Consider the following 71,402-nt stretch of genomic DNA (forward strand, 5'->3'; position numbering starts at 1 on the left):
GCTGCACACAGTTATAGAACATACGTCTTAGTGGTGGTGTGACTCTTGGGAGAAATGGCTGCACTCACTATTCTGCTGGTGGGGTCACTGTGTACATACATTACTGATCCTGAGTTACATCCTGTATTATACCCCAGAGCTGCACTCACTATTCTGCTGGTGGGGTCACTGTGTACATACATTACATTACTGATCCTGAGTTACATCCTGTATTATACCCCAGAGCTGCACTCACTATTCTGCTGGTGGGGTCACTGTGTACATACATTACTGATCCTGAGTTACATCCTGTATTATACTCCAGAGCTGCACTCACTATTCTGCTGGTGGGGTCACTATGTACATACATTACATTACTGATCCTGAGTTACACCCTGTATTATACTCCAGAGCTGCACTCACTATTCTGCTGGTGGGGTCACTGTGTACATACATTACATTACTGATCCTGAGTTACATCCTGTATTATACTCCAGAGCTGCACTCACTATTCTGCTGGTGGGGCTACTGTGTACATACATTTCATTACTGATCCTGAGTTACATCCTGTATTATACTCCAGAGCTGCACTCACTATTCTGCTGTTGGGGTCACTGTGTACATACATTACTGATCCTGAGTTACATCCTGTATTATACTCCAGAGCTGCACTCACTATTCTGCTGGTGGGGTCACTGTGTACATACATTACATTACTGATCCTGAGTTACATCCTGTATTATACTCCAGAGCTGCACTCACTATTCTGCTGGTGGGGTCACTATGTACATACATTACATTACTGATCCTGAGTTACACCCTGTATTATACTCCAGAGCTGCACTCACTATTCTGCTGGTGGGGTCACTGTGTACATACATTACATTACTGATCCTGAGTTACATCCTGTATTATACTCCAGAGCTGCACTCACTATTCTGCTGGTGGGGCCACTCTGTACATACATTACATTACTGATCCTGAGTTACATCCTGTATTATACTCCAGAGCTGCACTCACTATTCTGCTGGTGGGGTCACTGTGTACATACATTACTGATCCTGAGTTACATCCTGTATTATACTCCAGAGCTGCACTCACTATTCTGCTGGTGGGGTCACTGTGTACATACATTACTGATCCTGAGTTACATCCTGTATTATACTCCAGAGCTGCACTCACTATTCTGATGTTATAATACATGATGTAACTCAGGATCAGCACAGGAAGAGAAATGTATGTATGAGGGGGCAGCTGTGTGTGTAGATCACATGACACATGTATGTAGGTTTTCCCAGCCTGATCCTGCCCCTCCCCCACTCCCTTTGGCCCCCACAGCTGTGACCAGACCAGAAGCCGGACCCCTCTCAAGCAATAAGTCCCCAGCAGACCTTGCACCCGGCCAAGGACCCATCGGCTCCTCTTATTTATTATGATTTCTCCTGTTTGTTCCACAGACTGTGCCGCTGCCGCTCTCCATCCTTCCATCTTACTTCTCATTCTTACCTGTTAAAACTTGAGTAACTTTTTTATCAGGAGCCAAAACTCTAAAGGCCAAGAGCATGAGAGTGGGCGGAGCCGAGCCCGGAGCGCTGCACTGCTGGGGGGAACGTGGCCGCCATCCTCCTTACCTTGACTGCGCTCGTCCTTTCTTTGGGGGGGGGGGAACTGATCTGTTTAATTTAATTTTTTTTCTCATTTTTTGTTTGTTCTGAATTGGGGCAGATTTTTTTGTTGGACATAAACTTCCAAAGTTCTTCTTGTAAAGTTGTAGGATTCGGTATGGTGGTGCCTGATGGGGCCCTTAACCCTTTGGCTGCTGCGATTGCAATGAATCTTACTGCTATCCCTACATGATATGGCCTTACGATTTCAAGGGGTTTTCCACTTTTATCATAGGCATAGCTGGTCAGATCCTGGGCGTCACAGACTTTGCATACCGATTAGAAAGGGTTAATATCCGCCGAGACAGGCCTGTTTATTGTGGCTGTACAGCAGAGGTAGGGAACCTTGGCTCGCCAGCTGTTGCAAAACTACAACTCCCAACATGCCTGGACAGCTATAACTTTAGCTTTGCCTGTCCAGGCATGATGGGAGTTGTAGCTTTGCAACAGCTGGCGAGCACAAGGTTCCCTACCCCTGCTGTACAGAATTAGATAAATATGGCTGCTTTCTGCTACAAAGCAGCGCCATACCTATCTACAGGTAGTCCAGGGTATTGCAGCTCAGCCCCTTTCACTTTACTGGAGCTGCAGTAACAAAGTCTGACCCCAGAGAATATTTAAGCTTTACTCATCTCAAGGTCCCAGCCAAATATTACAAGTAAGCGCCATAGTCTTGAACCCTCAGAACACGATCAAGTAGGGGCTGCCAGTGTTGGTCATCACACTTAGCGTATCACAAAGTACAGGAGAGCTGGTATTCACTATGTATAGCAATGCAGGATGATGAGAATCCCCATTAGACCCCGTTTATATTTGTCTGTATTTCCCAGCAACCCTCCTGCTGTAGTGATACTACAACTCCCAGCATGCCTCTTAACTACAAACAAACCCTGTGTGGTCTGATGTTCCAGTAACATGTTCCTGTGTCCTCTTCATGGTAACCTGCACTAAGTCTTTTATTATATAGAGGTAGAGTAAAAAGTAAACAGGACTTCAGAATCAGACTACAACCAGCTTGTTTGTAGTCTGTTACCATGGAGACAAATATCAAATCAGAGCTTTTTAATAGTTGCTTTGTTCTTGGCAGACAAAGGGTTAAGAGTCCCCACTCTGGATGCTGATAGGACTTTTATGTTGCCCTCATTTCCTTTGTGGGTCGCAGCTGTGATTTCTTTCCATCCTTAGGAACTTTGGAAAACGAAATGACTTTTTTTTTTATTGAAAGAAAAAAAAAAAAAAAAAAAAAAAACACCTTTAAAAGTGAGAGAATCAAAGCACATAAACCATCTCTAGCGAGAAACCCAGCGACCAGGAATCTGCAATCACCAGTGAATAAAGAGAACTTCCGTCTGGCGCCTTGTGTGGTTATTCCTCTGCTGGATGCCATTACAGCCCCCACAGGAGAGGGCGCCATAGAGTTACCAGCATTCACTACATCTATCCAATCCCCGTGAGTAGGTATGGGGCACAACATGTGTAAGCGCCAAAGAATTAAAGGGGTACTCCCAGTCCTCCAGTACTTATCAACTGCTGTATGTCCTGCGGGAAGTGGTGTATTGTTTCCAGTCTGACACAGTGCTCTCTGCTGCCACCTCTTTCCATGTCAGGAACTGTCCAGAGCAGGAGAGGTTTTCTATGGGGATTTGCTGCTGCTCTGGACAGTTCCTGACATGGACAGAGGTGGCAGCAGAGAACACTGTCAGGAAAGAATACACCACTTTCTGCAGGACATACAGCAGCTGATAAGTACTGGAAGATGAGATTTTTATATAGAAGTAAATTTAATTTTTTTATAACTTTCTGATACCAGTTAATTTTCACCAGCTAATTTTCACCAGAGTACCCCATTAAATACTTTGCGCCCCCTGTTTATATCCCAGTGAGATAGCATCCATGGTGTGCGTCAAGGAGAGTTGGCCAAGCAATAACACCACGCAGAACTCCCAGCAATAACACTGCGTCACACATTTATAGCCTAACATTACTCCTAATAACCAAAAGACAGTTCTACAGATCCAAGTCTTTTGCAGACACTGAACAAGCAGGTAATGGGCTGTGGGATTTTAACTTTGAGGCTGCAGCATTGTGACTACTGAAGAATTTTCTGTAGGATTTGTGTAACTACATTGTCACTATTCAATGTCAGATCCAGGAACAGGTCATATACAAGGTGCAGACAATGAACAAGCAGAACTGTGAATAATGACCCATTCTGTAGGAGACCTGTGCATCAGCATTGTCACATTGCATCCGGGAATAAGCCTTTATATAAGGTGCAGAAACTGAAGTAGCAGGGACTGCTGGTGATTTTAGCTCTAAAGCTGTAGAACTGTGAATTCCAGATCAGGATCACTGCTTTCCAAGGTCTCTGCGGGAAGGTTGTGGTAGGCCAGCTTGCCTCCTCTCTCCCGAGCTCAGCACCTGCACTGGCAGCATCCACTTGGGTCCAGAGTATGTACGTAGTGTGAGTCTAGGGCACTAATCCATATTCTGGGTCTCTCCAGCTGTTGCAAAACTACAACTCCCAACATGTATCTAGAGCAGGGACAGGAACCCTGGCTCTCCAGCTTTACCTTTAGCTGTCCTGGCATGATGGGAGTTGTAGTTTTGCAACAGCTGCAGAGCCAAGGCTCCCTACCCCTGTCTTAGAGCCTACGTCTATCACGGCATGTTAGGAGTTGTAGTATTGTAATAGCTGCCTTCCCGTCTCCCTCCAGCCCCCAATCTTGCACCTATTTATCTTGTAATATTTCTTAACGGTTGGGGTTGGATTTTCCTGATACACAGCACCAAAACCCCATGCACAGAGACTATACTTCTCACTGCTTGCAGTCACCACTAGGGGGAGCTCACTCCTCACTGCGTTATCATTGAGTTCATTGTATGCTGCAGCTGCCGGTAGCAATAAATGTTTTAGGTAACTGGGACTATGCAGGAGAGTAGGAGCTTTGTAACAGCTAAAACTATAACTGATGAAGATGGAATACCCCTGTAAAGAATTTAGTATATAAATCAATTTCTTAAAGGAGTACTCCTACACAAATGTATCTTTTTTTTCCCCAAATCAACTAGTTTGAGAAAGTTAGAAGTAAATTACAAATCTATATATTTAAAAATCCCCAGTCATTCACTTATCAGCTGCTGTATGTCCTACAGGAAATGGTGTATTCTTTCCAGTCTGACACAGTGCTCTCTGCTGCCACTTCTGTCCATGTCAGGAACTGTCCAGAGCAGCAGCAAATCCCTGTAGAGAACCTCTCCGGCTCTGGACAGTTCCTGACATGGACAGAGGTGGCAGCAGAGAGCACTGTGTAAGACTGGGAAGAATATACCACTTCCTGTGGGACATACAGCAGCTGATAAGTACAGGAAGACTGGAGATTTTAAAATAGAATTACACATTTATAAAACTTTCTGAAACCAGTTGATTTGTCGAAGTAACCCTTTAAAAAGGGGATATTCAGAGTTAACAAAAACATGCTTTGTTCAAAAAACAGGGTATTTCAAATCCATCTACTTTGAAGCAACCAAGCTGCAGTACTGCACATAACCTGAGGACAAGTGTGGCGCTGTTATAACAAGGAAGCAACACTGTTTTCTCTAATCCTGAAACCCCCTTAAGGGTGCGTTCACACCTACAGGATCTGCAGCAGATTTGATGCTGTGTTCAGTTATTTAAATGAAATCTGCTGCAGAAAATCAGCTGCAGATCCTGTAGGTGTGAACGCACCATTAAAAGGGAATGTCCAGCACACACCTAGTGTCAGATGGGGGCGCCGGTGTACTGCGTCGCCTCCACCAATGACCACACTGCTGCTGATGGGGAGAAGGCTTCATTTATTTCGTACATCATAAGAAATCAGTGAAATGGTGTCGGCTCCATAGGTAACATCTGAATAAACCTCGCAGAAGAAGATGAAACCCCACAGAGCCCCCATCCAAAACATGAAAATCCTGCCTCACTATCCCTCTCCTAGGGAGCTGAGGTCTGGCCAACAAATCACTGAATTTCATTCCTTGACTGTGAGGGCCCTTCATACAGCAGCCTAGAACTCAGCTTCCTATAGATTTAGTGCATTTAGAGGCCTGAAGCCATGCTTCATACTATGGCTCATTAAAGGGGTAGTGGTAGCAAAAAAATTTCAAACAAACTGGTTCCAGAAATTTGCATTTTACTTCTATTAAAAAAATCTCCAGTCTTCCAGTACTTACCAGTTGCTATATGTCCTGCAGGAAGTGGTGTATTCTCTCCAGTCTGACACAGTGCTCTCTGCTGCCACTCCTGTCCATGTCAGGAACTGTCCAGAGCAGGAGAGGTTGTCTATGGAGATTTGCTGCTGCTCTGGACAGTTCCTGACATGGACAGAGGTGGCAGCAGAGAGCACTGTGTCAGACTGGAGAGAATACACCACTTCCTGCAGGACATACAGCAGCTGATAAGTACTGGAACACTGAAATTTTTAATAGAAGTACATAAGAAATCTCTGGCACTTTCTGACACCAGTTGATTAGAAAGTTTTTCCCCCCGCTGAACTAGTCCTTTAAAGCGGAAGCCTTGTGGCCACACGTGTAAGGTGCACCATGCCTTGATCCCCTCCGCACAGTGTACAGGAATTCCTCCACTAGAACACAGGATGAGATCAAAGTCACAGCAGAGCAGACGTCACTACGGCTAAAACGTACATATTGTCGATGGGGGGGGGGGGAGTCCTGCATGTGCTCATAACGCTCTGTAATGCGGCTACTTCTCGCCCTCGGACTTGAGAAGCGCCTTCTTATCCAGGTTCAGCTTGGCCAGAGTTTCCTGCTGCCTGGCGGCCTGTATACAAAGAGAAAGATGTAAGAAATTATGACAATTTATAGAAATTATCTGGGGGTCGTGTCAGGAGAGCGGAGCGCCTGCTGCTGGTGTGTGGCTGCAATAACACTGTGCTGTGTGCCCCCCGCCCCCCCGACATCTGATACTACCCCATATTCTGCCCACAACACAGTTCCATCTATGTCCTACACTGAATGTCACCTCTGTGATCGCCCCATATAGACATCAGACCTGAGACCCCAGATACAGCGTAAGTTTTGTGGATCAGAATCAGTGGCAATCCACATTAGATGGGAAATAAACAGAGATCAGAGCGATCTGGAGCAAGGCCTGGTCATTGGGGTAGACTAGCCGGGGCTGCGATCTCAGTGCCAGACTTGTTGGGTTTTTGTGCAAACAGAACATCCAGTGAGGGAATTGTGTGGAGAAACATGGCTGGTCAGAGGGATCCAGATCTATGAGGAGAAACATGGCCGGTCAGATGGCTCCAGATCTATGAGGAGAAACATGGCCGGTCAGATGGCTCCAGATCTATGAGGAGAAACATGGCCGGTCAGATGGCTCCAGATCTATGAGGAGAAACATGGCCGGTCAGATGGATCCAGATTTATGAGGAGAAACATGGCCGGTCAGATGGATCCAGATCTATGAGGAGAAACATGGCCGGTCAGATGGATCCAGATCTCTATAAAGAAACATGGCCGGTCAGATGGATCCAGATCTATGAGGAGAAACATGGCCGGTCAGATGGATCCAGATCTATGAGGAGAAACATGGCCGGTCAGAAGGATCCAGATCTATGAGGAGAAACACGGCCGGTCAGATGGATCCAGATCTCTATAAAGAAACATGGCCGGTCAGATGGATCCAGATCTCTATAGAGAAACATGGCCGGTCAGATGGATCCAGATCTCTGTAGAGAAACATGGCCGGTCAGATGGATCCAGATCTCTGTAGAGAAACATGGCCGGTCTGATGGACCCAGATCTCTGTGGGATCATGCTTATAGAGGGCACTAAAAATCTCTTAAGCCTTTCTGTTAGGTTCCTCCGATACCTGTGGATGGACAGTAGGACTAATCTAAGCATTGTCAGGACTAAGTTCCTCCCTCCTTTGTGGCTGTTTCCCCCATGTTGGAGACTGTCAGCAGGACAATGCCCCGTCCATGGCAGGGAGTTTTCCATGCTCCCGGGCCCGCACAGTCGCCAGATCTCAATCTTACAGATGTCTCTGGGACGAGGTAGGACACCACGTGCAGAAAGAACAGAGCAGGGATCCTGTCTGCACAGGCTGAGAATCCTGCAGAAAGATGTCATCACCTCGCAGGACCTGTGCCAAGATAAACTGCTGCGGCTCTGAAGGGCAAAGGAGGCCAAAGCCGCTGCCAGATGAGGTCTGTAATAGAGGGGACGTTCAGTGTATTCACTATAATACAGGAGCCGGAGCTCAGGCTGGAATCTCAGGGAGTCTCGTGATGGAGCCGCCACTTCCTGGACGGAGACAGAAGCCAAAACCTCAGCTAATAATACACGAGCCAGCGACCTACAGCGCCAGATCCCTCCTGCCAAGATGACAGGGCAGAGCAGAGCAGCGGGCATAGTGCCAGCAGCTGGATCTGAGTCTCACTGCACTATGCTCACCTGAGATAACCCCCCTGTTATATCATATAATGGGGGGGGGGGGGGGGGGTCTCTGCTGTGATTACATGGGACCATCTGTGACCAAATCCCACAGGGACGACCATGGAACGTGACCAAATGATCCATAAAGACCATGAGAACTACTGACCACAAAACTACCGGACATACAGCAATGTATGCACAGCAGAATAGTGAGTGCAGCTCTGGAGTATAACACAGGATGTAACTCAGGATCAGTAATGTATGTACACAGTGACCCCACCAGCAGAATAGTGAGTGCAGCTCTGGAGTATAACACAGGATGTAACTCAGGATCAGTAATGTATGTACACAGTGACCCCACCAGCACAATAGTGAGTGCAGCTCTGGAGTATAATACAGCATGTAACGCAGGATCAGTAATGTAATGTAATGTATGTACACAGTGACCCCACCAGCAGAATAGTGAGTGCAGCTCTGGAGTATAATACAGGATGTAACGCAGGATCAGTAATGTAATGTATGTACACAGTGACCCCACCAGCAGAATAGTGAGTGCAGCTCTGGAGTATAATACAGGATGTAACTCAGGATCAGTACCGGGTAAGTATTGTAATGTGTGTACACAGTGATCCCACCGCCAGAATAGTGAGTGCTGCTCTGGAGTATAATACATGTAACTCAGGATCAGTAATGTAATGTATGTACACAGTGACCCCACCAGCAGAATAGTGAGTGCAGCTCTGGGGTATAATACAGGATGTAACTCAGGATCAGTACAGGATCAGTAATGTAATGTATGTACACAGTGACCCCACCAGCAGAATAGTGAGTGCAGCTCTGGAGTATAATACAGGATGTAACTCAGGATCAGTAATGTAATGTATGTACACAGTGACCCAACCAGCAGTATAGTGAGTGCAGCTCTGGAGTATAATACAGGATGTATGTAACTCCACCAGAGATATTGGCATCACTCACCTGTTTCCCGGATATGACCATGATGATGCAGCCCGCGATGGTCAGAATCATCATCAGTACAGCGAACTTTACTCGCACTTTACTCTTTGCAGCATCCACCATCTCGTAGCTGAGAGAGAACAAAGAAAGCAGCGTCTCAGTGGGAGAAGTCCAGAACCAAAACCCCCATCCTCCCCGCAGATTCTATTACTCACGACACAAGTTCAGGAATATCCGATACATTCTTAAATCGTCCTCCCCAGATCAAGATCTTCTTCTCAAAGTCGGAGGGTTTGTGACCGGGGATCTTAAAGGAATGACCTGTAAGAGGGGAGGTAAATAATAAGGATGAGGGGGGGATAGGGGGGTGGCTCAGTTGCCGTACACGGGGGAGGGGGGGGGGTGTTAGTCCGTACGGAAACATACAGACCATAGAGAGAGGGGCCCCGTACAGACACCAACAGAACATACGGGGGGGGGGGGGGGGGGCATACAGACCATAGAGAGAGGGGCCCTGTACAGACACCATACAGAACATATAGGGTGGGGGCCACATACTGACATCATACAGGGTGTACACTGGAGGGGCCCATAATGACATCATACAGGGTGTACACTGGGGGGGGGGCCATACTGACATCATACAGGGTGTACACTGGGGGGGGGGCATACTGACATCATACAGGGTGTACACTGGGGGGGGGGCATACTGACATCATACAGGGTGTACACTGGGGGGGGGGGCACATACTGAAATCATACAGGGTGTACACTGGGGGGGGGGGGCATACTGACATCATACAGGGTGTACACTGGGGGGGGGGCACATACTGAAATCATACAGGGTGTACACTGGGGGGGCCCCCATACTGACATCATACAGGGTGTACACTGGGGGGGGGCCATACTGACATCATACAGGGTGTACACTGGGGGGGGGGGGGGGCACATACTGAAATCATACAGGGTGTACACTGGGGGGGGGCATACTGACATCATACAGGGTGTACACTGGGGGGGGCCCATACTGACATCATACAGGGTGTACACTGGGGGGGCCCCCATACTGACATCATACAGGGTGTACACTGGGGGGGCCCCCATACTGACATCATACAGGGTGTACACTGGGGGGGCCCCCATACTGACATCATACAGGGTGTACACTGGGGGGGCCCCCATACTGACATCATACAGGGTGTACACTGGGGGGGGGCCCCCATACTGACATCATACAGGGTGTACACTGGGGGGGGCCCATACTGACATCATACAGGGTGTACACTGGGGGGGGGGGCCCATACTGACATCATACAGGGTGTACACTGGGGGGGGGGGGGGCCCCATACTGACATCATACAGGGTGTACACTGGGGGGGGGGGGGGCCCCATACTGAAATCATACAGGGTGTACACTGGGGGGGGGGGGCATACTGACATCATACAGGGTGTACACTGGGGCCCCCATACTGACATCATACAGGGTGTGCACTGGGGCCCCCATACAGGGTGTACACTGGGGGGGGGCATACTGACATCATACAGGGTGTACACTGGGGCCCCCATACTGACATCATACAGGCCGTACACTGGGGCCCCCATACTGACATCATACAGGGTGTACACTGGGGCCCCCATACAGGGTGTACACTGGGGCCCCCATACTGACATCATACAGGGTGTACACTGGGGCCCCCATACAGGCCGTACACTGGGGCCCCCATACAGGGTGTACACTGGGGCCCCCATACTGACATCATACAGGGTGTACACTGGGGCCCCCATACAGGGTGTACACTGGGGCCCCCATACTGACATCATACAGGGTGTACACTGGGGGCCACCATACTGACATCATACAGGGTGTACACTGGGGGGGGGCATACTGACATCATACAGGGTGTACACTGGGGCCCCCATACTGACATCATACAGGGTGTACACTGGGGCCCCCATACTGACATCATACAGGGTGTACACTGGGGGGCCCCCATACTGACATCATACAGGGTGTACACTGGGGGGCCCCCATACTGACATCATACAGGGTGTACACTGGGGGGGGGGGGGCATACTGACATCATACAGGGTGTACACTGGGGCCCCCATACTGACATCATACAGGGTGTACACTGGGGGGCCCCCATACTGACATCATACAGGGTGTACACTGGGGGGCCCCCATACTGACATCATACAGGGTGTACACTGGGGGGCCCCCATACTGACATCATACAGGGTGTACACTGGGGGGGGGGGGGGCATACTGACATCATACAGGGTGTACACTGGGGCCCCCATACTGACATCATACAGGGTGTACACTGGGGCCCCCATACTGACATCATACAGGGTGTACACTGGGGCCCCCATACTGACATCATACAGGGTGTACACTGGGGCCCCCATACAGGGTGCACACTGGGGCCCCCATACAGGGTGCACACTGGGGCCCCCATACAGGGTGCACACTGGGGCCCCCATACAGGGTGCACACTGGGGCCCCCATACAGGGTGCACACTGGGGCCCCCATACAGGGTGTACACTGGGGCCCCCATACAGGGTGTACACTGGAGGGGCCCATACTGACATCATACAGGCCGTACACTGGGGCCCCCATACAGGGTGTACACTGGGGCCCCCATACAGGGTGTACACTGGGGCCCCCATACTGACATCATACAGGGTGTACACTGGGGCCCCCATACTGACATCATACAGGCCGTACACTGGGGCCCCCATACAGGCCGTACACCGGGGGATGGAGGGGGTCACCTCCCTGGTCACACTGGTCTCACCTTTAGCCGCCTCCCCCTCCGGTTTGCTGCACCACCATCTCCTGCTCACCAGGGCTTGCGGGGGCCCCACCTGAGACCACCTGATTGCTGTCGATCTACCTGAAAATATATGCAAAGTATAAAACATTCAGGCAGTGGTGGAACTACAACTCCCAGCATGCTTCGGCTGCCAGCCTTGGTAGTTTTACAATAACTGGACATAAACAACATCTGTGACAGCAACTCCTCCCCCAGACACTGTCCCATCACATTACAAGCCGCATTTACACAGGAACACGGAGCCAGGCGATAACAGCGCCCCCTCTAGGTACCGCGGAGGCCGCCCTGGGCCCTACAGCGCTCCGCGAGTCACGTGCTCACTCACCAACCAATAGGCGCACGCCGCTAGTCCTAAACACTGCTCCCAACATCGTCTTACTAGCTCAATGTCAGGCTGCAATCTGACGTCACAGCTTTATCGTCCCGCCCCAGGGATAACAGCCAATAAACTGCCACCGATCGCCACGGTATGAGCCAATAGTAAAGAAGAACTTTGTTGGCGTTTGACCAATAAGAAAAAAGATTGGATCGTGTTTCGGAGCCGCAGCCAATAGGATTGAGTTTTGTATACTTAGTATTGTTTTTGTCTTTAATATTGCGGCCATGTTTTTGTAGCCAAACCATAATATTTAATGAAGAATCAAGGAGAAAATGGCCGCTTCAGTGGAGACATATTTTGTGGAAAAAAAAAGAAGAAGAAAAGGGTCCCCATTGCTCATGGAACGCAGTGTGCGGCTCACGGCCGCTCGGATTCCATCCATCACATGACCTCGTGTAATTTTTCTCTCAATTTCCACCACAAAACTAAAGACCCCGCGCCGGAAGGAAGCTTCGTCCTCCGCCGGGTCAGGCGTTCTGCATGGACACCTAGAGGGGAGGTCAGAGGTCGCGGACACCGAGGTCCCCTGGCTTTCCCAATATGGCGGCGCCCAGTGAAGTGGTGAGCTGCGAGGATTTCACGGAATTTCAGGTGAGATTTGGGGACGGAGGTGTCCGGTTACTGGGAGGTGACAGAGCCGGAGAAGGGTGGCCGGGCCCCGGTGCTGGGGGAGCAGGAGAGGACACCGGCTCCTCACCGCCGCTCAATGAGACGACCCCGCGTGACCTCCTCCTCACATAGAGCAGTGCAGGGGCCCTACATGGACTACAAGTCCCAGCATGTCCTGCTATGTACATATGCCAAGGTAGGGAGTGTATACTGTACTGCAGGAGGGCATGCTGGGAGCTGTAGTTCCTATGCCCTGTAGTGGTGACAGAACTACAAGTCCCAGCATGCACCAACAGCATCTCTCCATAGATTGCTTATATATGGTGTGAGGCTGGGAGCAGTAGTTCTTCAGAAGACTGACTCCTTATATTGACAGGTGGTGGAACTACAATTCCCAGCATGCACTGGCCGTGTCTGGAGGCTGGCAGCAGAGCATGCTGGGAGAGCTGGGTGACAACTGATGTGGTTGTGTTATTGAAGCCCCCTAGAGGTTGTTGCCCCCCTCCCCCCAGTGTCATTACAGGAAACACTGAGCGCTGCCCCTATCATGGCGGCCATGTTGGTTGTCACCCAGATAAAGCTAAGAGTCCACAACAAGGTCATATGTTAGAGGGGAGCTCCATAGGTGCTCATCCCAGAGCAGCAGATCCTGACCCCATAGAGGTCACTCTGGGACTTTCTGCCTATGGGTCACCATGTGGTGCGGGGTTAGAGCGCCCCCCGGCCCGTGTGTCAGCTCTGAGCAGTAGACTAGACTGGAGAGTCTGCAGCAGGGGTGTCCTACTCAAATACACAGGGGGCCGAAATTAAAAAATTGGACAAAGTCGCGGGCCAACCATGATAATTATTATGTTGCCGTCCTGGCGCTGTCAGAGTAGCATGCGGCGGTCCTGGCGCTGTCAGAGTAGCATGCGGCGGTCCTGGCGCTGTCAGAGTAGCATGCGGCGGTCCTGGCGCTGTCAGAGTAGCATGCGGCGGTCCTGGCGCTGTCAGAGTAGCATGCGGCGGTCCTGGCGCTGTCAGAGTAGCATGCGGCGGTCCTGGCGCTGTCAGAGTAGCATGCGGCGGTCCTGGCGCTGTCAGAGTAGCATGCGGCGGTCCTGGCGCTGTCAGAGTAGCATGCGGCGGTCCTGGCGCTGTCAGAGTAGCTTGCGGCGGTCCTGGAGCTGTCAGAGTAGCATGCGGCGGTCCTGGAGCTGTCAGAGTAGCATGCGGCGGTCCTGGCGCTGTCAGAGTAGCATGCGGCGGTCCTGGAGCTGTCAGAGTAGCATGCGGCGGTCCTGGAGCTGTCAGAGTAGCATGCGGCGGTCCTGGCGCTGTCAGAGTAGCATGCGGCGGTCCTGGCGCTGTCAGAGTAGCATGCGGCGGTCCTGGCGCTGTCAGAGTAGCATGCGGCGGTCCTGGCGCTGTCAGAGTAGCATGCGGCGGTCCTGGCGCTGTCAGAGTAGCATGCGGCGGTCCTGGCGCTGTCAGAGTAGCATGCGGCGGTCCTGGCGCTGTCAGAGTAGCATGCGGCGGTCCTGGCGCTGTCAGAGTAGCATGCGGCGGTCCTGGCGCTGTCAGAGTAGCATGCGGCGGTCCTGGCGCTGTCAGAGTAGCATGCGGCGGTCCTGGCGCTGTCAGAGTAGCATGCGGCGGTCCTGGCGCTGTCAGAGTAGCATGCGGCGGTCCTGGCGCTGTCAGAGTAGCATGCGGCGGTCCTGGCGCTGTCAGAGTAGCATGCGGCGGTCCTGGCGCTGTCAGAGTAGCATGCGGCGGTCCTGGCGCTGTCAGAGTAGCATGCGGCGGTCCTGGCGCTGTCAGTGGTGTGAGTCTCCCAGCGCTGTGCACAAAGATAAATGACATGATACATTGCTATAATCTGATTAAACCCCAAACCCATGTAATATCCACCCCCCCCCCCCCCCCAATATTGCCCCATGTACGAGCCAGCCCTCCCAATAGTCTCATATAGTAGTCAGCCCTCCTCCATAGTCTCTTGTATAGTAGCCAGCCCTCCCCCGTAGTCTCTTGTATAGTAGCCAGCCCTCCCCCGTAGTCTCTTGTATAGTAGCCAGCCCTCCCCAATAGTCTCATATAGTAGCCAGCCCTCCCCCGTAGTCTCTTATATAGTAGCCAGCCCTCCCCAGTAGTCTCATATAGTAGCCAGCCCTCCCAATAGTCTCATATAGTAGCCAGCCCTCCTCCATAGTCTCTTGTATAGTAGCCAGCCCTCCCCCGTAGTCTCTTGTATAGTAGCCAGCCCTCCCCCGTAGTCTCTTGTATAGTAGCCAGCCCTCCCCCGTAGTCTCTTGTATAGTAGCCAGCCCTCCCCCATAGTCTCTTATATAGTAGCCAGCCCTCCCCTGTAGTCTCTTATATAGTAGCCAGCCCTCCCCCATAGTCTCTTATATAGTAGCCAGCCCTCCCCCATAGTCTCATATAGTAGCCAGAAATCCCCCGTAGTCTCTTGTATAGTAGCCAGCCCTCCCCCATAGTCTCTTGTATAGTAGCCAGCCCTCCCCCATAGTCTCTTATATAGTAGCCAGCCCTCCCCCATAGTCTCTTATATAGTAGCCAGCCCTCCCCAATAGTCTCATATAGTAGCCAGCCCTCCCCCATAGTCTCTTGTATAGTAGCCAGCCCTCCCCCATAGTCTCTTGTATAGTAGCCAGCCCTCCCCCGTAGTCTCTTGTATAGTAGCCAGCCCTCCCCCGTAGTCTCTTGTATAGTAGCCAGCCCTCCCCCATAGTCTCATATAGTAGCCAGCCCTCCCCAATAGTCTCATATAGTAGCCAGCCCTCCCCCATAGTCTCTTGTATAGTAGCCAGCCCTCCCCCGTAGTCTCTTGTATAGTAGCCAGCCCTCCCCCATAGTCTCTTATATAGTAGCCAGCCCTCCCCAGTAGTCTCTTATATAGTAGCCAGCCCTCCCCAGTAGTCTCTTATATAGTAGCCAGCCCTCCCCAGTAGTCTCATATAGTAGCCATCCCTCCCCCATAGTCTCTTATATAGTAGCCAGCCCTCCCCCGTAGTCTCTTATATAGTAGCCAGCCCTCCCCCGTAGTCTCTTATATAGTAGCCAGCCCTCCCCCGTAGTCTCTTATATAGTAGCCAGTCCTCCCCGTAGTCTCTTATATAGTAGCCAGCCCTCCCTCTAGTCTCTTATAGTAGCCAGCCCTCCCCCGTATTCTCTTATATAGTAGCCAGCCCTCCCCCAATAGTCTCATATAGTAGCCAGCCCTCCACCATAGTCTCTTATATAGTAGCCAGCCCTCCCGCCTAGGTTTATTACATGGATGTGACTGGAGTGATTGGTATACCTTATGCTGCGTTTACACGTAACGATTATCGGGCGGGCGGGCGATCGCACAACGATTTTTCTGTATGATATATCGTACCGTCTAAACGCTGATCGTTATAAAAAAAAAATCGTTACTTCGAAATCGTTAATCGTGCGATCGGGCCAATTATCGCTCCGTGTAAACTTAGCATAAAGGTCCATTTACACAGAAAGATCATCTCACAGATTATCTGCCAAAGATTTGAAGCCAAAGCCCGAAACAGACTATAAACAGAGATCAGGTTATAAAGGAAAGACTGAGATTCTTCCTCTTTTCAAATCCATTCCTGGCTTTGGCTTTAAATCTTTGGCAGATAATCTCAGATAATCTTTCTGTGTAAATGGACCCTTAGCTTCTCTTATATCATGTGGTAGAGGTGAGATCCCATAATGCACTGCTCTCACGTTTCTCATAGTCAGGTGTGAAGTCGAGTTTGTAGCTTTGGATATGACATTAGTGGTGTGGCAGCAGAATTGTGATTACAGCTCTGGCGGTGACTGGAGCAGCACTCTTATGCTTGTGCTGTGTCTATAGGAAATCATCCGGGTCATGCGGACAATAGACGACCGGATCGTCCACGAGCTGAACACGACCGTCCCCACTGTGTCCTTCGCTGGAAAGATTGATGCCAGCCAGACCTGCCGGCAGCTGTATGAGTCTGTGAGTGACCCCTGACCCCCCCCCCCCCCCCCCCCCCCCCCCGACCCTGCATTACAACAGCCGCTGTAAGAGTCTCTAAGTGACCCCTGATCCTGCATCACATCCCTGCTTCATATAGGCAGCTGTCTGTGACCCCTGACCCTACATCACATCAGCCACTGTACAAGTCTGTAAGAGCCCCCCGTCCCTGCATCATATCAGCTGCTGTATGAGTCTGTTAGAGCCCCCCGTCCCTGCATCATATCAGCTGCTGTATACCTCTGTTAGAGCCCCCGATCCTGCTCCATATTAGCTGCTGTATACGTCTGTTAGAGCCCCCGATCCTGCTCCATATCAGCTGCTGTATACGTCTGTTAGAGCCCCCGATCCTGCTCCATATCAGCTGCTGTATACGTCTGTTAGAGCCCCCGATCCTGCTCCATATCAGCTGCTGTATACGTCTGTTAGAGCCCCCGATCCTGCTCCATATCAGCTGCTGTATACGTCTGTTAGAGCCCCCGATCCTGCTCCATATCAGCTGCTGTATACGTTTGTTAGAGCCCCCGATCCTGCTCCATATCAGCTGCTGTATACGTCTGTAAGTGCCCCCGTCTGCTATCGGTCTCCAGGTAACGCCTCTGTCTCCTCCACAGCTTCGGGCCGCGCACCTCTCCCGGGACAAGGCCATAAAGCGCTGCATATCACAGACCTCCATCAGTGTGAACAGGTGCCAGGAGGAGAGGAAGAAGGAGCCGGACAACCTGGCGGTAATGAAACAGCTCAGGAAAGAGCAGACTAAGGTGAGTGGGGGCCGCAGCTTGTGTGGGGACACAGGACTTTCTATTCAGGGACCTGGGAAGCTGAGTGACAGTACGGCCTCCCTGTGGTCAGCGGAGCCCCTGTGCTGTACACATCACTGACAAGCGTAATAAGATGCATTATAGCCCTCACTTTCCCACCATCCTGAGGGGCTGATGTGACTTGTACTGATGACGTCCCTTCAGGTATATTTTCCCATTCAGAGAGTTTAGTTATAATCTTTATACCCGGCCTTATAGATGTTCAAGGGATTGTCATCCAGCTATTGATATTCACATCTCCCTGTTATCTGGCAATGCTCTACCTCTCCCACAATGCACCGCTCTGTGTGCTCTTGTGATGACCTGTGACCTCTGACCCCCACCTCACTTGTTGTTTTGCAGTTAAAATTGCTGCAATCTGAGCTGAACGTGGAGGAAGTGGTGAATGACCGGAGCTGGAAGGTAAGAGGCTGCTGCTATCTCGACATCCCCCACTAGGTGGCAGCTGTGCCCCCAGTAATACATTATACATGTAACTGCAGATGTGTAAGCTGGGTGCTACTGGCCCAGGGGGCTGAGTGTCCTTCATGTAGTCTAGACTAGTGCAGGGTCAGAGATCTTCAGAGCGGCTGCTCCTGTGGGGTCTCCGGTATGTAGGGGTTAATACTGACAAAGTGTCCAAGGAAGGATGAGGGAGCTGGGGACTGGCACATAGGGGACCAAGGCTCATTGATCTGTGGGGGTGAGGCTATGACAGGAATCCTGGCTGTTAGCGTGTGGGTGGAGTATTCTGTGGAGGATGGTTCTGTTCTGCTCTGAAGGATTAAACTGTGTAAGGAGCAGGAGAACAGACTGCCCCCCCCCTTTGCGGGGGTTCGCGGGATGACAGTCAGTTCTCCTGCTCCTTACACAATTTAAAACACTTTTTTTTTCTTTTAAATCAACCGGTGTCAGAAAGTGCCATAGATTTGTAATTTACTGCTATAAAAATTATTCCAGTACTTATCAGCTGCTGTATGTCCTGCAGAAAGTGGTGTATTCTTTCCAGTCTGACACAGTGCTCTCTGCTGCCACCTCTGTCCATGTCAGGAACTGTCCAGAGCAGTAGCAAATCCTCATAAAAACACCTCTCCTGACTGGAAAGAATACACCACTTCCTGCAGGACATATAGCAGCTGTTAAGTACTGGAAGACTTGAGATTTTTTAATGAATGTGAATTGCAAGCTTGCTTTATATCATGTCTCCTGCTGATGTAGAAATTTATAAGGACAGGTACGCTTTGTCAGTTATGTCGCTCTTGTGACTCCAGGTATTTCACGAGAGATGTCGGCTGCACTACAAGCCCCCGAAGGAGCAGTAACTCAGGGACGGTGTGATGGGGGACGCCGCGCTCCAGCCTCGGGAAGTGAACACTGTGGCCTGGAGATGGACAACTGGAGGACGTGTATATTATCTTGTCTGTGATTGGACGTGGCCGATAACAAGCGCCAGCGTATAGATTGCGGAGATGGGATCGGCACACGCCCGGGAGGACAGCCTGCCATTTTGTATGAAATCTGTAGTTTTATTACCATTAAATCTCATTTTCAGACTGACCAGGACACGATCTCCTCTGCATCCTCCTGATGTAACAATGGAGTAGGAATACTCTGCACAATGTCAGTGTTTCTTCCATCTTGAATGGTGGTAAAGTAGAGAAGTGTCCGGGTGTTTATACGAATGGCAGTAATGTGTCAGGCGGCTGCTGCTAAAGCTATTGGTGACTCAATAATAGGGAGGAGTAATGGCAGGTAAGCAACACCGCCAGACTAAGGGTGCGTGCACACTACGGAAATCCCACGTATGACCTGCAGGGTATTCAGTCATTGACATGTCACTTCTTTCGGCGCAGAGAATATTGTCTATGGTACGGGTGGAGATGCGTGCTGCCGCATGCGGGTACGAGCGACGGAATACACCGCGGGTCGTACGTGGGATTTCCGTAGTGTGCACGCACCCTAATATATCTTTGGTGAGCAATACAGTAACTGCATCATCCTATGGTACAGTCACACTATGGGGTATATACTGTAAGAGTGGTCACACTATGGAGTATATACTGTAAGAGCGGTCACACTATGGTATATATACTGTAAGAGCGGTCACACTATGGTATATATACTGTAAGAGCAGTCACACTATGGTGTATATACTGTAAGAGCGGTCACACTATGGTGTATATACTGTAAGAGCGGTCACACTATGGTGTATATACTGTAAGAGCGGTCACACTATGGTGTATATACTGTAAGAGCGGTCACACTATGGTGTATATACTGTAAGAGCGGTCACACTATGGAGTCTATACTGTAAGAACGGTCACACTATGGAGTCTGTACTGACAGGAGGGTTTAAAACATCTATCTACTTCCCTTATTGAGTTCAGTCATAGTTTGTATGAAAACTACGGTAAAGATGTCCCTACATATGTCTATAATCTGGTTCTGATACTTTGAGTATACCAGTTGACCTGGGTTTGGCGCCCCCTAGAAGGGTAGGATATGAAAGTGACAGAGTAGTGATGGTGTCAGCAGTCCCTCTTACTGGACATATCTGTTCCCCGTTGATATCAATCACATAACTAGCATTGATGGGACTCATTAAACTGTTTCCCCACAGCTGCACAAGTTGGATGCCATAGGCTGTACTCCAGGCTAGGGGTATTTTTAGCATATGGCCGGGGAGGGGTTGGATATAGAGATGATCGAACATTGGAAAATCTTAGGTTCTATAGAACTCGAACCTTCTGCATTTGATTACAGATGCCTTCCCAGTCCATGGCAAAAGAGAAGACAGCCCGGGTACCGCCTGGAATTCCGTGATTCAGCTTATTACCTAGGCTGAATCCCGGAATTCCAGGCAGTAACCGGGCAGTCTCCTCCTGGATTGTGCCGTTCTGCTGCCTGGTCTGAGCTGTGGCTTGAGATGCGGTCGTAGCAGAGTCCTGCCTCGGCTGCTGAATGGCCGAGCTGCCGTAAGACACCACGTCTCAAGCCGCAGCTCACACCAGGCAGTGGGATGGAAGAATGGGGCAGTGCGAACAGAGACCTGGCTCTGGAACTGGGGAGGTAAGTGACTGGCGGCCTTTATATCCAACACGCCCCAGGGCAAACACTAAAAATATCTCCAGCCTGGAGTACCAATGCATAGGAGTGAGCTCTTGTCACCAATACACTATGCATTCTATGCAGGGGACCTGGAAGTGCTCAGTGATACTGCGGCTCACAGGCATGAGATTTAAGAGGGCCTCTTTACTGGGAGCTGTATGCCTGAGGAAGGCCCTGACGAAACGTGTTGTACGAATAGGTTTTTTTTATTTTTGGTTCAAGATTGCATAGTGTGTTGGTGATTGGCGACAAGGGCTCACGCCTATACATTGCTACACCTGTGCCTGGCTCACCTGAAGGGTATCCCTGTCCCAGATGGCCTCTGTTTCCTAATTCCTCAGTTTGGCCGTGAATGAGCTGGCAGCGGTGTTATTGGAGTCTCCACAACTCATCCAGGTGAGCGTACATTTGTTCACCTTATCCTTTTTTTTTTTTTTTTTTTACACGCATTACTAGAAGGCACCCTTCCCTCCTTTCTCTTTCCTGGTTCTTTAAGGGACATACATCACAGACATTCGAGTGTTGTAATTATATAATCCTATATCGGTCATTTATATTCAGTACAAAAAAAGAAAAAAGTATTTACTATGTAGGTTCAGGGGCCCATCCCAGCAGTGACCCCGCAGCAGGGGAGGAAACCATTGGATTATTGCAGTTACACATCTCTAATATGAGATAAAACCTAAGCATAGTGAGAAAAGTCCATAAATGACCAGAGGAGGCGCCAGAGGGGAGCAAAGGCTTAGTCAAAGTGGACGATCTCCTCCTGCTTGGTCTTCCCGGCCTGGACGGCAGTGAGACTCAGCTTCTCGCCATCGTGGGGGAGGGTCTTGTACATGCGCAGGTGGAGGTATTCCTCATCGCCAACATGGACCTGGAAGTAGACGAGAGCAGATTATGTGGCTGGCTGCTGACTGTCACAATGTAACCGAGGTGTGATTGGCTATACATAGTACAGGGCTGGTCTTCAGTCTTGAATCTGTTGCTTTCCTTAATAGGGAACTATAAGACCCGCTCCCAAGGATCCATTATATTCTACTCCCAGGAGGTCTGGTTATTGAACCAACCCTGGCTGGAGAACTAACATGGCCGCCAATGATGTCTGAACTGGAGGCAACAGCTCCCAGCATGCACTGCAGCACCATTACCTTAACAAAGTAGTTTGTTCCCGCCACCAGCTGCGTCTTGTATTCTGTGGCCACGAATGTCGTGTATTTCTTCCCATGTTTTTCCTCCACCGTGGGCTTCACCTGGTAAGAGAAGACGATGTGGTCAGATTAGGACGCCATCACTCATAAGACTGGCATAGTATAATCCCATTCCAGCAGCATCACAGACCCCAGGCGTGGCCCCTGGCTGATCTGACCCCGGGTATGTGACACTCCACAGATGCCGCCCGCCAGATGACATCCAGCTCAGGAATGGGAACTGTGGGCGACGAGTCACCTGACCTGGAGTCAGCAAATACATTCACATGGGGATGAGTCACCTGGAGGGAGAGGAGCGGCACCATGCTAAGGCAAATGCTAACAGAACTTAACCAATGCATGACCAGAGCGTCTGATCCTCTCTAAGTAAAGATTTATCTCTGTATAATGAGACATTGTGAAACTTTCTGATAGCAGAGAAAATGCTGAAGCACAAAGTCTATGGTCAGCGACAGCAAACACCGAGGCTGAAACCTGTCCTGACCGGATACTGCTCACTGCTGAGGGTCTGTTACAACTGTATCTCATCCAGACAATGCTCTGTGACCCTCAGACTGATACATTGTACATAGCTAGTCCTGCTCTCAGCTCTATCCAGTGTAGACAATGGTCTGTGAGCTCCAGACTGATACATTGTACATAGCTAGTCCTGCTCTCATCTGTATCCAGTGTAGACAATGCTCTGTGAGCTCCAGGCTGATACATTGTACATAGCTAGTCCTGCTCTCAGCTGTATCCAGTGTAGACAATGCTCTGTGAGCTCCAGACTGATACATTGTACATAGCTAGTCCTGCTCTCAGCTCTATCCAGTGTAGACAATGCTCTGTGAGTTCCAGACTGATACATTGTACATAGCTAGTCCTGCTCTCAGCTGTATCCAGTGTAGACAATGCTCTGTGAGCTCCAGACTGATACATTGTACATAGCTAGGCCTGCTCTCAGCTGTATCCAGTGTAGACAATGCATTGACTGCTAGTGACTGCTGCAGTGCGGCCACAAGAGGGAAGAGGAGACGCCCGGACCCAGGTGAGTATAAGGGTTTGTTATTTTATGTTATACTATATGGGAGGGGGAGCGCACAGGGGGGGCTTTATACTACTGGAGTGGAGCGCACAGGGGAGCGTTATACTACTGGAGTGGAGCGCACGGGGGGGGGGGGGGCGTTATACTACTGGAGTGGAGCGCACGGGGGGGGGGGGGCGTTATACTACTGGAGTGGAGCGCACGGGGGGGGGGGGGGGGGCGTTATACTACTGGAGTGGAGCATTATACTACTGGAGTGGAGCGCACGGGGGGGGCGTTATACTACTGGAGTGGAGCGCACGGGAGGGCGTTATACTACTGGAGTGGAGCGCACGGGAGGGCGTTATACTACTGGAAGGGAGCGCACAGGGGGGGCTATATACTACTGGAAGGGAGCGCACAGGGGGGGGCTATATACTACTGGAAGGGAGCGCACAGGGGGGGGCTATATACTACTGGAAGGGAGCGCACAGGGGGGGGCTATATACTACTGGAAGGGAGCGCACAGGGGGGGCTATATACTACTGGAAGGGAGCGCACAGGGGGGGCTATATACTACTGGAAGGGAGCGCACAGGGGGGGCTATATACTACTGGAAGGGAGCGCACAGGGGGGGCTATATACTACTGGAAGGGAGCGCACAGGGGGGGCTATATACTACTGGAAGGGAGCGCACAGGGGGAGCTATATACTACTGGAAGGGAGCGCACAGGGGGGGCTATATACTACTGAAGGGAGCGCACAGGGGGGGGGGCTATATACTACTGGAAGGGAGCGCACAGGGGGGGGGCTATATACTACTGGAAGGGAGCGCACAGGGGGGGCTATATACTACTGGAAGGGAGCGCACAGGGGGGGGGGCTATATACTACTGGAAGGGAGCGCACAGGGGGCTATACACTACTGGAGGGGAGCGCTATATAAGGGCTGGTGAGAGAAAAAAAAATGCCAGTTTTCCCACTAATAAGCAGCAATTCTGTATGTAAATAGTTAAACAACATTTGTGAAAAGTAACAAAACACGTTTCCTACTGATGTTCAGCTCCGACCTTCACCTGACAATAGACCCCGGTAAGTGGCTCCTCACTAAAAGTTGTTGAGTACCCCTGCTGTAGGATACCGGCATCAGCGCAGGAGTGGGGGTGGCGAGTCCATGTTACTCCTCTCAGGAACTCTACCAGCCCGGAGTTCTCCTTTAACCCTTTCTGTGCTGCAGGCATATAAGTACTGCAGAGTGCAGCGGTTACAGAGCAGACGCTACATTCAGGCCTTATTGGCTACTACCCTGTACACCTCCGTAGTCTTGCTTTTTTTTAGCCGATTCAAATTTGCAATCTTTGCTACAAATGGAATAGTCAGCCTTCCCAAATGGCAAATTACCCCCCCCCCCCCCATGTCCCTCCTCTCCTCTCGCCACAATCACAAGTCACCATCCTCTTCTTCACAGGAGACATGTACTTTGGGTTTTCACAGTCTCCTCCTTATAACAGCAGACATTGGGCTGAGGTGGGGGCAAAAAAAAAATTGTCATCCAGGTGGGTACGCAGGGGTGGGACTTGGGTGCGTGCACACTACGGAATTTCCGCATATAACCCGCGGCGTTTTCAGTCACTCGTACCCGCACACAGCGGCACGCATTCACATGTCAGGGTATGTGCACACTGAGGAAAAGGCGAGGAATTCAGCTTTGAATTCAGCTTGAAATTCCTCCCGTAAAATATGTACAGAGCAAAGTCACATTGTGTTCAATGGGTTTTCTGCTCTGTTGTTCACACTGCAGAATTTCCGAGCAGAATTTTCTGCTGTAGATCTGCTAGAGGAATCCTATAGAAGTCAATGGAGGGTTTAAATTCTGCCTGAAAACTTTCAGCTACAATTCCTCGAGAATTGCTCAGTGTGCACATACCCTCACTGTCACTTCTTTCGGCGGAATGCGTAATCCGCCCGTGCAGAGAATAGCGTCTATGGCACAGGCGGAAATGCGTGCGGGTACGAGCGGCCTAATACACGGCGGGTTATACGCGGCAATTCCGTAGTGTGCACGCACCCTTAGAGTGATATAGGTCTTAGTTTAGTGAGCTTCCCCGGCAGAACCAGGCTTGTCTTGGGCATGACCACACTGGCATCAGGAGCCGCACTGGCTTCAGGAGTGTAGTGTATGGGTACACAGCTGTACCCATACACTACACACTGTGGCCCTCTGTCCATTTGATGCCAGTCCCGGAGCCACCCCAGACATGAGGGATTCTGATGCCAGGTGCCTCTCTACATGTTCTGTCAGGACAAGATTTGTGGCCTGGAGTCATTTAACCCTTTAAACACCTTAAATAAATAGAGAGATGCAAGGTAGTAGAGCAATTATTGAACCCTGTAAGTCACACATGGTGCCCACTGAGGCCCAATGCCAAGTATCAGGCTACGTCTATATTCATATAGGTCTAGTCACGTGATGATCTTAACAGCAGCAGGTCAGCTGACAGCCGTCACCGACAACACTAAGTTTATAAGCCACAGGCCTATAGAGAGGCACAGCGCTGGACGATAACACACACACAGCTCGCCTGCATAGAACAGCAGAGCCGAGAGGCCGCAGTCACCTGTTCGCACAGCGCCTGCACCGCATCCGTTGCCGGCTTAACGCCTCCGAGACCCCCGCACAACGGCATCTTCATCCAGCGTCAGACGCCAAAACCGGACCGGCGCTATATATACTGAACGGAAGAAACCATCTGCAGTAGGTGAGAGGGGGAGGTTCCCGACATCCAGCGTCATGTCTCATTCTACATCAACATCAACACCCCCCTATCCCGCTCCAAGCGTGTAACGGTCCACACTGATCACATGATGCAAACTGAAGGGCGCGGCCAGTGTGGGCTGTGAGGCAGCGGTGTACGGGAGTATAGTGACGTCACAGCTGCCGGGATATAGACAGCTGATATGTCACCCTGATGTCCTTACAGAATGCCCAGAATGTCCCTGTTCTTCCCCTCACAGCCTCCTCTCTGCTTCATCACTGGAGCTGTTTGCAGATTCGCCATCTGCGCCATGACCTCTAGTTTTTTTATAATTTTTTTTTCTCACATTTTTCTGATTTGTTTGTATTTTTTTTACTTCTTTGCACACGCCGTTCTCCGTACTTGATATATAACATTATATTATAATAGATGGGACAGTGACGCCACATCCATTCCTAATGTAGAATAGGAAGGGGGGGGGGCTATATTTAAAAACAAACAAACAAAAAAAACACTTTTTTTGTAGACGTTTCCTGTCCTGCTAGGGGCCCATCAGCTGCAGCCATTAGATTGCTTGTCCTGTCAGTGGTATGGTCTCTGCACAGCACTGATCAATATTACCGGCGCTCTGCTCTGCCTCAGGCAGACTCTATGAGCAGATCACTGATCGCACCGCACAGAGGTAAGTATTAGACTTCATGCAGTCAGGGAAAACAATGGGGACCCCCTCAGTCACACTTTAAAAGGACAAAAAATGTTTCTTTCAAATCAACTGGTTTCAGAAAGTTATACAGATTTGTGATTTACTTCTATTTTAAATCTCCAGTACTTATCAGCTGCTGTATGTCCTGCAGGAAGTGGTGTATTCTCTCCAGTCTGACACAGTGCTCTCTGCTGCCACCTCTGTCCATGTCAGGAACTGTCCAGAGCAGCAGCGAATTCCCATAGAAAACCTCTCCTGCTCTCCAGACAGCTGTGAGGGGGGACACGGGGGTAGAGATGAGCGAATCAGACGGATTTCTGGTTCGTATGAATCATACGAACCAGAAATCCGTCTGATTCGCTCATCTCTACACGGGAGATGTATCAGGATTAGTCTGATAAAGGTGTCATTGCATCAGTGGTCAGGGATTTGGAATCATGCAGTGGGCACCACCAATCTGATATGTGCCCACAATACAGCTGATATATGATGTGCCCACCACCCAGCTGAAATGTTTCCACCATACAGGTGATATGTGCCCACCATACAGCAGATATGTGCCCACCATACAGGTGATATGTGCCCACCACACAGCTGATATGTGCCCACCATACAGGTGATATGTGCCCACCATACAGGTGATATGTGCCCACCATACAGCAGATATGTGCCCACCACACAGCTGATATGTGCCCACCATACAGGTGATATGTGCCCACCATACAGCAGATATGTGCCCACCATACAGCAGATATGTGCCCACCATACAGGTGATATGTGCCCACCACCCAGCTGAAATGTTTCCACCATACAGCAGATATGTGCCCAACACCCAGCTGAAATGTTTCCACCACACAGCTGATATGTGCCCACCATACAGCAGATATGTGCCCACCATACAGCAGATATGTGCCCACCATACAGGTGATATGTGCCCACCACACAGCTGATATGTGCCCACCATACAGGTGATATGTGCCCACCATACAGGTGATATGTGCCCACCATACAGCAAATATGTGCCCACCATACAGGTGATATGTGCCCACCACACAGCTGATATGTGCCCACCATACAGCAGATATGTGCCCACCATACAGCAGATATGTGCCCAACACCCAGCTGAAATGTTTCCACCATACAGGTGATATGTGCCCACCATACAGCAGATATGTGCCCACCACACAGCTGATATGTGCCCACCATACAGCAGATATGTGCCCACCATACAGCAGATATGTGCCCACCATACAGGTGATATGTGCCCACCACACAGCTGATATGTGCCCACCATACAGCAGATATGTGCCCACCATACAGCAGATATGTGCCCACAATACAGCTGATATATGATGTGCCCACCACCCAGCTGAAATGTTTCCACCATACAGGTGATATGTGCCCAGCACACAGCTGAAATGTTTCCACCATACAGGTGATATGTGCCCACCATACAGGTGATATGTGCCCACCATACAGCAGATATGTGCCCACCACACAGCTGATATGTGCCCACCATACAGGTGATATGTGCCCACCACACAGCTGATATGTGCCCACCATACAGCAGATATGTGCCCACCATACAGCAGATATGTGTCCACCATACAGCAGATATGTGCCCAACACCCAGCTGAAATGTTTCCACCATACAGGTGATATGTGCCCACCATACAGCAGGTATGTGCCCACCATACAGCTGATATGTGCCCACCACACAGCTGATATGTGCCCACCATACAGCAGATATGTGCCCACCATACAGCAGATATGTGCCCACCATACAGGTGATATGTGCCCACCACACAGCTGATATGTGCCCACCATACAGCAGATATGTGCCCACCATACAGCAGATATGTGCCCACAATACAGCTGATATATGATGTGCCCACCACCCAGCTGAAATGTTTCCACCATACAGGTGATATGTGCCCACCCTACAGCAGATATGTGCCCACCCTACAGCAGATATGCGCCCACCCTACAGCAGATATGCGCCCACCCTACAGCAGATATGCGCCCACCACACAGCAGATATGCGCCCACCCTACAGCAGATATGCGCCCACCACACAGCAGATATGCACCCACCCTACAGCAGATATGCGCCCACCACACAGCAGATATGTGCCCACCCTACAGCAGATATGTGCCCACCCTACAGCAGATATGTGCCCACCCTACAGCAGATAAGTGCCCACCCTACAGCAGATATGTGCCCACCCTACAGCAGATATGTGCCCACCCTACAGCAGATATGCGCCCACCATACAGCAGATATGCGCCCACCACACAGCAGATATGCGCCCACCACACAGCAGATATGTGCCCACCCTACAGCAGATATGTGCCCACCCTACAGCAGATATGTGCCCACCCTACAGCAGATATGTGCCCACCATACAGCTAAGACTGTGATCTCCATCTCCCTGTGACATGTATGATGGAAGTGTCACAATCTGCTGGGAATGTATAACTGCTGTAATAAGGCGTCATTCACCACCTTGCACAGACCTGTGTAATACCGTACTGCGGTGTCCACAGGCTCCTACTATACCTTCTAATGTCTCCAGTTTCTGCTATTTCTTTCTTCTATTTCTGGATGACATGTTCTCCCGCCAGGAGACTGACACCTCATACAGTGGAGGGTCTACAGCTCTGTAATAGACTGTTATAGGGAGTGTGCCGCCATACCATGCTTACTGCTTTGTGCGTGACACCTAACATCTCTCACTTCTTACATCCATACAGAACTGTTGTCCAGCAGACCTACAGTCCTCCCATATAAGACATCATCCATACAGACCTACAGTCCTCCCATATAACACATCATCCATACACATCTACAGTCCTCCCATATAACATCATCCATACAGACCTACAGTCCTCCCATATAACACATCATCCATACACATCTACAGTCCTCCCATATAACACATCATCCATACACATCTACAGTCCTCCCATATAACACATCATCCATACAGACCTACAGTCCTCCCATATAACACATCATCCATACAGACCTACAGTCCTCCCATATAACACATCATCCATACACATCTACAGTCCTCCCATATAACACATCATCCATACACATCTACAGTCCTCCCATATAAGACATCATCCATACAGACCTACAGTCCTCCCATATAACACATCATCCATACACATCTACAGTCCTCCCATATAACACATCATCCATACAGACCTACAGTCCTCCCATATAACACATCATCCATACTCATCTACAGTCCTCCCATATAACACATCATCCATACAGACCTACAGTCCTCCCATATAACACATCATCCATACACATCTACAGTCCTCCCATATAACACATCATCCATACAGACCTACAGTCCTCCTATATAACACATCATCCATACAGACCTACAGTCCTCCCATATAACACATCATCCATACAGACCTACAGTCCTCCCATATAACGTCATCCATACAGACCTACAGTCCTCCCATATAACACATCATCCATACAGACCTACAGTCCTCCCATATAACACATCATCCATACTCATCTACAGTCCTCCCATATAACACATCATCCATACAGACCTACAGTCCTCCCATATAAGACATCATCCATACAGACCTACAGTCCTCCCATATAACACATCATCCATACAGACCTACAGTCCTCCCATATAACACATCATCCATACAGACCTACAGTCCTCCCATATAACACATCATCCATACACATCTACAGTCCTCCCATATAACACATCATCCATACACATCTACAGTCCTCCCATATAACATCATCCATACACATCTACAGTCCTTCCATATAACACATCATCCATACACATCTACAGTCCTCCCATATAACATCATCCATACACGTCTACAGTCCTCCCATATAACACATCATCCATACAGACCTACAGTCCTCCCATATAACACATCATCCATACACATCTACAGTCCATTCCATACATATCTACAGTCCTCCCATATAACACATCATCCATACAGACCTACAGTCCTCCTATATAACACATCATCCATACACTTATACAGTCCTCCCATATAACACATTATTCATACACATCTACAGTCCTCCCATATAACACATCATCCATACAGACCTACAGTCCTCCCATATAACACATCATCCATACACATCTACAGTCCTCCCATATAACATCACCCATACACATCTACAGTCCTCCCATATAACATCACCCATACACATCTACAGTCCTCCCATATAACACCTCATCCATACAGACCTACAGTCCTCCTATATAACACATCACCCATACACATCTACAGTCCTCCCATATAACACATCACCCATACAGACCTACAGTCCTCCCTTTTAACATCATCCTTACACATCTACAGTCCTCCCATATAACACATCATCCATACAGACCTACAGTGCACCCATATAACCAGGGCTGTATTTACAACTAGCCACCCGTGGTCCGGTGCCTAGGGCAGCACCTTGCAGGGGGGCAGAACCAGGGAGCAGGGGGAAGGAAACTTTTTTTTTTTTTTTTTTTATTCTCCCACCTTCTCTTCAGACTTGCCTGTAAATCTGGTGTCTTTTTAAAGGTTGCTGGTGGTGGGTTATGGTAGTAGTGGTCAGGTCTGGTGTGGCGGTGTTACTTCGTCACAGTATGATAGTATTGGTCAGGTCTGGTATAGCAGTGTCATCCAGTCACAGTATGGCGGTATTGGTCAGGTCTGGTATAGCAGTGTCATCCAGTCACAGTATGGCGGTATTGGTCAGGTCTGGTGTGGCAGTGTTATCCAGTCAGTATGGCGGTATTGGTCAGGTCTTTTATGGCAGTGTTATCCAGTCACAGTATGGCGGTATTGGTCAGGTCTGGTATGGCAGTGTTATCCAGTCACAGTATGGCGGTATTGGTCAGGTCTGGTGTGGCGGTGTTATCCAGTCACAGTGTGGTGGTATTGGTCAGGTCTGGTATAGCGGTGTTATCCAGACACAGTATGGTGGTATTGGTCAGGTCTGGTATAGCGGTGTTATCCAGACACAGTATGGCGGTATTGGTCAGGTCTGGTATGACAGTGTTATCCAGACACAGTATGGTGGTATTGGTCAGGTCTGGTGTGGCGGTGGTAAATGTGACGCCCGGAGCTTTTACCTACCAATCTACCAATCCTGTGGGTAAGAATTTTATCAGACAATATGCAGACGGCTCTAATCAATGATTCAATGTGGAAATTTGTGAATGTTTTAAGCAGTTTAAGGGTGCCTTCACACACACCGGATCCGCAGCAGATTTCCCACTAGAACATCAGCATCCTAATATAGGGTTTCTGGTGAATCGTTCAATATCAAATCTTTTATGTCCTGCAGTTCTTCTTTTGTGGTCTATTTAATCACTTGTTCCTGTGGGATTCAATACGTGGGGCGCACCACTCAAGCCCTTCGTGTGAGAATTAATAAACATAGGTCTAATGTTGAACGTGGTTTTCTACTACATAGCGTCTCTAGACATGCTGTCAACTGCAATAACTCTAAATTCTCATCATTTACTGTACTACCCATTGAACAGATACCAGTGGGTGGCCAAAGGTATCAGAATCTTAAGAGGCGTGAGAATTATTGGATCTATAAATTGAAAACATTGGTACCCGAAGGTCTAAATGAATATATAGAAAATGTATGCCAATAGACATTCTGAGAATGATTTTATATGAAACGCCCCCCTTTTTTTCAAACTAACTCAGTTATTGTTATTAATTTAGTTCTATATATATAATCATGTTTATTATATGTAAGACTAGCCCCCACCAAGGGTGTTTATAGTTTTATTTATAATAGTGTCTATTTTAAACTTGTTACTATATGTATTTTTCATCAGGTGTGAGGCTTTGTCCCAACAAGGGTCTCTACATTTTTATTTATACACCTATAGTGTTAATTTTAGTTAGTTTTAACATGTATCCCTTTTTATCATATGTCTAACTAGCTCCCAATAAGGGTGTCTATAGTTTAATTTACATAATAACAATGTTAACATTGGCTAGTCACAGCATGCTCTGTTGCTGTTTAGTCAACATCATCAGCGGAATTGTGCGGCTGGGTTCAGACCTTGCGTTTTTTTGTAGCGCCCTGGAGGACATGTTCTGTTACCTGGACATCTCCGTTGTCCGTGCCTCCCCACGCGTCTTGATCCCGTGGCTTTCCACCGGTGGTCCGGCCCGGGCCGTAATACTTCTCCTGTAATCTTCAGTTTGGTTTTTGTTGTTGTTTTGACAATCCGGTCTCTCTCTGGAGCGACTGATTTGTTAGTCTGTGCAGACTCCTCCCTCAGATGTGTACGTAGCCCTTGTGGGCCGGCTCCTCCTATTTTGTACAGCGCTATGGCGCTATGGTGATTCGTAGCTCCTGTGGGCAGGCCCCTCCTATTTTGTACAGCGCTATGGCGCTATGGGGATTCGTAGCTCCGGTGGGCAGGCTCCTCCTATTTTGTACAGCGCTATGGCGCTATGGGGATTCTTCTTTTGAAGCTTCCCGTGACATACGCAACTAGCGTACGCAATTTGCGTATAGAAATAGTTCTATCGATCCAGCTCATTGCTGGAGCCGCACTGAAGTTGAGCTCCGTTTTACATAAGAATGATACACTTAAAGATTAATGAGATTATGTCTAAAACGTTGTTGTTCTAGTTTGATTATTTTATCTTATAAAACTGTTACATTTACATGATTTTTATGCCCCTCCTCTCCCTCCCCCTCCCTTTGGGAAACGGGCGTGTTTGGCGGGTGTTTGTCTCCTTTATAAACCACAACACTACTGGACTATACTCTATGCACTGTTCTGATGAAGGGAGATTATGTAACTCCTGAAACGCGTAAACTTTGTGCTTCCTAATAAATATGTATTTGTTTTTCACCATCTTGGTGTAGCCTTGGATATTTTTGGAGACAGCGCTGTTTACAAGTATCGAAGTTTTTTTCTTTTCATTTTATTGCCTCTCATAGAGCCATGTAGATCAGGGAGAGGACAGACACTTGGAATGGGAACAGGAATGTCAGAGACGGACAAACACAACCAGACAGTGGACCCTGATCTGAACCAACCCACTATCCCTGCCTAATTGCCTCAGTCAACCCTAGGCGGTCACGGACAACCACGAAGACGTTCTCTGCACTGAGTACATGGAACACAAAACACGACAGACAGACAAACACAATAGAGAGTAGTGAACAAAGCTAGGTTAAACCACACGGGCAATGCGGTACAAAATCGGCACACAAAGAATAGTCACAGGTCAGACGGGAGGTCAAAAACACCAGTAAGCAGGCAGAAGGGAATTAGGACAGGAAACGCAGGAATAGACTGGGGAGAGCTGGGACCAGGGGTTACCTAATAGCCAGCGACATTACACTGGCTAACACTTTACTATATACTGGACCAGGAGCCCGGACCAAAGGCTGATTGGTCCGGCCTCCTGAGTCCAGCCGTACTGCAGCTGATGCCCTGTAGACTGAGTGGCCGGGTGATCCGTCACTCAGTCTGAGTGCAGGACTCTCAGCAGGACTCTCAGCTGCCGGCCGGCAGTCACGTGAGACCACGGCGCCCCTGGTTGCTAGGGACGCCGTCGGGTCTCCGTGACGTCACTCGGCTTCGGCGGGCGGAGCGACGGCGCGCTCCCAAGCCGGCCGCCGGAGCCAGACGCCGCTGGATTGAGGTGAGGTAAGTTCCTAACATTACCCCCCCTCTTATGAGGGGCCTCAGGACCCTTACTCACTGGACCAGGCTTAGACGGGTTCTGAGCATGGTGACGTTGGACCAAATGAGAAGCATGTATGTCCCTAACCGCCACCCAAGTACGTTCTTCTGGTCCGAAGCCCTTCCAGTGAACCAGATACTGTAACGACCCCTGAACCCAACGGGAGTCCAGAATTCTCTCCACCTCATATTCCATCTCATCCTGGATGACAAGTGGGGCAGGAGGAAGTGATGGGAACACCGGCGGCACATATTTCTTTAACAGAGCTTTGTGAAACGCAGAATTAATTCTTAAAGATGTAGGCAGTTTAAGTCTGAAAGTAACAGGATTAATGATTTCTAGAATGGTATATGGCCCGATGTATTTGGGTGCCAGTTTCCCGGATTGTACCCTTAGTTTAAGATTCTTGGTAGAGAGCCAGACCTTATCACCTACTGCATATTGGTGGCGAGATATGCGTCTTTTGTTAGCTCTGATAAGCTTGGGCCCAAACTGTGCACAGTTTCGAAAAAATAACCTCTGCAGAGGGGTTTACAGACTCGGCGGAGTGAACAAATGAGTATCTGGGATTAAAACCATAATTACAAAAAAATGGCGACATTTTGGTAGAACGTTGCTCATGGTTATTGATTGCAAATTCGGCGAGGGAAATGAAATCACGCCATTTGTCTTGATTATCTGACACGAAACACCTTAGAAATTGTTCCAGTGACTGGTTGACCTTCTCAGTCTGCCCATTGGTCTGGGGATGAAAGGCAGAAGAGAAGGATAACAAGGTACCCAATTTACCCCAAAATTCTCTCCAAAATCTAGCAACAAACTGGACCACTCTGTCAGAAACAATGTTCTCCGGTACCCCATGCAAGCGCAGAACATGATTGACAAACAGCGTGGCTAGTAAGTGAGCACTTGGGAGTTTACGTAGTGGGATGAGGTGACACATTTTAGAGAAACGATCCACCACCACCCAAATGACCGTTTTACCCCTAGACACAGGCAAATCTGTAATAAAATCCATAGATAAATGCGTCCAAGGTCTCGTAGGAACCGGCAGAGGATGTAATAGACCCTCCGGTGGTCTACGGGGAACCTTAGACCTAGTACAGATTTCACAGGCTTCAACAAATGATTTAACATCGCGAGTCCAGGTTGGCCACCAAAGGTGACGCGAGAGCAAGTACTTGGTACCTGCCACACCAGGATGCCCTGCCAACACAGAACTATGGATCTCCTCCAACAATCGGAGACAAAGATTCGGCGGCACAAACAGGAGAGATTCAGGTGTGTTATGGGGGGCTAGGTCTTGTGACTGCGCGATTAAAGTCACCAGGTCTGGTTGCAGGACGGACACCACAACCCCGGGACTTAAAATCGTATCGACCTGATTTTCAGAACTGTCTTCGAGATCAAAACTGCGGGAGAGGGCGTCAGCCTTGATATTGCGAGAACCAGGTCGATAGGTGATCTCAAAGTTGAATCTAGCAAAGAATAAGGCCCATCGGGCCTGACGTGGAAAAAGACGCTTGGCAGTATCGAGATACACTAAATTTTTGTGGTCAGTTAGTACAGCAACCTTATGCTTGGCACCTTCTAAGAAGTGCCTCCACTCATCAAATGCCATCTTAATGGCTAGTAATTCCCGATTACCAATATCATAGTTGCGTTCTGCTTGGGAGAATTTCCTCGAGAAGTACGCAACTGGCCGGAGGTGGGTAAGGGTGTCTGATCCCTGTGACAAGACTGCTGCCATCCCTACCTCGGATGCGTCCACTTCAACAATGAATGGGTGCTCAAAATCCGGCTAAATCAACACTGGAGCCTCTGAGAAGCAGTGCCGAAGTGTGTCGAAGGCCTTGATAGCCTCTGTGGACCAGTGTTCCAGATCCACCCCCTTTTTGGTCAAATCTGTAAGAGGTTTGGCTATGATAGAAAAAGCCTTAATGAATTTTCTATAATAATTAGCAAAACCTAAAAACCTTTGTAGGGCCTTCAGGTTGCTAGGTCTCTCCCAATTCTCAATGGCTGCTACTTTGATGGGATCCATACTAAATGAATCGGGGGTAATATTATAACCCAGAAACGAGACTTGAATACCGAACTGGCACTTCGACAACTTGGCACAAAGATTATTATGTCTCAGAAGCTCCATTACAGTACGAACATTCTGCAAATGGGTCGACCAGTCTGAGGAAAACACCAGAATATCATCAAGATATACAACAAGGAAACGACCAAGGTGTTCCTGAAAAATGTCTTTAACAAAGTGTTGGAAGACCGCCGGGGCATTACACAACCCAAAGGGCATGACGAGATACTCGAAGTGACCCTCTGGGGTGTTAAATGCGGTCTTCCATTCATCACCTTCCCTGATGCGAATTAAATTATATGCCCCCCGCAGGTCAATCTTCGAAAACCACTTAGCGCCCACAATCTGATTGAACAAATCGGGGATTAGGGGCAGCGGATGTTGATTCTTAACAGTGATTTTATTTAGTTCCCGATAGTCAATACAAGGCCGAAGACCGCCGTCTTTTTTACCCACAAAAAAGAACCTTGCCCCCATGGGGGAAGAGGAGGGACAGATGTGATCCTTACGTAGACTGTCTTTAATGTAATACCGCATAGCTTCCCTCTCAGGGCAGGACAAGTTAAATATGCGACCTCGGGGGTATTTGACACCAGGAACTAAATCTATGGCGCAGTCATACGGTCTGTGGGGTGGCAACACCTCTACCGCCTTCTCATCAAACACATCAGCATAGTCCGACAAGAATTCCGGAATTTCTCCTTCCCCCGGGGAGCATCCTGAAAGAGACACAGCAATACAATGAGAATCACATCCAGGCCCCCACCAGACCAGTTCCCTGCTGGACCAATCAAAAACTGGGTTATGTGTCTCCAACCATGATAACCACAGAATTACATCAGATGACAAATTATGCATAAGAAGAAAATCAAGACTTTCAACATGGACTGACCCCACCTTAGCTTCCAGGCACGGGGTCACATATCGTACGTCCCCCTGGGCAAAGGGAGCAGAGTCTGCTCCAGTGAAATTAACAGGACGCTGGAGCAGCAGGGGACATACCTCCAAACCAGAAAAGAACACAGGATTAATAAAATTGGCAGAGGATCCAGAATCAATCTGGGCGTACCCATTGATACTTTTACCTCCCACAGACAGATAAATAGGTAACAATAGCTTATTTTTGGAGGGTACCTGTGCGCCTGAGAGACCCCCTCGATAATCTCTCAGGCGCTGGCATTTTCCGGCGGTGACCTCAGCCTATAGGGACATTGTCAGATCTGGTGTCCAGTCTTCCCGCAGTAGAAACACAGATTATTCTGTATGCGATGGGCTCTTCGAGTTTTAGCATTGGTAGTATCTACCTGCATGGGTTCTTCAGGTGAGGACAAGACAGGAAGGGAAGACTTAGGGTTAGTAAGAGGTGAGACGGGGTTTTTAGGGAAGTCGGGGGTACCTCTCTCTTTGTCGGTCCCTAAGTCTTCGATCCACCCGAATAGCCAAAGTCATGCTCTCTTCTAGTGAGTCAGGAGGGGGGTATGCCACCAACATATCCTTCAGCCGATCACTAAGACCTACCCGAAACTGGAATGGGAGGGCCGAGTTGTTCCACGTGGAAAGACCACTCCACTGTCTGAACTCTGAGCAGTATTCCTCCACTGGACGACGTCCCTGTCTCAACCCAGTCAACTGACGCTTGGCATTGGCTGCACTGTCCGGGTCGTCATAAAGTAACCCTAATGCCGTAAAAAATTGGTCAGCAGTCTGCCGGTCAGGGGAGTCAGGGGGCAGGGAGAATGCCCACTCTTGCGGTGGCCCTTGGAGGAGGGATATGATGATGCCGACCTTCTGAGACTCGCCTCCCGAACAGGGGTGCAATCTAAAAAATAATTTGCACCCCTCCCTGAATGCACGGAACCTCCTCCTGTCCCCCGAAAACTTATCTGGGAGCTAAACAGGCGGCTCAGGAGGTGCTGGGGAGGTCACCGTGAGATGTCGGGGAGTCGTCTCTTGGTCCTGGACCCTTACAGCAAGCTCCTGAACCATAGTGTTGAGCCGCTGCATTTGGTCCACTATATTTGACATGGCGGTCCTGTTGTCTATGGGCAACGGCAGTATAATTACTGGCTGGCTATTCTGTCAGAGACGGACAAACACAACCAGACAGTGGGCCCTGATCTGAACCCACCCACTGTCCCTGCCTCAGTCGACCCTAGGCGGTCGCGGACAACCACGAAGACGTTCCCTGCACTGAGTACGTGGAACACAAAACACGACAGACAGACAAACACAATAGAGAGTAGTGAACAAAGCTAGGTCAAACCACACGGGCAACACGGTACAAAATCGGCACACAAAGAATAGTCACAGGTCAGGCGGGAGGTCAGGAACACGAGTAAGCAGGCAGAAGGGAATTAGGACGGGAAACGCAGGAATAGACTGGGGAGAGCTGGGACCAGGGGTTACCTATTAGCCAGCGATATTACACTGGCTAACACTTTACTATATACTGGACCAGGAGCCCGGACCAAAGGCTGATTGGTCCGGCCTCCTGAGTCCAGCCGTACTGCAGCTGATGCCCTGCAGGCTGAGTGGCCGGGTGATCCGTCACTCAGTCTGAGTGCAGAACTCTCAGCTGTGTGCCAGCAGTCACGTGAGACCACGGCGCCCCTGGTTGCTAGGGACGCCGTCGGGTCTCCGTGACGTCACTCGGCTCCGGCGGGCAGAGCGACGGCGCGCTCCCAAGCCGAGCTGGAGGCAGACGCCGCTGGATCGAGGTGAGGTAAGTTCCTGACAAGGAAGAAGTGAGTTTCAGGTCTTTCTTTTTGCCGGAACATCAGCACCCCAATATAGGCAGCATGTTGATGTCATTGCAAAGTGCCACCAGTACATTAGGAAGAGGACAGCTGTTTGACGTAGAGACAATGAAAGGAAAGTTTCAGGTTTTTCTCTTTGTTTTCACAATGGGGTGCTATGAATAGGAGACTAATTACTGCATGGGGACACAAAAGGGGCCTAATTACTTTGTAGGGGACAATGGTTTTTTTTTTTAATCAGATCTTATTTTATTACATTTTTCACAGTTTAAACAATAAACACACCGAAGTGTTGGCCAGCCCCAACACCCTCTACATATACAAAAAAAGGGGGAGGGGAACTAAAATTTCAAAGAATAGAAATGATATAATAATGCATTGCTCTTACGCATGAAAGTGTTACTACATGCATGCTTTGAAATCATAGGTACATAGTCAAGTTAACAGAATAGTACGATATCATATGCAATAGTCCTGGTCCCCGTATTAATAACCTTAATAATCTCTGTCCTCTTCCCCACCAACTTATTGGGCTAAAAGCACTAGCCTCTACCCTGAAGAATTGATCCAAACCTGCATTGGGTTTCTACAAAGCTCTATAAGTATCCTACTAGCCAGACCAGGGGTGAGCGAACCTTGCAAAAATTTGGTTCAGCGCGCTTGACGAATTTTGGAGCAACTTTAAAGCGAAGTAAGGTTCGGTTTGGAAGAACCCGAACTTTTCTTAATGCCCTAAAATAATATAATTTCTATTATTTTAGGGTATTAAGCAGTTGCTTACAGTTAGTTTTCTGCATAACAGCTTTGCATAGGCACGATCCCTATGTATACTGATTGCTTTCTTCCCTGCCGGTTTCATTTGTGCATATTTACTTATCACAGCATGTTTTCATTCCCATTTTGCTTTTGAAAACGAAAAACAGCAGCATTGGAACGACAACATGCTGTCAAATATACACAAAACAAGCTGGCGGGGTAGAAAGCAATCAGCGTACACAACAATCGAGTCTATTGCTTTCTACCCCGCCAGCTTGTTTTCTGTATATTTACTTATCACAGCATGTTTTTGTTCCACTGTTGCTGTTTTGGAGGCTGTTGTTGTTTCCAGTGGGCGGCAATCGCCTTTCTAGCTTGATATAACATCCTTCAGTATTTGGGAAATCCAGCATGCCTAGAAAACACTTTTTATGTCCCGGTGGGATAGAGACAGGATGTGATTTATGTGTATTATCAAGGACCCCCTTTAAAAGCTCCCCTAGCTGCTTACATTCCCATAGCATGTGTAAGAGGGTGCATCCAGTGCTGACTTAGTAATTTTAAATAAAGCTGTGAAATCAAACTCTTTGTAGAGTCTGCTGACTTGTAATCCGTTGCTGCGAGAGACTGTATAGGTACCGGGGTAAGTTTTATCTGAGACTGGTAGATGTGAAATAGTTACAAGAACTGAAAAATGTTGGGGTAACTCATGTTCAGTTTGAAAAGTCGGGAAAGTCGTAACCCTTTCTGGGCCATTTTTCAAATGCGGTTACAGCTCTGTGAAGCAATTCTGAAATAGTTTTGTTTTAATGACATTGTACTTTAAGTTAGTGGTAAATTTTGGCTGATATCCTTACATTTTCCTTGTGAAAAATTCTCACATTTAATTAAAAATAATGGCAAAATTAGAAATTTTCTGTGGTCACTCAGCAGGTTAAATTATGTATTATGTAAATTATTTGCATCATTACACTTGGAGCGATACCAAATATGTGTACTTTTTGCATTGGGGGATATGGTGTTTGTGTGTTTACTGTACTTTTTTTTTTAGTTTTTTTTGTAGTGTGTTATTTTATTGTCTCACTAGGGGACTTCACTATCTGATTTTCTGAATAGATAGATTACCCAGACTACTGTATTGTCATGATCATAATTACAACCGTTCGTACACTGCAGTATACAAACGATCTTAATTACGTACAAACGATGCGTACATACACCAAAAGATTTACAAACGATTAACGATTTTATGGTCATCTCAAAAGATGTGATCGACGACGTACGAACAAATTTTTGTTAGTCATTTGATTGATGCCTGCTCACACACGGGAAGATTATTACTTAAATTCGGACGATATAGCGATTTTTTGAACGAACATCTGTGTAATAGGACCCTTAGGGCTGAGCCTGATTAGCCTCTGTAGTTGTGGTACTGGTTGTTGTAACTACCATTTGGACTCTGTGATCACATCGCATAGCCCCATTGATGAACAGAGGAAGAATTCTTGCTCTGTTTTTAACCATAGATGTACTTACCGCAGTATCTATAGGGTTAATTGCCAGGATCAGAGCGCGGCTCAGTTCGCAGCAGTTAAAGCCAACATAAGATTTTTCCATATGGATGTATAAGGATGTCTCACACTCTGGCATGCCTCTCATCATTAGGGACTCTTTGACCCATACCCCATGCAACCAAATAGCCCGACTGCCCCATCCCAATAGGATCCCCTATGCCCTATAATGTTGCGTCTGAGATGCTAAGAAATAAATCCAAAGATGTAGAAGCGCCAGTCTACCTGACTCTTTGCCCCTCTGCAGAGTTTCTAATTTGATCCTTGCCTCTTTCTTCTTCCACACACCACTTTCTTCTTCCACATTATAGTGTACCAGCACTGGTGTGCCACACCGTTTCCTATGCACCTGGGCAAAGTAACTCACTCAGGTTCTCCCAGTGGGAATAAAACTGTACTATGTGTTTGTCCCCACTAGGTGTCACTGTCTGTATTTTCTATTAATATAAAGCACAGCTGAAGGAAACATTGGGTTAACTGTATTTGTCACGTTTGTTTTTATCTCATCACAGGTGCAAGTATTTTTCTCTTTTTGCTTTCTCCTATCCTAGCTTTTCTTTCTCTTGCACAAACAGCCCCACCAATAACCAGTAGGTTTAGTTCACCCCTATAAAAGGAAGTTAATTCCTGGTGGGAGGGTCTTTTGTTAGTAGAGGTGGAGAGAGAGACACTGAAAAAGAAAGCTTGTTGTTTTGTGCTGTAGTGCTAGTCCCCTCAGGAGGAAGTAAGTTCTCTGAGGATCACCTTGTCAACACCAGGAAAACTCTCTACACGACACAGGGCAGCATACCTGAGTTAGGTGCTGACACCAATAGGACAAAGCTACAGATAGTGCTATGCCTACGTATCCTACTACAACGCACGGCTGTCCTGGGAAATTCTGGGAAGTCTGCTCAGTCCAGGCAGCTAAGGCAGTCAGATCAAAGGTATGTATATGTGAGTATGAGTATCTTCTTCTGTTCTTCACTATGCTACCCCGGCAGACTACACAGCTACATAGAACAGGGCCCTCAAGATGTTCCATTTTCCTCTTGCCTGCACCTACAGTTGCCAAATGTCGGATGGGTGGGAACGTTATTGCAAAATATGGTTAAGGTTAGAAAGACTCCCTGGGACTCTGTTGACGGCCTGAGAGCTGGAAGGGCTTCTGAGCCTCTTAGTCTGGATGGGGTCAGTAGTTCCCATGAGCTGATGATGGATATAGAGAGAGAAATTGTGTAAGTCTGTATGTAGAGAGAGCGGCAGAATGTGATGGTGACTACAGGAGGAAGCTCCATCACGAGAGTCACTGTGGTTTTATCCAGTACATTGCTGCCCTGATAAAGCATCGTGATTAATCACACAGAACTTCTCTCTTCCTCTTATTCTTCCTCTCTTCCACCCACAGTTGTTGGTATACGGACAGACATGTGATTCTCTACAATGACTTTAGGAGAATAGATACTGGGAGAGTGGCCGTGTCAGATGTGATGGAACTTAGTCATCTCTAGGCACATGAACCACTTCTCCTGCTGTAAAATAAATATCACCGCCATACGGTGACCACACAAGATCTGAGCTTCATCAGAAGCAGAAACCAATCCCGGCACAAGGAAATGTTCCCTGGTGACATCACCCCCTTCTGCTTTCATGTGTAAACAAAATAATTGGGATTAAAGGGTTAAAAGACAAAGGTTACATTTATTTCTTCTATTATGAAGACAATTCTTGCCACTTGTTATGAGCAGGATGATGGTTGTTCCCAGCATTGGAGTCGCCTTCTAAATACAATCCATAGCATCTTGCTCAGTCTTCCCCAGCTGGTAGCGACCCAGGCTCGGCTTCTCTCCAGTACACGGCAATGGTTCATGTATCAACACATGACAGTATTCATCCCCTCCAAGCCAGACCTGCGGAGAGACAAGGGACAAGTTACGTGGTGGGACACTGCTCAGTGCATGGATGTCATGTCTACGACAGATACCTATCATCATCATTATCATCACCATCACATGTTCCCTCCTTCCCCTCCACTACTGTACACTTCATATATGTTTTCTATAGTATTGGAAGCCACCAAGCCCCGGTGCAGCTCTGCAGATCAGTTACCTTCACAAGGTAGTTCATTCCAGCCACGACCTGCTGTCTGTATTTCACAGCCTCAAACTTTGCAGCATTAACCCCGCATCTTTTCAGAAATTCAGTTTTTACCTGAAAGGTAAAAAGGGATATAGTCAGAATTTTTGAAAGTTTCCATCACGACACCCATTTCCCTTCTTCCTCCTGTAACATATATAAAGGTTTCCATCATATCCCCCATTTTCCTTCTTCCCCCTGTACATATATAAAGGTTTCCATCATGTCCTGCCTTTCCATTTCCTCTTCAGTATACCATTATATATATATATATATATATATATATATATATATATATATATATATATATTATGTATATGTATACAGCCCAGCATACAATCTGCTTTCCCTACTGCCTGGCTGCACTGGTGACTTATTGTGAGGTGTCAGAATTCACTATCTCTAAATCCTTCTCTTCTGAAGCCTTCACTAACACAGAAATGCCGATATGATACTCGGATAAAGGATTCCTCCTCCCCAAGTGCATTATTTTACATTTGGAAATATTGAACTGCAGTTTCCGTTGTTTTAACCACTTACCTAGTAAAGCTAAATAATTTTGCATATTACTGACACCTCCAGGAATATAAACTCTATTATATATTTTGCCATCAACAAGCAGACAAACATTACCTACCAACCCTTCTCCTGTATCACTATCCTTACCTACCAACCCTTCTCCTATGTCACTATCCTTACCTACCAACCCTTCTCCTATGTCACTATCCTTACCTACCAACCCTTCTCCTATGTCACTATCCTTACCTACCAACCCTTCTCCTGTATCACTATCCTTACCTACCAACCCTTCTCCTATGTCACTATCCTTACCTACCAACCCTTCTCCTATGTCACTATCCTTACCTACCAACCCTTCTCCTATGTCACTATCCTTACCTACCAAACCTTCTCCTATGTCACTAACCTTACCTACCAACCCTTCTCCTATGTCACTATCCTTACCTACCAAACCTTCTCCTATGTCACTAACCTTACCTACCAACCCTTCTCCTATGTCACTATCCTTACCTACCAAACCTTCTCCTATGTCACTATCCTTACCTCTCATACCTTCTCCTATGTCACTATCCTTACCTACCAACCCTTCTCCTATGTCACTATCCTTACCTACCAACCCTTCTCCTATGTCACTATCCTTACCTACCAAACCTTCTCCTATGTCACTATCCTTACCTACCAAACCTTCTCCTATGTCACTATCCTTACCTACCAAACCTTCTCCTATGTCACTAACCTTACCTACCAAACCTTCTCCTATGTCACTAACCTTACCTACCAAACCTTCCCCTATATCACTATCCTTACCTACCAATCCTTCTCCTATATCACTATCCTTACCTACCAAACCTTCTCCTATATCACTATCCTTACCTACTAACCCTTCTCCTATGTCACTATCCTTACCTACCAAACCTTCTCCTATATCACTATCCTTACCTACCAAACCTTCTCCTATATCACTATCCTTACCTACTAACCCTTCTCCTATGTCACTATCCTTACCTACCAAACCTTCTCCTATATCACTATCCTTACCTACCAAACCTTCTCCTATATCACTATCCTTACCTACCAAACCTTCTCCTATGTCACTATCCTTACCTACCAAACCTTCCCCTATGTCACTATCCTTACCTACCAAACCTTCTCCTATGTCACTATAATTACCTACCAAACCTTCTCCTATGTCACTATCCTTACCAACTAAACCTTCTCCTATGTCACTATCCTTACCCACCAAACCTCCTCCTATGTCACTATCCTTACCCACCAAACCTCCTCCTATGTCACTATCCTTACCTACCAAACCTTCCCCTATGCCACTATCCTTACCTACCAAACCTTCCCCTATGCCACTATCCTTACCTACCAAACCTTCTCCTATGTCACTATCCTTACCTACCAAACCTTCTCCTATGTCACTATCCTTACCTACCAAACCTTCTCCTATGTCACTATCCTTACCTACCAAACCTCCTCCTATGTCACTATCCTTACCTACCAAACCTTCCCCTATGCCACTATCCTTACCTACCAAACCTTCCCCTATGCCACTATCCTTACCTACCAAACCTTCCCCTATGCCACTATCCTTACCTACCAAACCTTCTCCTATGTCACTAACCTTACCTACCAAACCTTCTCCTATGTCACTATCCTTACCTACCAAACCTCCTCCTATGTCACTATCTGTACCTACTAAACCTTCCCCTATGTCACTATGCTTACCTACCAAACCTTCTCCTATGTCACTAATCTTACCTACCAAACCTTCTCCTATGTCACTATCCTTACCCACCAACCCTTCCCCTATGTCACTATCTGTACCTACTAAACCTTCTCCTATGTCCTATGTCACTATCTATACCTACTAAACCTATTCTCACCATAAAGAACATACAATATAATGATGAGTAGACAATAAAAGGAAGCTGAGATGTTACTCACTGAGTCACAGACGGCTTGTATCTCTGGGATGGCAGGCTTTTCTGCACCCATTCCCCCCAAAAGAACTTTTGATTCCATTGTGAGTGCTGCTCTGCAGGCTAAACCTAGAGTGCACACATCACACATCTGCTTATATATCCATGAATTTCACCACTTACCAACAGGAGGGGGTGGACTGATCTTTCTGACCTCCCATTATTGTCTGAGGAGAAATTTCAATTCTATCATTGCCTAATATATGAAACAACCTCCCTGTCTCATGACAGTGGTACGGGCCATCTCTCCCTGTGCATCCTGGAATGGGACCAAGAGAAGGCAGAGGAAGTGTAGAAGTGATATCATAAACCAATAAATGGGTACTTAAGTATCAGAAAAAAAGTTTTTAAATGAAACTATCACCTAAGACGTATAACTAACTAATATAGAGTCATTGTAATACTGGCTTCAGCGTGTTTTAGCCTGATTCATCAGCCTGACACGAAGTTGTGTTGTCCTTCATTGTCAGTGTGGTGTTGTCTCCAGCTCCCAGGCTCCTTCCTCTTTCCTGAGACAACACATCATCATCTCATGTCTCATGTACCCCTTTAATAGTCCAGAAATGCTTCCTATTGTAGTGTCCCAGCACAGGTGGCCCACTAAGTTTTTATTCCACCTGGGTAAAGTGCCTCTGCCAGGCATCGCACTAGAAGGGGATGAAGGTGTTGTTATGTGTTTTCCCACTAGGTGTCACTCTTTGTCTTTTGTATAAGCACAACTGAAAAGCTTTATTGTCATGGGTTATGTTATTGTCCAATCACAGGTGAGGAACAACTTATCTAAGGGCCCTTTTACACAGAAAGATTATCAGACAGATTATCTGCCAAAGATTTGAAGCCAAAACCAGGAACAGACTATAAACAGAGATCAGGTCATAAAGGAAAGCCTGAGATTTCTTCTCTTTTCAATTCCATTCCTTGCTTTGGCTTCAAATCTTTGGCAGATAATCTGTCAGATAATCTTTCTGTGTAAAAGGGCCCTAAGCAAGAGATCACTGCAATTAAAACTTTATAAACAAATAACAATATTATCATCCGCCCCGCGGACAAAGGGGGCAGTATAGTCATTCAGGATCTAGAAAATTACCACAGAGAATCCCTTCGCCTACTCAATGACACTAAAACATATGAAAAACCTAAATCCAACCCTGTAAACATATACAAAAAGGAACTTCTGACCTTAGTTAAGAGGGGACGTGACATGGGTATTTTATCCGAGCAGGAGAGCAAGTACATAACTAACTTAAACCCAATAACACCAGTATCTTATCATATGCCTAAAATTCATAAATGCCATAACTCCCCTCCAGGGAGGCCTATTATATCTGGAATAGGAGGACTAACATCCAATCTGTCAGGATATGTAGATGGTTTCCTCCAGGGGTGTGTTCAAGAACTTCCAGCTTATCTGAAAGATTCGAAACATATTTTGCAACTGTTAAGTGAAGTGCAATGTGAAGAAAACTATATAATGGGTGCACTAGACGTCACCTCATTGTATACTGTCATCCAGCATGACAAAGGACGACAATCTGCGGAATTTTTTCTTAAACAGTCCAAACTTTTTTAGACCCACAAATCAATTTTATAGGGGATTGTATCACCATCATTCTTACCCATAATTATTTTACTTATGAAGGTGAGTTTTATAATCAAAAGTGGGGTACCGCTATGGGGACCAGGTTCGCGCCCAGTTATTCTAACCTCTATATGGGCCAGTGGGAGAATCAGTACATATTCCCTGGTGGCCAACTGGGTGCAGACCTGATCCTCTAGCGCCGTTTTATTGATGATGTTGTTTTTATTTGGAAAGGCGATGAAACAAGTCTACATACTTTTTTAAATCATATTAATAAAAATTAGTTTTATTTACAATTTAGACCCACATTTAGTCGTAAGGAAATAAATTTTTTAGACCTGACTATTTACATTTAGAATAATTCTATATATACTAAAACTTATATTTAATTTATATTTAGGAAGGCATGCAACGTAGGAAACATGGTGGCTCCCACTATAAAAACACAGAAGAATAAAACCCAGTGACCACCTATTCTCCCTCCCGCCGGGCTTCTACCCCTGCAAAAATTGCAAAGCATGCAACATCTCAGGAAAACAAAGAACAGTTTTATCTACGGGAGAAGCTCCAGCAATGGGAGAGGACAATATAAAAATTAAAGGCCATATTACTTGTAAATCAAAGGGATTAATCTACTGCAATGTATGTCCTTGTGGTAAACGATATATAGGCCGGACTAACTACACGTATACAGGAACATCTCTACAACATAAACAGAAAATTTAAAGGTCATCCACTGTCCCGTCACTATATCGAATGTCATAACTGCTCATTCAGAGATTCATATTTTTTTGGTTTGGAGAAAATAACATTACATTGGAGAGGAGGTGATTTTTTGGAGAAAATGTCCATAGCAGAAACAAAATGGATTTTTGAACTGAACTCATTAGCCCCAGAAGGCTTAAATGTAGATCTAGAACTGTTTGCCTTTTTGTGAAACGAAACAAAACAAAAATAGGCAGTGAAAAAACAGCCCTGACACATTATAACAAAAAAGGAGCGGGGATATGTAAATGATCTGATGAAATACCATACAATCAATGCAAATTGAGAGAAGAAACACAAGTATAAGCAAAGGGTCATTATTTATGACGAACTATTTGATGTGGACTTTCCAATACACATTGCACGTATGTCTTTTATAAAACATGGAGGAATTTGAACAGTAGTCTCCATAATGTAAATAAATCCTGGCAATAGGTGGGCTGGAAAGGATCCAAGGAAAAGCCCTATCCCTGATGAAGGTGTCCGTGTACACTGAAATGCATAGGATCCATACCTAAGGAGAGTGACGTCACTCAGGATCCCACTTTTTGCCACGGAAAACTTGACTGTGTGACCTTATGTGCAGTGCTACCGGCCGGAGCATCTTCCGAGTTTAGAAGATTTCTTCCCATTGATTAACTTCTCTACACTGCATAATAGCTGGACGTGGACTTCGGCTGAACTCCATTGATATCGGCTTCTGGGCAAGTGTTATATTCACCTTTCCAGCTGGATTTCCATACAGGTATTTGTCACCTATATAATCCTCCTTATTCTGACTGACCCACTAATTATCTGCGCTGGGTGTATCTATATGTTTAGTTTATGATCTGTCTAATTGGGGGAATATAGGGTGTCCCCCACACACCTAGCAGCATTTATATTTTTTTGTATACAGCGCTAGTGAGCATATCAACACACGGTGTATACTAACAGTGAGTTGACTGCATTATCATTATGCAGATGTGTTTCCCTCCACCTATTACACTTCTTTTCTCTCATGTCTCCAGCATCCCCACCAAGTTCAGTTACCCCTATAAAAGGAAGGTAAAGGCCCTATTCCACGGAACGATTATCGTCCGTATTCGGCCGCTGGAATATCGTCCCGTGGAATAGAGTGCAACGATCAGCTGATATCGTTCATGTCGGCTGATCGTTGCAGTCGCTTGAAAAACAAGCGACTGATATAGCAGCGATCTGCTGCCGTCGCTCCATTGAATAGGAGCATCGGCAGCAGACGCTGCTATATCCTATGGGCTGCCTGGCCGATCAGCGATTACCCGGGCAGCCCCCCCGCAGCTCCCCGTCGCCCCCTGCCGCACTCACCCGCTCGCTGCAGCCGTGCTGAATAGCAGCGGCAGCGAGCGGGGAACAAGGAGCAAACGAGCGCTGAGAGCGCTCGTTTGCTCCTCTTAACAACCCGTGTAATAGGCCCTTAAGTTCCTGGTGGGAAGTCTTTTGTCAGTTAGTGGTGGTGGTGGTGTGGAGGGACTAAGACAAAACCAGAGCTCCTGCTGCAGTTTTCACCCAGCAAATCCCCATAGAAAACCTCTCCTGCTCTCCAGACTGGAAAGAATACACCACTTCCTTCAGGGCATACAGCAGCTGATAAGTATTGGAAGACTGGAGATCTTTTATTTTTGCCGAACTACCTCTTAAAAAGCAAGGGTTCTTTAAAGGGAGTGTCCAGTGTAGAAAACATTTCCTGTAAAATATGGGGTAAAGGAGTTGTCCTAAAGATGCTGGGGAGTAATTATAAAAAATGCTTGCTATTCTATTGGTGACGCCCTTGCTGACATAAGAAGTGCACGCTCGACCAATCACTGGCTGAGGTGGGTTACTGCTGTGGCCAGTGATTGGCTGAGCGGCGCTTCCTATATGTCTGGACAGAGAGGAGGAACGGTATCGGGGGGCTCTGATCCACAACGTCGAGATACAAAGAGCATCTCACTCTGGAGGACAATGGATATGAATAAACACTGTGTAATGCTTCATTTGCCCATTGGGTGGTGCTGCAAGGAAACTGAACACTTACTTGCTGGTTTGCTCATAGATCACCGTCGATTGCTTGGGGTCTCAGCAGTTGGACGTGTTGTGATCAAATTACATTTGAGTTTTAGCTCTAGTGGAGAAATGATAGCTAAGCTTAGTCCACCATCTTCCCTGCTGACCTGGCACCATCTAAGGCCATGACCATAACACCCCACACCTTGTCACCTGTGGACAGTGACTGCAATATTGTACAGCCAGATCAGCACCTGCTAGAGAGCTGGATGGGCTTCTGATCCCCCCAGTCTGGAGGGGGCAGAAAAATTACCCATAGTCCTCTCCAGTTTTGTGGATTTGTAGTGTGAGGTCATTGTGTTACAATGATGGTGGACGTAGCCAGTACAGCGGCTTGTGATAGAGAATCCAGAATATAAGAGGAAGCTTGGTCACCAGGGTCGGACGTGGTTTTTCTTATGCCCTGGTGTCCTGATAAAGCATCGTGATTCATGACACACAACTATTCCCAGCTGTCAGCATATAGTATAAGCCGACGTCTTGTTGTTGTAGGATAATAGATATAGTGAGAACATATGGAAAAGTCTCTGTGCCATAAATGATACCCAAAAAGCATGGTGCCCAGAGAATGTAGCAGACATGAAAGCATGCCCACTATCCTCACAGTAATAGTTTTTTTTCCCCACTGGATATTGTACAATAAATATCATTGCCAGGGGCATAGTTAGGATTCATGGGGCCCCATAGCAAAAAACGATATGGGCCCCATGAATTTTGGGTTTGTCGTCGGTGGCGTGCCATCCCTGAACTTCATACTCACATCCCACTTGGCCCGGCGTTTCGTTGCTCTGACAGGTCCCCAGCACATGAGTGATGTCACTTGTTTGTGGGGAAGGCAAAGAGAATACAGGAACGCTGCACTGGCCAGGTAAGTATGGGGTTCAGGGACGGTACGCCAACAACAGCATCTCCCCCCGGTCAGACAGCTGGGGGGGATCGTAAGGTGCTGCGGGGATCAGGGGGGTTGTTGTCATCTCCTGGGGTGGTGGTGCTGCTGCGATCAGGAGGGGGCTCTGAGAGTGGCGTACCATGATGGCAGACCATGTTTTGCTGCTGCACCGCCCGGGCCTTGTAGCAGCTGTGTGGTCTGCCATCATGGTAACTATGCCACTCATCACCAACATACGGCGTCTAAATAAAATCTGATCAAATGTAGGAACAGATCCAAGTATAAGGGAGGCGTTGAGTTAGGAATTTTTTATTTTATTTTTTTTTACTTTTCAAACTATTTGGTAAAGAAGATTAAAGAGTCAATAGACAAGGGGGTAACATTTATTGTTTTCTATTACAGAGACAGGTCATGTGGGACGATGGGCAGGTCAGGGCAGGCTTTATGGCCGATCTCCTCAGAGATTCACCTTCTAAAAATGGCAGATGTTCTCATGCTGGTTCTTGTGCAGCTGGAAATGGTGCAGCGATGGCTCCTCTCCAGTATGGTGTAGAGGTTCATGTATCCTCAGATGGACGTAGTGATCTCCTCCGAGCCAGACCTGAGGAGAGAAGAGGAGGGACAGGTTACATGACGGGATAGGTTACACCTCCTCCCCTCCACCACCACATTATAGACACGACTACCAGGATCAGCTGTGGAGATCACTTACCTTGACAAAGTGGTTCATTCCAGCAACGACCTGACTTGCGTATTTTACAGCCTTAAACTCTTCGGCCTTAATCCCAGATTTCTGCTGAAAGTCGTGTTTTATCTGATGACAGAAAGAACAATAGTAAAAAAAAAACACATTTGGCTAGAATGCTATAAACCGGAGCGTAGCAAAAGATTCAAAGTCCACGATGAAAGCGTTCTGTCAGCCCCGACCCCCTATACAACTTCTCTATATGGACTTTAAGATGAATTATCTCCAATGTGCCCGCAGACAGTATAGTGCCCTCCTATGTGCCCCCAGACAGTATAGTGCCCTCCTATGTGCCCGCAGACAGTATAGTGCCCTCCTATGTGCCCCCAGACAGTATAGCGCCCTCCTATGTGCCCCCAGACAGTATAGTGCCCTCCTATGTGCCCCCAGACAGTATAGTGCCCTCCTATGTGCCCCCTAAGAGTATAGTGCCCTCCTATGTGCCCCAGACAGTATAGTTCCCTTCTATGTGCCCCCAGACAGTATAGTGCCCTCCTATGGGCCCTCAGACAGTATAGTGCCCTCCTATGGGCCCTCAGACAGTATAGTACCCTCCTATGTGCAGCTAGATAGAATAGTGCCCTCCTATGTGCACCTAGAAAGTATAGTGCCCTCCTATGTGCCCCCAGACATTATAGTGCCCTCCTATGTGCCCCAAGACAGTATAGTGCCCTCCTATGTCCCCCAAACAGTGTAGTGCCCTCCTATGTGCCCGCAGACAGTATAGTGCCCTCCTATGTCCCCCCAGACAGTATAGTGCCCTCCTATGTGCCCGCAGACAGTATAGTGCCCTCCTATGTCCCCCCAGACAGTATAGTGCCCTCCTATGTGCCCCAAGACAGTATAGTGCCCTCCTATGTCCCCCAAACAGTGTAGTGCCCTCCTATGTGCCCGCAGACAGTATAGTGCCCTCCTATGTGCCCGCAGACAGTATAGTGCCCTCCTATGTCCCCCCAGACAGTATAGTGCCCTCCTATGTGCCCGCAAACAGTATAGTACCCTCCTATGTGCCCGCAGACAGTATAGTGCCCTCCTATGTGCCCCCAGACAGTATAGCGCCCTCCTATGTGCCCCCAGACAGTATAGTGCCCTCCTATGTGCCCCCAGACAGTATAGTGCCCTCCTATGTGCCCCCTGAGAGTATAGTGCCCTCCTATGTGCCCCAGACAGTATAGTTCCCTTCTATGTGCCCCCAGACAGTATAGTGCCCTCCTATGGGCCCTCAGACAGTATAGTGCCCTCCTATGTGCCCCCAGACAGTATAGTGCCCTCCTATGTGCTCCCAGACAGTATAGTGCCCTCCTATGTGCCCCCAGGAAGTATAGTGCCCTCCTATGTGCCCACAGAAAGTATAGTGCCCTCCTATGTGCCCCCAGACAGTATAGTGCCCTCCTATGTGCCCCCAGGAAGTATAGTGCCCTCCTATGTGCCCCAGAAATAATGCCCTCCTATGTTCCCTGTAGGCAGTATAGTGTCCTCCTATGTGCCCCCTGGCAGTATAGTGCCCTCCTATGTAACTGGTATTGGGGGCACTTTGTCATCGAAATCAATACGACAGTCAGGCTAGAGAATCCTCAGATCCCAATGATTATAGGAGCAAAAGATTCAAAGTCCACGATGAAAGCGTTCTGTCAGCCCCGACCCCCTATACAACTTCTCTATATGGACTTTAAGATGAATTATCTCCAATGTGCCCGCAGACAGTATAGTGCCCTCCTATGTGCCCCCAGACAGTATAGTGCCCTCCTATGTGCCCGCAGACAGTATAGTGCCCTCCTATGTGCCCCCAGACAGTATAGCGCCCTCCTATGTGCCCCCAGACAGTATAGTGCCCTCCTATGTGCCCCCAGACAGTATAGTGCCCTCCTATGTGCCCCCTAAGAGTATAGTGCCCTCCTATGTGCCCCAGACAGTATAGTTCCCTTCTATGTGCCCCCAGACAGTATAGTGCCCTCCTATGGGCCCTCAGACAGTATAGTGCCCTCCTATGGGCCCTCAGACAGTATAGTACCCTCCTATGTGCAGCTAGATAGAATAGTGCCCTCCTATGTGCACCTAGAAAGTATAGTGCCCTCCTATGTGCCCCCAGACATTATAGTGCCCTCCTATGTGCCCCAAGACAGTATAGTGCCCTCCTATGTCCCCCAAACAGTGTAGTGCCCTCCTATGTGCCCGCAGACAATATAGTGCCCTCCTATTTGCCCCCAAACAGTATAGTGCCCTCCTATGTGCCCGCAGACAGTATAGTGCCCTCCTATGTGCCCCCAGACAGTATAGTGCCCTCCTATGTGCCCGCAGACAGTATAGTGCCCTCCTATGTCCCCCCAGACAGTATAGTGCCCTCCTATGTGCCCGCAGACAGTATAGTGCCCTCCTATGTCCCCCCAGACAGTATAGTGCCCTCCTATGTGCCCCAAGACAGTATAGTGCCCTCCTATGTCCCCCAAACAGTGTAGTGCCCTCCTATGTGCCCGCAGACAATATAGTGCCCTCCTATTTGCCCCCAAACAGTATAGTGCCCTCCTATGTGCCCGCAGACAGTATAGTGCCCTCCTATGTGCCCCCAGACAGTATAGTGCCCTCCTATGTGCCCCCAGACAGTATAGTGCCCTCCTATGTCCCCCCAGACAGTATAGTGCCCTCCTATCTCCTTTGTCCCCCCAGGCAGTATAGTGCCCTCCTATGTCCCCCCCCAAACAGTATAGTGCCCTCCTATGTTCCCCCAGACAGTATAGTGCCCTCCTATGTCCCCCCAGACAATATAGTGCCCTCCTATGTGCCCGCAGACAGTATAGTGCCCTCCTATGTGCCCCCAGACAGTATAGTGCCCTTCTATGTGCCCCCAGACAGTATAGTGCCCTCCTATGTCCCCCCAAACAGTATAGTGCCCTCCTATCTCCTTTGTCCCCCCAGGCAGTATAGTGCCCTCCTATGTGCCCGCAGACAGTATAGTGCCCTCCTATGTGCACCTAGAAAGTATAGTGCCCCCCTATGTGCCCCCAGACATTATAGTGCCCTCCTATGTGCCCCCAGACAGTATAGTGCCCTCCTATGTCCCCCCAAACAGTATAGTGCCCTCCTATCTCCTTTGTCCCCCCAGGCAGTATAGTGCCCTCCTATGTGCCCGCAGACAGTATAGTGCCCTCCTATGTGCCCCCAGACAGTATAGTGCCCTTCTATGTGCCCCCAGACAGTATAGTGCCCTCCTATGGGCCCTCAGACAGTATAGTGCCCTCCTATGGGCCCTCAGACAGTATAGTACCCTCCTATGTGCAGCTAGATAGAATAGTGCCCTCCTATGTCCCCCAGAAAGTATAGTGCCCTCCTATGTCCCCCCCAGACAGTATAGTGCCCTCCTATGTGCACCTAGAAAGTATAGTGCCCCCCTATGTGCCCCCAGACATTATAGTGCCCTCCTATGTGCCCCCAGACAGTATAGTGCCCTCCTATGTGCCCGCAGACAGTATAGTACCCTCCTATGTCCCCCCAGACAGTATAGTGCCCTCCTATGTGCCCCCAGACAGTATAGTACCCTCCTATGTGCCCCCAGACAGTATAGTGCCCTCCTATGTGCCCCGAGACAGTATAGTTCCCTTCTATGTGCCCCCAGACAGTATAGTGCTCTCTTATGTGCCCCCAGACAGTATAGTGCCCTCCTATGTGCCCCCAGACAGTATAGTGCCCTCCTATGTGCCCGCAGACAGTATAGTGCCCTCCTATGTGCCCCCAGACAGTATAGTGCCCTCCTATGTGCCCCAGACAGTATAGTGCCCTCCTATGTGCCCCCTAGACAGTATAGTGCCCTCCTATGTGCCCCCAGACAGTATAGTGCCCTCCTATGTGCCCCAGACAGTATAGTGCCCTCCTATGTTCCCCAGACAGTATAGTTCCCTTCTATGTGCCCCCAGACAGTATAGTGCCCTCCTATGTGCCCCCAGACAGTATAGTGCCCTCCTATGTGCCCCAGACAGTATAGTGCCCTCCTATGTGCCCCAGACAGTATAGTTCCCTCCTATGGGCCCTCAGACAGTATAGTACCCTCCTATGTGCCCTCAGACAGTATAGTACCCTCCTATGTGCAGCTAGATAGAATAGTGCCCTCCTATGTCCCCCAGAAAGTATAGTGCCCTCCTATGTCCCCCCCAGACAGTATAGCGCCCTCCTATGTGCACCTAGAAAGTATAGTGCCCCCCTATGTGCCCCCAGACATTATAGTGCCCTCCTATGTGCCCCCAGACAGTATAGTGCCCTCCTATGTGCCCCCAGAAAGTATAGTGCCCTCCTATGTCCCCCCAGACAGTATAGTGCCCTCCTATGTCCCCCCAGACAGTATAGTGCCCTCCTATGTGCCCGCAGACAGTATAGTACCCTCCTATATGCCCCGAGACAGTATAGTGCTCTCTTATGTGCCCCCAGACAGTATAGTGCCCTTCTATTTTCCCCTAGACAGTATAGGGCCCTCCTATGTGCCCACGGAAAGTATAGTGCCCTACTATGTGCCCACAGAAAGTATAGTGCCCTCCTATGTGCCCCCAGACAGTATAGTGCCCTACTATGTGCCCCCAGGAAGTATATTGCCCTCCTATGTGCCCCAGAAATAATACCCTCCTATGTTCCCTGTAGGCAGTATAGTGTCCTCCTATGTGCCCCCAGGCAGTATAGTGCCCTCCTATGTAACTGGTATTGGGGGCACTTTGTCATCGAAATCAATACGACAGTCAGGCTAGAGAATCCTCAGATCCCAATGATTATAGCAGATGACTGACTGTCAATCACATCCACCCTCCTGCTATTGATACACTGTATATATAAGACACCATCGCGTGTTACTCAACGTTAGTGAATCTAGGAACATTGTCCCATGAGAAGTATTGGCGTGGTGTGGTTGTTCCTTCCGTCCGGCTAGCTCACTGATGTTGGGTAACGTAAAGGTGTCTCCGCATTATTTTTAGATATCTTTCACCATGAAGAACATACAATGTAACATTATAGACTATAACAGTAACTACGAGAGGGAGCTGACATTATCCCGCCATCTTACTCACCTTGTCACAGAGCTCTTGTATCTTTGAGTCGGCCGGCTTCTCCTCACCCACTCCTCCTGGCAGATTCTTTGAGGCCATTGTGGGTGCTAGCTCCGCAGGCTGAACCTAGAAGATGCCTGCATCCTCTTATATATCCATTAAGTGTACCACCTAACAATGGGAGGGGTGATCTGGTCTCTTGTTACATTCTATAGGGGAATTTCTGTTGTTCTATCATTGAGCCCCCCCCTCTCAGGACAATGGTATGATCCATCTATACCTGAGCATCTCAGGGTGCGGCTGGCAGTATAAGGATTAGGGCATTATTGACACTGGAGCGACACCAACAAATGCTTCTTGTAAAACACTCTAGATAATATCCAACAGTAATAAGAACATGGTACTCACCGTACAGGGAGTGCTGATAATATCCAACAGGAAAAAGAACATGGTACTCACCGTACAGGGAGTGCTGGTAATATCCAACAGGAAAAAGAACATGGTACTCACTGTAAAGGGAGCGCTGATAATATCCAACAGGAAAAAGAACAAGGCACTCACCACACTGGGAGTGCTGATAATATCCAACAGGAAAAAGAACATAGTACTCACTGTACAGGGAGTGCTGATAATATCCAACAGAAAAAAGGAACATGGTACTCACCGTATAGGGAGCGCTGAAAATATCCAACAGGAAAAAGAACATGGTACTCACCATACAGGGAGCGCTGATAATATCCAACAGGAAAAAGAACAAGGTACTCATCGTACCAGGAGCACTGATAATATCCAACAGGAAAAATAAAATGGTACTCACCGTACCGGGAGCGCTGATAATATCCAACAGGAAAAAGAACAAGGCACTCACCGCACTGGGAGTGCTGATAATATCCAACAGGAAAAAGAACAAGGCACTCACCACACTGGGAGTGATGATAATATCCAACAGGAAAAAGAACATGGTACTTACTGTAACAGGAGCGTTGATGATATCCAACAGGAAAAAGAACATTGTACTCACTGTAAAGAGAGCGCTGATAATATCCAACAGGAAAAAGAACAAGGCACTCACCACACTGGGAGTGCTGATAATATCCAACAGGAAAAAGAACATGGTACTCACCGTACAGGGAGTGCTGATAATATCCAACAGAAAAAAGGAACATGGTACTCACCCTACAGGGAGCGCTGAAAATATCCAACAGGAAAAAGAACATGGTACTCACCATACAGGGAGCGCTGATAATATCCAACAGGAAAAAGAACAAGGTACTCATCGTACCAGGACCACTGATAATATCCAACAGGAAAAAGAAAATGGTACTCAGCGTACCGGGAGCGCTGATAATATCCAACAGGAAAAAGAACAAGGCACTCATCACACTGGGAGTGATGATAATATCCAACAGGAAAAAGAACATGGTACTTACTGTAACAGGAGCGTTGATGATATCCAACAGGAAAAAGAACATTGTACTCACTGTAAAGAGAGCGCTGATAATATCCAACAGGAAAAAGAACAAGGCACTCACCACACTGGGAGTGCTGATAATATCCAACAGGAAAAAGAACATGGTACTCACCGTACAGGGAGTGATGATAATATCCAACAGGAAAAAGAACATGGTACTTACTGTAACAGGAGCGTTGATGATATCCAACAGGAAAAAGAACATTGTACTCACTGTAAAGAGAGTGCTGATAATATCCAACAGGACAAAGAACAAGGTACTCATCGTACCAGGAGCGCTGATAATATCCAACAGGAAAAAGAACATGGTACTCACTGTACCGGGAGCGCTGATAAAATCCTACAGGAAAGAGAACATTGTACTGACAACACTGGGAGTACTGATAATATCCAACAGGAAAAAGAACATGGTACTTACCACACTGGGAGCGCTAATAATATCCAACAGGATAAAGAACATGGTACTCACTGTACAGCAGGGATCTCAAACTTGCAGCCCACCAGCTGTTGCAAAACTACAATTCCCATCATGCCTGGGACAGCTAAAGCTTGCTTTGGCTGTCCCAGGCATGAAGGGAATTGTAGTTTTGCAACAGCTGGAGGGCCGCGAGTTTGAGACCCATGCTGAACAGGGAACGCTGATAATATCCAACAGAAAAAAGAACATGGTACTCACCATACCAATAGCGCTGACAATATCCAACAGGAAAAAGAAAATGTTACTCACCATAACGGGAGCGCTGATAATATCCAACAGGAAAAAGTAAAATGGTACTCACCGTACAGGGAGCGCTGATAATATCGAACAAGAAAAAGAACATTATACTCACCACACTGGGAGTACTGATAATATCCAACAGGAAAAAGAACATGTTACTCACCGTAGCGGGAGAACTGATAATATCCAACAGGAAAAAGAATATGGTATTCACCACACAGGGAGCGCTGATAATATCCAACAGGAAAAAGAACATGGTACTCACCGTACCGTGAGCACTGATATTATCCAACAGGAAAAAGAACATGGTACTCACCACACTGGGAGCGCTGGTAATATCCAACAAGAAAAAGAACATGGTACTCACCACACAGGGAGCGCTGATAATATCCAACAGGAAAAAGAATATGGTACTCATCATACCGTGAGCGCTGATAATATCCAACAGGAAAAAGAAATATGTTACTCACCGTAACGGGAGCGCTGATAATAGCCAAAAGAAAAAAGGAACATGGTACTCACTGTAACGGAAGTGCCGATTATATCCAACATAAAGAACATGGTACTTGCCCTACTGGGAGCGCTGATAATATCCAACAGAAAAAAGAACATGGCACTCACCACACCAGGATGCTAATAATATCCAACAGGAAAAAAAAAAATGGTACTCACATACCGGGAGTGCTGATAATATCCAACAGGAAACTAAACATGATAGCTCTCCCCAGTGTAATGTCTATTCTAATGCTATTAGTGATGAGCGAATAGTGAAATATTCAAATATTCGATATTCGTACGAATATCTCCCGAATATTCGATCGAATATTTGATCCCATTAAAGTCTATGGGAACAAGTATTCAATTATTGAAAAACATCTATTCGACCACTTGGAGTTAAAAAACGGAAGTTGGGGGATTTGAACGCTTATCGAATATTTATTGAATATTCTGCGAACTATTCGATAATATTCGATAGATCAAATACCTTACTATTCGATCGAATATCTATTCCATCGAACAGTATTCGCTCATCACTAAATGCTATGTACTTTATAGAAATCAGGGGAGGCTCAGTTTCAGCAGAGCCAGTGATATGTAACTGTGCCAAGCATGAGTAGCCCTGCAGTTCCCAACATAGCCATTAGTGGCAGCAAAGGAGCCATGTCACCCCTTACAGCTGCCAATGTATAAATGTAAAAATAAAATAAATAATGATTTTTGGAGCGTTTCTAGTATAAAGGTTGCAACAGACCTAGATTGGTGCCTAAATTAGTGTAGCTTCCCCATCTCCTCTGTATAAGGTGGCGCAGGTCCCCTAAAGGGGTTAAATCTTTAAAGCTTCTTATTGTTCCTTAGACAAATTTATCTTTGCTGCAAACATTAGAGATGTGGAGGTGGCGTCGGCCCAGTGGTGAGGAGCTTCGCCTCCTTCGTTATGGTGCAGTAATCCAGGATGGGGTAGCATGAATAGAGAGATTAGGCGTAGCTGATTGTATATTGTGTATTTAGTCACTTGGCAGATTCTGTATCAATATCACATGACCCAGATGGGGCGGTCACTGCAGGGTTCACTGATCCCCTACAATCTGTGAATGCAGTCACCTCGCAGCCTGGGTTATGAGTATAAAAAACAGGCGGCTTTGTGTGGTCTGCAGGATCAGTAAATGTAAGCAACCAAGTACACAATATCAATTCTGCTCTGCCTAATCCCCCAATTTATCCCTGCAGGCCCTGGATTACTGCGCTGAATAACGTCCAACACGCAATAAAGAGGGCAATGAAGCTTCTCACCATCACAGCTCCACCTCTACATCTGGAATCATTACAACAGAGGAATAACGCGAAGCATTAAGTGGTCCCTGTCTCAGAATATATAGTATATGGGATCTATAACCATACCTCCCAACTTTTGCAAAGAGCAAAGAGGGACATGTGCACCGCGGTCCTCATAGCCATGCCCCCATAGCGACCCTCCATAGCCACGCCCCCATAGCGACCCTCCATAGCCACGCCCCCATAGCGACCCTCCATAGCCACGCTCCCATAGCGACCCTCCATAGCCACGCCCCCATAGCGACCCTCCATAGCCACGCTCCCATAGCGACCCTCCATAGCCACGCCCCCATAACGGCCCTCCATAGCCACTCCCCTACAGTCACCACATGCTGCTGACTGAATAGTGCCCTATACAGTATCCAATCCCCCCCAAAATGCCTGATATAGTATCCAATCCCCCATATAGTGCCCCACATAGTATCCAATCCCCCATTATAGTGCCCCACATAGTATCCAATCCCCCATATAGTGCCCCACATAGTATCCAATCCCCCATATAGTGCCCTACATAGTATCCAATCCCCCATATAGTGCCCCACATAGTATCCGATCCCCCACATAGTGCCCCACATAGTATCCAATGCCCCCATATAGTGCCCCACATAGTATCCAATGCCCCATATAGTGCCCCACATAGTAGCCAATCCCCATATAGTGCCCCACATAGTAGCCAATCCCCATATAGTGCCCCACATAGTAGCCAATGCCCCCATATAGTGCCCCACATAGTAGCCAATGCCCCATACAGTGCCCCACATAGTATCCAGTCCCCATATAGTGCCCCACATAGTAGCCAATGCCCCCATATAGTGCCCCACATAGTAGCCAATGCCCCCATATAGTGCCCCACATATTAGCCAATCCCCCATATCGTGCCCCACATAGTAGCCAATCCCCCATATAGTGCCCCACATAGTAGCCAATCCCCCATATAGTGCCCCACATAGTAGCCAATCCCCCATATAGTGCCGACATAGTAGCCAATGCCCCCATATAGTGCCCCACATATTAGCCAATCCCCCATATCGTGCCCCACATAGTAGCCAATCCCCCATATAGTGCCCCACATAGTAGCCAATCCCCCATATAGTGCCCCACATAGTAGCCAATCCCCCATATAGTGCCCCACATAGTAGCCAATGCCCCCATATAGTGCCCCACATAGTAGCCAATCCCCCATATAGTGCCCCACATAGTAGCCAATGCCCCCATATAGTGCCCCACATAGTAGCCAATCCCCCATATAGTGCCCCACATAGTAGCCAATCCCTCCATATACTGCCCCACATAGTAGCCAATCCCTCCATATACTGCCCCACATAGTAGCCAATCCCCCATATAGTGCCCCACATAGTAGCCAATGCCCCCATATAGTGCCCCACATAGTAGCCAATCCCCCATATAGTGCCCCACATAGTAGCCAATCCCCCATATAGTGCCGACATAGTAGCCAATGCCCCCATATAGTGCCGACATAGTAGCCAATGCCCCCATATAGTGCCCCACATAGTAGCCAATCCCCCATATCGTGCCCCACATAGTAGCCAATCCCCCATATAGTGCCCCACATAGTAGCCAATCCCCCATATAGTGCCCCACATAGTAGCCAATCCCCCATATAGTGCCCCACATAGTAGCCAATGCCCCCATATAGTGCCCCACATAGTAGCCAATCCCCCATATAGTGCCCCACATAGTAGCCAATCCCTCCATATACTGCCCCACATAGTAGCCAATCCCTCCATATACTGCCCCACATAGTAGCCAATCCCCCATATAGTGCCCCACATAGTAGCCAATGCCCCCATATAGTGCCCCACATAGTAGCCAATCCCCCATATAGTGCCCCACATAGTAGCCAATCCCTCCATATACTGCCCCACATAGTAGCCAATCCCTCCATATACTGCCCCACATAGTAGCCAATGCCCCCATATAGTGCCCCACATAGTAGCCAATCCCCCATTATAGTGCCCCACATATTAGCCAATCCCCCATATAGTGTCCCACATAGTAGCCAATCCCCCATATAGTGTCCCACATAGTAGCCAATGCCCCCATATAGTGCCCCACATAGTAGCCAATCCCCCATATAGTGCCCCACATAGTAGCCAATGCCCCCATATAGTGCCCCACATAGTAGCCAATGCCCCCATATAGTGCCCCACATAGTAGCCAATCCCCCATTATAGTGCCCCACATATTAGCCAATCCCCCATATAGTGTCCCACATAGTAGCCAATCCCCCATATAGTGTCCCACATAGTAGCCAATGCCCCCATATAGTGCCCCACATAGTAGCCAATCCCCCATATAGTGCCCCACATAGTAGCCAATGCCCCCATATAGTGCCCCACATAGTAGCCAATCCCCCATATAGTGCCCCACATAGTAGCCAATCCCCCATATAGTGCCCCACATAGTAGCCAGTCCCCCATATAGTGCCCCACATAGTAGCCAATCCCCCATATAGTGCCCCACATAGTAACCAATGCCCCCATATAGTGCCCCACATAGTAGCCAATCCCCCCATTTGTGTGGCCCGACCAGAAAAACAATAAACCAGTAACTGACCTTTCTGCCGGCCCCTGCAGCTCCTCTCCCGGCAGAGCGTGCACTCCCGTCATCCTCCAGGGCGGGCAGCGGGGTACAGAGTCACTGACTGTACCGGAAGTGATTCATGATAGACGCTGCAGGTCACTTCCGGCACAGTCAGTGTCTGTATACCCCGCTGCCCGCCCCGGAGGATGACGGGAGTGCACGCTCTGCCGGGAGAGGAGCAGCTGGGATCGGCAGACAGGTGAGTTACTGGTTTATTGTTTTTTTCTCTTCTCGCCCTATGACGGCACCCCTGGAGAGGACCACCTCCTATTCCCATTGGACAGGAAACAGAACACTGGACCTTAAAAGAATCGCCTCCTCTCACCACACCAGTTACTGTTTCCTGTCCCATGGGAGCAGGACATGGAGGGTCTCCTCCAGGGACCTTCATAGGGCTGAGGGATCACCGGCAGACGGGTACCGGCTCCTGAGGTATTTATACCTGAAGACTGAGGCCCGTCCAGCACCTCCAGATGATCGGGCCCCGCGCGTCTCCCGGCCCCTCTGGCGTCCGTCCCGGTGAGTAGACGGCGGGGATGCGCATGCGCGAACTGGGGGACGCAGGAACGCAATGACGCAGTGGCGCGATGACGTAATGACGTCGGCGCAGCGTCCCCACGTGTCGCGGCGCGCTCCCGGAAGCCGTGATGACGCGGGACGGGCTTCCGGAGGGGGGATGTCCCTATAGGCCTTGCTCTATAGGCCCAGGCCACGGCTTGCCGGGGGTGACGGCGGGAGGGTGTGCCGCATCAGCGCCGCGGCGGGGGCGGGGTCAGCCGGCCCTAGGTGCATTGGCGCCATATTTAAAGCAGCAGAGCTCAGAGTGCCTTGCACCTGCATAAAGAGCCTGCTGCTAGGAAGACGGTTACTGTGTGCTGTGCTGTGCTTTGCTGTGCTGTGCTTTACTGTGCTTTGCTGTGCCAGCTGTGGGGACCTGAGACCAATCCTGGGTCAGATGGAGTCCCAAGGCGCTGAACAATCCCAGACCTCTGCTACAGATAATCCAGCGGTATGGTGTGGTAAGAGGGGTTCTCCCCATATATGTATTTTAAACACACTATCTTATCAGGATGTTATGGTTTGTATTTTAGGAGGGATCCTCTAAAAAGGAGCGTACTAAGATTAAGGAGTGTCCGGTCTGCAGAAAGAGGCTTAGTAGTTCATACAATAAGATCTTGTGTGGGGGGTGCATGAACCGAGTATTAGAAGATCAAGGACCATCCTTCATTAGAAACATGAGAGACATGGTTAGGCAAGAAATCAGGGTAGGTAGAAGTATCTTGTTTCATCATTTAAATTTCGCTTTAGCTCCCCTCTACGAGTGTACTTATTGTTGTATTTCTGCAGGCCTCTCTACCCTCTCGCCCAACTTCCTCTGAGACGCCTGGAGTCAGCATTAACCCACCTCCTGACTCTCAGCCACTGGTCATTGCGGGACCAAGTCAGCAGATGGATCCCTCTCCTATAAATGAGGAAGATCAGGATCTATCACTAGAGGTGGACGATCAGGGTGAAGTAGCCTCTGATCCAGAGGAGATCTCAGGGGAGGACTCTGCAGGGTCACTATTACCAATTGAATCCATAGACGCTCTCATTAAAAATGTCAGACTAACTATGGAGATTGACGATACCCCTCAACCCAGATCCGTACAGGACATTATGTTTGAGGGGTTAGCCCCAAAAAAGAGACTGGTGTTTCCAGTACACCAGAGTATTAAGACTCTTATCTGTCACGAGTGGGCTAATCCAGACCGGAAATTCTTTATCCCACGGGCTGTAAGTCTGGTATTACATCTATCTTTGAAGAAAACTATGTAATATGACACTTATATTGATTCTAACCTTTTTCCTATTTTTAGTACAAAAGGAAATATCCCTTCGGTCAGGAGGATTGTGAATCCTGGGAGGGGGCCCCTAAGATAGATCATCCAGTGGCGAAGATCTCAAAAAAGAATGCACTGCCCTTCGAGGACACAGCAGTGCTTAAAGACCCTCTAGATAAAAGAGCCGATATATATTTAAAGAAGTCTTGGGAAGCCTCTACATCCGCATTCAAGCCTTTGATTGCGACGACTTCAGTGGCTAGGTCACTAAAAATGTGGATGACTGAACTTAAAGATAAGGTCAAGGAGAGTAATCCAAACCAGGACTTTAATCAGGCATTTACTACGATTGACAACGCTGTGTCATTTATTTCAGAAGCATCAGCAGATGCCCTAAAGCTGTCAGCCCGATCAGCGGCCCTTTCAAACTCAGCCCGAAGATCTATATGGGTAAAGGAGTGGAAGGGTGATACCACATCAAAGGCCAAACTATGTGGAGTCCCATGTGAAGGGAAGCTTCTATTTGGGTCTGCCCTGGAGTCTATCCTAGAGAAGGCCTCTGACAGAAAGAAGGGATTCCCCCTTATACCCCAACAGACCAGTAGACCATTCAGGGGAAGAGGTAGGAGACCTAGGGGGGGAAATGTCAGTAGTAGGAAAGATTGGCGACCTCAGAAGAAGAATAAGGGTTTTCTCTTTCCTTCTTCTGACAAAAAGGCCCCTCAATGACATGAGGTCCCTGTGGGAGGGCGTTTAGCTTGTTATTTTTCACAGTGGTGTACAATTTCTGGTAGCACTTTTGTGTTGGATACAATAAAATTTGGCCTTAAAATTTCTTTTTCGTCCTCCCCAGGGGAAAGATTTGTATGTACTGACCTGTCATCAGACCCTGACAAACACATGGCTCTTCTAGCTGAGATCCATTCCCTTCTAAATAAAAAAGTGCTTATCCCGGTTCCCGGGGAACAGAGGGGAGTGGGATTCTACTCCACTTTGTTTCTTGTGAAAAAGCCCAATGGTTCATACAGAACAATAATTAATCTCAAGCCACTAAACAGGGCCCTTACTTACGAGAGGTTCAGAATGGAGTCAATATCTTCTGCTATTCTGAATCTCTCGGAAAACTGCTTTATGGCCACCATCGATCTCAGGGATGCTTATTATCATATTCCTATGCATCCTGACCATTACAGATTTCTGAGAGTGGCGGTGAACATGGGCTCAGAGTTTTCTCATTTCCAGTTTACAGCCATGCCATTTGGTATCTCTCAAGCTCCCAGAGCATTCACCAAGGTAATGGCAGAAGTCATGGCACATGTGAGAGAAAGGAATATCATCGTTGTCCCCTACCTTGATGACTTTCTGATTATTAACAATTCACAGATGGCCCTAGAGGCAGATATTAGATTCATAGAGTCAGTTTTTTTCTCTCTGGGATGGGAAGTCAATGAGGAAAAATCCAACAAAACGCCTAGCCAGCGGTGTAAATTCCTGGGGATCTACCTAGACTCCAGGGTTCAAAGATCCTTTCTCCCAGAGAATAAGATCTTACAGGTCCAGACAAGAATCAGGCAGCTCTCGGCTGATCCCCTTACTACTATGAGGTCAGCCATGTCATTGTTAGGACTCTTGACTTCTTGTATCCAGGCAGTACCGTGGGCACAGTATCACACCAGAAGGCTCCAGTGTCAAATTCTGTCTGAATGGGATGGCGTAACTGATTCCCTAGATTCCCCTTTTTCTCTATCTCCACAGACTTTAAGATCCCTGTCCTGGTGGGAGCAACGGGAACATCTAGACAAGGGCCTTCCATGGAACATCACGGAAGTAAAGACTATTACAACAGACGCCAGTCCTTCTGGATGGGGGGCTCATACGGGACCTCTTCTTCTACAAGGGAAATGGAGCCCGGAAGAAGCCAGAGAATCCCAAAACGTACGGGAGTTAAAGGCAGTTTTTCTCTCTTTAATACAGGCACTACCAGAGCTTCAAGGGAGAAACGTAAGGGTACTGTCGGACAACGCGGCGGCAGTAGCCTACCTAAATCACCAAGGTGGAACCAGATCAACCGACCTGATGAGGATCACACACCATATCTTCAGGTTGGCAGAACCTCATTTTCTTTCTCTGACAGCACTACACCTAAAAGGATCAGACAATACAACAGCGGACTTCCTCAGCAGGAACAAGCTAAAACAAGGAGAATGGGAACTATCCCAGGAGGTTTTCCATCAAATCTGCAGTCTCTGGGGGACCCCGAAAGCAGACCTGTTCGCCACCAGGACGAACAGAAAAGTAAGAGAATTTTATTCCCTGTCTCAGAAGGACAACCCCGCTGCCATAGACGCACTAGCACAGAATTGGGACAGCGGCCTCCTTTACGCCTTCCCACCGATCAGGCTTCTATCTCGGGTGATACGAAAAATCAGGCAGGACAAAGCAGACGTCATTCTGGTTGCTCCCTTCTGGCCCAGAAGGGTGTGGTTCGCCTGGTTGAGGAGACTGTCGATAGCAGACCCCTGGGTGCTTCCGGAGAGACGGGATCTCCTACACCAGGGACCAGTACTTCACCCGACAGCACAGAACCTTCACTTAACAGCCTGGCGTGTGAAAGGCAGCTTCTGATTGACAGAGGACTATCCCCTCAGGTGATATCCACACTTTTAGCCAGCCGAAAGAGGGTTACATCAGCCATTTACCTGAGAACTTGGAAGGCCTTTTGTAGGTACGTGAACCAGCCAATCAATGTAATTGCTCCTCCTAATATTCCACTAATTCTGGACTTTCTACAGGAGGGTCTTAACATGAACTTGAGACCAAGCACTATAAAAGTTCAAATTTCAGCCCTTAGTGCACTTTTTGATTTCAGATTGGCTGAACATCCATGGGTAAAAAGGTTCACAAAAGCTGCAACTAGACTGGCTCCCAGTATAAAATCAAGACTCCCTCCTTGGGACTTAAATATAGTGTTATCAGGACTGACCATTTCTCCATTCGAGCCAATGTTAGAATTACCTATCAGGCTGCTATCCTGGAAACTTGCCTTCTTGCTCGCTATCACATCAGCCCGAAGGGTTAGCGAGATCAGAGCCTTCTCCATCAACCCTCCATACATGACAATTAGGGATGATAGAATTATCTTATCTCCTGACCCTGCCTTTCTCCCAAAGGTGGTATCCAATTTCCACAGGTCCCAGGAGGTAGTTCTTCCCTCATTTTGCACTAATCCATCCAACGATAGAGAGGCAGCCTTTCATACATTGGACGTTAGGCGTATTCTGTTACACTATCTGGAGGTCACTAGGGATTGGAGACAGACTGATAATCTCTTAGTATCCTTCCAGGGAAAGAACAAGGGTAAAGCAGCTACCTCACAAACCATCGCTAGATGGGTAAAACAGGCCATAGGGGAATGCTATAGATCCAGTGGAAAGGATATCCCCGTAGGGTTTGGGGCACACTCCACCAGAGCAGTAGCCACTTCCTGGGCAGAGAGGGCATCAGTCACATTAGAGCAGATCTGTAGGACCGCTACTTGGAGCACTCCACACACCTTCTTTAGACATTACAGATTACAACTATCGTCAACAGAGGACTTGACGTTTGGTAGAAGGGTACTGCACGCAGTGGTCCCTCCCTAGGCGGGGGAAATTCCTAATCTAATCTCCAGGGGTGCCGTCATAGGGCGAGAAGAGAAAACAAGAATTACTAACCGGTAATGTCTTTTCTTTGAGCCCATGACGGCACCCCGCCTAATACCCGCCCTTGAAAGAGATATGACATACCTTGACGTAGTTAATGTATGTTTAGATGTATATACTTTATTTAAAAAAAAAAAAAAAAAAGCGTATATATATATATATATAGACATATAAAGATGTATATAGAGGTAGATATATACATATGGATATATGCAGATATTATATAACACAGTTAGTATGCTATGTTGTGTTTGTTAAAAAGATTCGCTCCTAGGATCCTTGCAAAGAACTGGTGTGGTGAGAGGAGGCGATTCTTTTAAGGTCCAGTGTTCTGTTTCCTGTCCAATGGGAATAGGAGGTGGTCCTCTCCAGGGGTGCCGTCATGGGCTCAAAGAAAAGACATTACCGGTTAGTAATTCTTGTTTTTCGGTGGGGCCACATATAATGCGGGACACTGGGTGCCGTTTCGGGACCGCGGGACAGAACCCCGAAAATGGGACTGTCCCGTGGAATCCGGGACAGTTGGGAGGTATGTCTATAACATATCTGTAAATCACTTGATTTACCCCAGAAAAACAGCTCTAAAGTCATGGCTTCTAGGGGTCTCCATTTTCTCTTCACTGCCCGTTGTTAGGGGAAATCTGTCTCTAGGAACAGAGACAGCAAGGCTGAACACAGGAAGTGGGGCTTAGCATGCGCCATGTGCAGGAAGGGAAGAGAGAGAGTGCTTGGTCTGTGTACATGCAGGCTGAGACTTTGTCCATAGGATTTTCAGTGGTTCAGTGTTTCCTCCTCATTAAGGCAGCAGCAGTAACAGTAGTATTTTAGTGCTTCGTGTAACCCCTTCCTTGCTGTGCTGTTTCTTTCCTTTCTGCACATTTAGCACCTTGTAAAGCCAGTACTCAAATCCCCCCCGATATATATAGTGATGCACTGTGATTATCCCCCCAGCACAATACAGCCTGTTCAGTCCAGTGCACTTTCACCTGCATGTCATGGCATAGCAGAGAGGAGTAGCTTTTGAAGCTTTTTTAAATTTTTGTTACGTTGTACCATCAAGAAAAAGAATCATGCTTTTAAATCCAAATCATTTGGTTGGCGTATAGGATTTATCACAGTCATGGTAACGTGTCGGTTGTAACTGGTCTTCTTCATTAACCCGTACACTGCAGGGTTCTCTATAGTGGGCGACGCCACAGATAAGCCGGTCTGACCTGTCACTGCTGAACATCCAAACAATACATTATACAAAGAACACAAAATAAAGAAAAGAAGCAGACAAAAGGAAACAGGCCTCCTCACAAGACCATGACAGGGTTAAAAACACTTAAAATGCATAAATCAATCCCCTGCTTGCGTCAAAGACAGAATACACTGACAACTAACCCCTAAACACAACATGGATGAAGCCGTGTGGACAGCTTGTCATGGTCTTGTGAGAAGGCCTGTCTCCTTTTGTCTGCTTCTTTTCTTTATTTTGTGTATTTGGTATAATATATTGTTTGGATGTGCAGCTCCTGTGTGCATTTGCTTTGCATTGTCTAATTAATATATATATATACATAGCTGCACACTGTTACATAGTGTGGCGCTCACCTTCTTTCTTGTTTGACCTGTCACTACTGACATCTAGTGGAAGCAGGGAAGAATGCAATGTTACTTGTAGTAGAAGCTAAGGGTACTTCAATACTATATGGTTCAGTACTGTGGATATGTCCTATGTGTTTATATATCCTATCCCCCTGGAGCAGTGTATATAGAGGAGAACTTGTTCCAATATAGCTCCATAAGAATCACATAATATGGTGGTGTATAGACTATGGTATATCCACCCCATCAGAAGTAATGTTACACATACAAACTTTTAGGTTGGTCCGGCTCTGAGCGTTCACACCCGTACCTATTGAGAATATGAGCCAGGGGAAGACCACGCTAAGCAAGGTCCTCTCCTGGTTCTGTGTCACATGATCAGTCGGGCTCTGTCTGATTGCCTATGTAAGGGCCCTATCCCACAGTAACGATAATCGGCCGGATCAGCTCCATTTGGCCCGATTCGGCCGATTATCGTTCGGTGAAATAGAGAGAATGATCAGCCGATGATCGTGTCATCGGCTGATCGTTCATTTAGGGCGAGACCTAAAATCATCGTTCCCTCACCGCGCATCGCTGCGGTTGAATAGCGGTGCGCGGCAGGCGACCGACGATTTGACAA

At 47.9% G+C, this 71,402-nt stretch overlaps 5 protein-coding genes across 6 annotated transcripts; 1 reads left to right on the plus strand and 4 right to left on the minus strand.

The window, feature by feature from the left end:
* Positions 1-5,460: 5,460 nt before the first annotated feature.
* Positions 5,461-12,307, minus strand: LOC138767752 (protein FAM162A-like). Its single transcript, XM_069945508.1, has 5 exons — positions 12,205-12,307; positions 11,841-11,939; positions 9,257-9,362; positions 9,063-9,171; positions 5,461-6,462 (listed from the first exon to the last, which is right to left on the minus strand). The coding sequence occupies exons 1-5, from the start codon at positions 12,248-12,250 to the stop codon at positions 6,385-6,387; spliced, it is 438 nt and encodes a 145-aa protein (XP_069801609.1). The 5' UTR covers positions 12,251-12,307; the 3' UTR covers positions 5,461-6,384.
* A 313-nt stretch (positions 12,308-12,620) lies between these two features.
* On the plus strand, positions 12,621-19,224 carry MIX23 (mitochondrial matrix import factor 23). The gene is made up of 5 exons (XM_069945509.1): positions 12,621-12,849; positions 16,724-16,849; positions 17,482-17,628; positions 18,031-18,090; positions 18,939-19,224. The coding sequence occupies exons 1-5, from the start codon at positions 12,799-12,801 to the stop codon at positions 18,987-18,989; spliced, it is 435 nt and encodes a 144-aa protein (XP_069801610.1). The 5' UTR covers positions 12,621-12,798; the 3' UTR covers positions 18,990-19,224.
* A 2,065-nt stretch (positions 19,225-21,289) lies between these two features.
* Positions 21,290-25,711, minus strand: LOC138767476 (cystatin-B-like). 2 transcript variants are annotated; one of them, XM_069944983.1, is made up of 3 exons: positions 25,604-25,711; positions 21,924-22,025; positions 21,290-21,649 (listed from the first exon to the last, which is right to left on the minus strand). In XM_069944983.1, exons 1-3 carry the CDS (start codon positions 25,676-25,678, stop codon positions 21,518-21,520), a joined length of 309 nt encoding a protein of 102 aa, XP_069801084.1. In that variant the 5' UTR covers positions 25,679-25,711; the 3' UTR covers positions 21,290-21,517. The 2 variants fall into 2 exon arrangements, with proteins under 2 accessions (XP_069801084.1, XP_069801083.1); XM_069944982.1 differs by lacking the exon at positions 25,604-25,711 and adding an exon at positions 22,114-22,261.
* A 17,304-nt stretch (positions 25,712-43,015) lies between these two features.
* Positions 43,016-46,080, minus strand: LOC138767477 (cystatin-A1-like). The gene is made up of 3 exons (XM_069944984.1): positions 45,940-46,080; positions 43,444-43,545; positions 43,016-43,244 (listed from the first exon to the last, which is right to left on the minus strand). Exons 1-3 carry the CDS (start codon positions 46,063-46,065, stop codon positions 43,116-43,118), a joined length of 357 nt encoding a protein of 118 aa, XP_069801085.1. The 5' UTR covers positions 46,066-46,080; the 3' UTR covers positions 43,016-43,115.
* Positions 46,081-51,637: 5,557 nt separating this feature from the next.
* On the minus strand, positions 51,638-57,459 carry LOC138767479 (cystatin-A1-like). Its single transcript, XM_069944985.1, has 3 exons — positions 57,062-57,459; positions 51,984-52,085; positions 51,638-51,872 (listed from the first exon to the last, which is right to left on the minus strand). Exons 1-3 carry the CDS (start codon positions 57,137-57,139, stop codon positions 51,744-51,746), a joined length of 309 nt encoding a protein of 102 aa, XP_069801086.1. The 5' UTR covers positions 57,140-57,459; the 3' UTR covers positions 51,638-51,743.
* Positions 57,460-71,402: the final 13,943 nt, after the last annotated feature.

This window comes from Dendropsophus ebraccatus, chromosome 11 (genome assembly GCF_027789765.1).
Source record: "Dendropsophus ebraccatus isolate aDenEbr1 chromosome 11, aDenEbr1.pat, whole genome shotgun sequence".
Taxonomy (NCBI): Eukaryota; Metazoa; Chordata; class Amphibia; order Anura; family Hylidae; genus Dendropsophus; species Dendropsophus ebraccatus.

Bases quoted from the DNA above. Each gene is read 5' to 3' on its own strand.
- LOC138767752 (XM_069945508.1), bottom strand. From the start codon at position 12,250: ATGTTGGGAGCAGTGTTTAGGACTAGCGGCGTGCGCCTATTGGTTG. The intron at 11,940-12,204 runs GTGAGTGAGCAC...ATATATTTTCAG, and splicing joins CGGCGTGCGCCTATTGGTTG to GTAGATCGACAGCAATCAGG. The intron at 9,363-11,840 runs GTGAGACCAGTG...CCCCTCTTACAG, and splicing joins GGAGGGGGAGGCGGCTAAAG to GTCATTCCTTTAAGATCCCC.
- MIX23 (XM_069945509.1), top strand. From the start codon at position 12,799: ATGGCGGCGCCCAGTGAAGTGGTGAGCTGCGAGGATTTCACGGAATTT. The intron at 16,850-17,481 runs GTGAGTGACCCC...TCTCCTCCACAG, and splicing joins GCCGGCAGCTGTATGAGTCT to CTTCGGGCCGCGCACCTCTC. The intron at 17,629-18,030 runs GTGAGTGGGGGC...GTTGTTTTGCAG, and splicing joins TCAGGAAAGAGCAGACTAAG to TTAAAATTGCTGCAATCTGA.
- LOC138767476 (XM_069944982.1), bottom strand. From the start codon at position 22,245: ATGTATTTGCTGACTCCAGGTCAGGTGACTCGTCGCCCACAGTTCCCA. The intron at 22,026-22,113 runs GTCTGTGATGCT...TTCTCTTACCAG, and splicing joins AGCCAGGGGCCACGCCTGGG to GTGAAGCCCACGGTGGAGGA. The intron at 21,650-21,923 runs GTAATGGTGCTG...GTCTACTTCCAG, and splicing joins GAACAAACTACTTTGTTAAG to GTCCATGTTGGCGATGAGGA.
- LOC138767477 (XM_069944984.1), bottom strand. From the start codon at position 46,065: ATGTGTGATGTGTGCACTCTAGGTTTAGCCTGCAGAGCAGCACTCACA. The intron at 43,546-45,939 runs GTGAGTAACATC...TTTACCTTTCAG, and splicing joins TACAAGCCGTCTGTGACTCA to GTAAAAACTGAATTTCTGAA. The intron at 43,245-43,443 runs GTAACTGATCTG...GTCTCTCCGCAG, and splicing joins GAATGAACTACCTTGTGAAG to GTCTGGCTTGGAGGGGATGA.
- LOC138767479 (XM_069944985.1), bottom strand. From the start codon at position 57,139: ATGGCCTCAAAGAATCTGCCAGGAGGAGTGGGTGAGGAGAAGCCGGCC. The intron at 52,086-57,061 runs GTGAGTAAGATG...TTCTGTCATCAG, and splicing joins TACAAGAGCTCTGTGACAAG to ATAAAACACGACTTTCAGCA. The intron at 51,873-51,983 runs GTAAGTGATCTC...TTCTCTCCTCAG, and splicing joins GAATGAACCACTTTGTCAAG to GTCTGGCTCGGAGGAGATCA.